Source organism: Sander lucioperca, chromosome 15 (assembly GCF_008315115.2).
Source record: "Sander lucioperca isolate FBNREF2018 chromosome 15, SLUC_FBN_1.2, whole genome shotgun sequence".
NCBI classification, from domain to species: Eukaryota; Metazoa; Chordata; class Actinopteri; order Perciformes; family Percidae; genus Sander; species Sander lucioperca.
Window position 1 is genome coordinate 9717789 of NC_050187.1, and position 72089 is coordinate 9789877.

Sequence of the window (72089 nt, forward strand, 5' to 3'; positions counted from 1 at the left end):
AGTTTGAAAGTAGGAGTACATTTCATGGATTCTCAGCACTTAAGACTAAAAAGGCACTTTGAGAAGCTTGATAAATACGGGCCCTTGGCTTGTTGATCAGGTTAATAGTTGGAGCCTTGGAGCATCAAAAAACATTCCCACTTTCCCAGATTGTGGAAATAGAAAGATAACCATGCTGACAGTTATTGACATTGAATTTAATGGAAAATATCAGACTGGCCCATTGTTAACCAAGAGCCTCCTCTGATTTCCAAGTGTTTAAATAAACATGAAGCAATTGCCACAGGTTTGGCAAGACACCAAGTGCCAAAAGCAATAACATTTCATTGTTTTTACTCCTATTTCTCATATTTCTACTAAAATATCTGTTGGAGGGAATGTAAAAGATGTTTTAACTTTTTTAAAACACTGAACAGAAAATATTGAAAATAGAATTATGATGCATTACTGAACAAATCACCATCTTTGTCGCTGAGCCAAATATGAATCTCAAGCATCCTTACATGTTTTAGTTACATTTTAATAATTCAATTGTAAACACTCTTCTGCAAGAATTTCTAAACACATTAAAGCACATCAGGAAGCAATGGGGTGCTCAAATCCCTGCAGTAAAATATATACAGTAGATGCATCCCACTATTACACTTTTTTAGAGAAACCATTGTTATATTTTCTGCATTCTGTAGTTCAGCAGCTGAGTCCCTTTTGGACTTTTCTTCAAGGCTGCTCATCCTTAAATCACTTCAACCTGAACGTGTTGTTGTAGTCAACCAGAATGTGTTGTGGTATTGACAGTTAAAGGTCCCATATTATGTTCATTTTCAGGTTCATATTTGTATTTTGGGTTTCCGCTAGAACATGTTTACATGCTTTAATGTTAAAAAAAAAACACTCATACTGTCTGTCTGAATATACCTGTATTCACCTCAGTTTTGGTGCCTGGCTCCTTAAGCCCTCTTTTGGAAAAAGCCCAGCTCTGATTGGTCCGGTCCGAATTCCAGGTCTTCCGCATCTACGCTCTTCGCTCCATGGCTCTCTTTGCACCGTCAATGCAGCCGGGGAATGACTGTAACGTTCCTGTAGCGCCACTTTCTACCTATATTTGGTATAGATGTGACATCACAACAGTACAGAGGTCTTTACTGCTGGATTCACAATACATTCTCATTCTCAACTTGTCAACAAACTGACGCTTTGCCAGGACCCCTTGCCGTCACTTTTTAACACTCTGGGTACCCCTTTGGCGTAATTTTTTACTGCTCTGGGTGTCACTTTTGCGTCATATTTCAATGTGCAGGGTAAATCCATTTAGTTAGGGTTTGGAAAAGATTGTGGGTGGGGTTAAAAGATGTACGTTTAAGTGCCACACGGGACAAAAACTGGACACGAACCTCGGCCTCCTAGGTGAAAATCCTGTCTTGTTTGAACCAACCAGCACCCAACCTACCTCCTTATGCGGATGTTTGGTCTTTAATACTACTCCCTACCCTTTCTGCCCGGTGCGTCCCATACAGACGCTAAAGGGTGCCTTGAGCATCGTTATCTGACACTCATGCGTCTGACATGCAGTTTAAAAAACTGATTGTATTTGGGTATTTAGGCAATACCCCGGCTTCACCATGTAAACACCCTGGCTAAAATCAGAGTTACCAGGAAATGTACAGCGCTGAAAAGTCATCCATGTTCTACCCGCTTTCCAAGTTGTTGTTATTGTGACAAAGGTAACCTGGAAGGAAAAAGCCGTATTCGATATATAGCCGTTATTCACTTTACTGTGGTAAGACTATACCCTTGTTAATGCTGTGCATGTAAACCCAGTGAGGGCCACTGACCAAGCGTCAGTATGTTGACTAGATGGGAGTGAGAACGGCTTGCGTTTAAGGCACTGTTTCTGAATACATACACGGTGCATTTTTCCGTTGACTGAGTGTTTTGATACGTTCACAGTAAATATAGCATTAACCTGCTTTATATTTTTTTTAAAAGACATGGAAACCTCACTTTTTACAATACAATATGCTCTGATGGAAAAGTGCCACATTGATCCAAAATTACCCCTCAGTCATGATGCATATGTTCCAAAGCTCTTTGGTTGGGATCATGCACAAAGAGAACAGTTTCCCTCAGCTATCAAGACATCAGAGCTGCTCTTAGTGGGTCTTGATAGAACGATATCAGTACAGGCTGATGCAACTCACCAGAGAATTATGAAACTGCGCTCCGCTTCATCTGCTCAATGAAAATTTCATCAGCGTAAGTCTTTTCCAGGCCAGGACATGTCTGAACAGCACCGGTGCAGCTCTCTGGTTGCACATTGAGTCGAGGAAGCAGATTACACAATATTCAGCAGTGACAAACAGAACACTCAAATTACATGAAAAGACTGTTTGTATTAGAGCTACTGGCAAGCAATAAATGCATGTAAGGGTCAGTATCACAAATAGTCCATCTGCAAATCATCAACAAAACAAAAACAAGCAGGGTAAAATACCTGTGAAATAAATAAAAAAATCCCTTTTCAATAAATAATAGCTTGCACTGCAGATTTAATGTTAGATTCACCCCTGAAAAGTTAACAATATTAAGGATATGATTTAAAAATATTGCCTTGAGTCAGCAGGAAAAGTTCATTTTGAGCTGGAGACCTTGTGACATTAGGTGTCTTACCGGCTGCGGGCTGTAGGTTATCACTGCTGCTCAGAGAACAGGCGCCTGATAAATTATCAAATACATCTTGACGCTGCAAAGTACAGCCTATTCCAGCAACTATTCCATCTCTTACACCCCAGTAGTCCCCAAAGTAGGGTCAGGACCCCTTGGGCGTCCTAGATATTCCCATTTCCCAACATCTTTTATCGAGTGTAACGGATGTGTACTCTCTCTCTCTTGCGTTGTGTTGTGTTACAGACGAATCCGTCGCTCTTCGTTGGCTATCACAGCCGTTTATTCTGGTAAACAGTAGAATAGTGTCTCACAATCACATTCGTCACCATAAAGAGCTCCAGTTAGCATGAATGAAAATAGAAACTATCAGTTTACTGTTGCTACGGTTGTATCATAAAAGTTAGGTTATCAAGCTAGGCTAACCAGACTAGCAAGCTAGCACAACGTGGCAAGCTTTTTCATTTAAGCTAAAACAAAAGAAACAAAACAAAACTGGCCTCTAATATAAAATTTGAGACCTCCCGTGTGGATATACTACATGCACATCATATACTACATAACATTATCACAACAAACACATTTACCTAACTATAACAGTGGAGCTCAATGTATGCGACTTACCATGAAACAGGCTACAGCAGACTGGTGATAAGTGTGTAGGAATTTACCCTAAAGTCTGCAGAATAGCACCAATAGATGGCGCTCATGTTACATAAAAAGCCTGTCTCATATGGGAACTACTAGCCAAATGAAAAGTTACCTTTTAATGGCAAGTGGAATTATTAACTCCACTACACGAGCACAGAATTATTTTTTATTAAGAATGGCAGACATTTTACATTCCACTCTCCAAACTGTTAACCCATAACTTGAAAGGGCTCTTTTGTGCTCAATTAAAGCTATTCGGATTCCCATGTCAGCTGCACTGGCGCTGACTAGACTGCTATTTCTTTAATGTCCCCATTTCCAGACATTGAGATCTAAATCCAGCTGCCGTCTTTTGTCGTACAAACACCATGCATTTTTAAGCAATCAAATACGATCTCTGTCTTTCTCCATCTCTCTAAAGGTGGACTGGGCTGTTGAAATATAAATGCGCCCTTCACTTGCCCTCCCTTTGGCTCTCCTTTTAGGAATCAGGCTACAACAGTAAGGATTCTGAGACTCTCCTGTAGGAAGTAGTCAGCGTAGTCAATGGGGATGTTAGACACACACACACACACACACACACACACTTCCATTATGGATGGGGATTTTGGATTCGCATGTCGCTCCCAGGCATATCTGACCCTTTCTTTGTAAAAGAGCTTTGTCTTTTACAGACATTATGTCCCACCTGTGAGGTGATGAGTCTGTTTTTAGACTTACAGATGCAAGGAGATGTTAACAGAGGGAGAAAAAAATCACTAAAGTTTGGTAGTATGTTAATTAGTACGGGTTAAACTTAGAGACAGACTGCTTTGAACCAAGAGAGAAAAGTTTCCTATTCATTGGGAGCAGAAAGAAATCAATAATTTCTGAGACCAGCATAACATGGAGATATCTGTAATGGGCAGAGAATAACACCTACCCACAGCCTTATAATGTACTGTACCTAGCACACACAGTCCTATGCAAATGCATATCTGCACACTGAGTAAAGACTGGAGGCACAATAAAGGAAAAACTTGAATAAGTGAGTGGAGAAATACAGCGGTAATAATGGCAGATGCTTCAAGGTGTGGGGGATTTCTCTTTTGTGTTACATTGTAATGTAAAGGCTCAAACCCAGGCTCGAGACGGGTAAAATAAATCTGTGTAAATTCGCTTCAATTCCCCTTTATTTTTTCTCATGTCACCATAATATTTCTACAAGCACTTATAGTGGAGTGATGCTTAGCGGTGATGCTATGATGGCCTTGGCATGTTCTTTCTGCTAACACTATGTCTGTGTGCAGTTTAATGTCTTGTTGTCTCCATGGTGTTATATCACACATTAAAGTTGGAGTTATATAACATCAACATTTCATATAGACTTTTTATTTATTATAGACATGCATTCAAAAGCTACTGGATAGACCAGAGCCCACATGAAGCTGGAATAATAAATAGTTCTCACTAGGACTGCATGACATGAGGAAAATATGCGATATGTGATAACGTTGTTCACATACTGAATTCAAGTCCCGCCAACATCAACTATATCAACATGTTTGCACTTGTTTTTAAAATGTGATTTTCTGTTTTTATTTTCTTATTTATTATTGCTGTCCATCCCTGTCTGTCTGTTATTTATTGTATGTTAAAGTGTATTTTTATGTGGCCAGGGCTCACTTGTAAAAGAGATTTTAATCTCAATGTGATTTTTCCCTGGTAACATAAAGGTTAAATAAAAAAAATCGCGACAACAATATTACCGGCGATAAATGAACAGATATTATAGTGTACTCAGTTCTGTTGCTCTCAGTATTCCACTGAATACAACACATTGCTTGTTGAATTAAAAACAAAGGAAATCATTTCCAACATTCTTTTATTGAACATATTAAACATTGAATTGAATTGATTGAATTCACCTGGCCACATACTGTATACAGTATACCTGCACAGGCAGAACAATAATACACTAACACAATGTGAGAGTGACAGTGTAAGTAGTCTCTCCCCGCTGAGAGTAGATGATTAGATAGGGATCATTGTGTTAAAGTGTGAACTGCAGCTCTGTACGGCTGGTGATTGCAGAGTATCAGTGAGGAGAGCACCTTTCCCTGATCATCTGACGGCAGAGCAGACGGCTCCTCCCCGCCCCCCCCCCCCCCCACCCCCCGTCTCTGCTACGCAAAGCAGCGGCTTGTTGGGCACAACTCTGCCCGGCGTTTCTAGGCATTAGGCTTGTCTGCGTGAGCTGGAGACGGGAATCGAGTTATCCGCCTTGAATAAACAAGGACTCCCGTTCCCTCCTGGTGTCTGCCTTTCAATGAATCAGTGATGAGAGTGGCCGAGAGGAGAGACGGACGCTTTTCTTGCTACTCTTCTATGTGGACCGGCAGTGCGCCAAAGTGCGCTCCGGGGTTCAGCATCATCACCATCACCGTCCTCCGCTCCTGAGATCAACCCAAACCCAAGAGGCGCGCTGAGATCCTGCCCGAAACCCCGTGCGAGGTAACCAGATTTTCTTGACACATTTCCTCTACTTTTGTCTGTGTGAAACACTCCGCTCCCTGAACGGAACGGCGGCTAACGCGCATGCTTTTTATGCTTTTTAACGCTTGAAATCTCCATGCAGCGTCTGACAAAAGGATGTTTTATGCTTTTTGAAATTCACGGGCGATTAATTTCTCAATTATTAAGATAGAATAAATCCAGAATCGCCTCGCAGCAAGCAGAGTCTCGGACATTTTGAAACATGATCATTCATTCATGTGAAATGAGTTGCCTTGTCTTTTCCCTGCAGATCCCATTTAAATCCTCCGTAATAGAGTATTGATCTGACTAATTAAAATGCTACATCCCATAAATTTGCTTTATAAGCTCCCGTAGGAGCAATCTCTTCACTAAAAACCCCTTGGGTTATGTCATATTACATAAACTTCACATTTACACTTTTAATGCGTTAAAAGTTTGGGCTAGAAATGTATTAAGTTAGTGTGTTTCAATCAGATTCAAATAACAGAAAGCTCACACAGACGCAAGTTCTACTTTTAGTGCTGAAGAATGGTGGATGAAAGACTAAAAAGTTGTCATGCTGTATCTTGACGTTAATAAGTATACGCTCAATTCAAAGGGCAGACACATACAGCTAATGGTTATTGCCACTTTCCTGTTCTTGGTGAAAGGCAGCCTTGATGTGCCATTGTGTTCCCATCAGCATCACATCTCCTATATCTCCTGTCTGCTGAAATTCCAGCAGCCACATACTCACGTCACAGGATGCAAATCACCACAGGCTGTGCAATTCACCTTTAATTATGAGCGTGTGGGTGTTGGCTTATGTGAGCTGGTGCTTCTAGCTGCAGCATTTCTCAAAAGGCATAAAGCGCATTACCCCCCCCCAAAAAAAAACCCAAAACAAAACAAAACAAACAAAATAAAGTATATATATATATATATATATATATAAATTTCCATTTTCCGTAAAATGGAAATTTGACCGGTCATCAAATGCCTCCAAAAGATAAGAGAAAGCTAATATTCAGTGTTAAACCGACTCCACACACACACTGGATGGTCACTGAACTCCTCCAGCTCCACGTTGGTTTACATGTCAATCTGCAACAGTGAGCAGCTGTGCGCGCACATTCTAAAGTTTTAATACCGTTGTGTATCCTTAGCGCCATGCACAGCTGTACACAGGTTAAACACAGTCTTGCAATTGTAACAGTTACTTCTTATGCATCGCACACTGAAATGACAGCTAAACATTTTCACTTACGACTAAGCCAAAGGAAAAACACCAGACACGTTTGTTCTAAGGCACAGTTTAAATTGCAGTACCACAGATGCACATGTTACCAGTGTGTTACTGTTAATGATGAAAAAAAAAGAAGTAAAGAAAAAGTAATCCCATCTTGGGGAAATTCAATGTTTTCACTGTTATTTTTTTTTAATTACACACACACATGCATCGGAGAGATGCCACAGTGATGGGGCTGCCACATAGTCGGCGCTCCAGGCAATTGGGCGGGGGGGGGGGTTTAATGTCTTGCTCAAGGGCACCTCGGCAGTGCCCAGGAGGTGAGCTGGCACCTCCCCAGCTACCAGTCCACACTCCGGACGGTATGATAATCTTCAGCAAAAAAAATCACGGTATTGCGGAATTGCAATTACAGCTTTAAAATGTATTATTTGGAATTGATGTCTGGATAAAAAATGACTTTCGTCAGAGCAGGGACTTGAACCGGACACCCTCCAGTGTCCAAGCTTTCTTCAATGTCCAGTACCAGGCTGGAGGATGATCTGAGTTTCACTCTGTCAGTTGTCTGTAGAGCATTTGTCACTGAACTGAGTCACTGATAACTGGCCAGGTTAACATTTTGTGGTTGGTCAAAACGCACACACACACTCGAGGGTGGCAGTTCTGTGCACCAGAGCTGTCTGTGGCGCAGATACGATAATATCACGATACTTATGTCTTTTAAACATATTGCGATATTCTGCGATATGTTGCAATTTATTACTGCCGAAATGTATTTTCCTAACTTCCTCGTGCACGCCGATGGTCACCCCTGCTGACCTCACCAGAAAAAAACTCAACTGCGCCATCTTGTGGACTGAAAAAGCAATTGATTATATTATTCTACTATTAAAAAGTTAAATTGTCAAGTGCAATTTATATAATAAAAGATCAATACTTGGTGTACGTGTATTGATACAGTATTGCCACAGACAATATTGCGATATTATGCTGTATCGATTTCTTACACCCCATCACTAAAACACAGGTGTGTGCACATTAGGATACTAATAAGATTTTGAAGTGTGTGTGTGTGTGTGTGTGTGTGTGTGTGTGTGTGTGTGTGTGTGTGTGTGTGTGTGTGTGTGTGTGTGTGTGTGTGTGTGTGTGTGTTTCACACCTCAACCCATATCTGACTGAAGATTTCGCCGCCGGGTGTTTGGAATAAGTTCTCTGATGAAATTCAAATGAAACGTGCTGTTTCTCAGCAGCAGCAGCAGCAGCAGCAGCAGCAGCAGCAGCCTCATCCCATTTTTTAAAAGTGGTTTTTAATTGGTGGGTATCTAAAATAGTTCCATTCTTTCACAGTCTTCAGTCATAAGCAGCACTTAGCAACCGTGCTCCTGAAAGTGAGGGCTGGGGCTGTTAATGTCCTCAAAATTAGGATACTATATGGGTCTAAGCTGTATGGTGTACGCGACTGTAAAGACACTGTAAGAGCCAATTAGTGCCCTTGGTATAAATAGGAACCAATCTTTGGTTCCTCGGGTGCAATCCGGAAGCACGTACAGTTTTTGACCACACGCACACACGCACACCAACACCACAACACCACAACACTACACAGGCATACATACAAGCAGTGATTTGTCTGGAAACCCAACTAAGATCTCGTGTAAATAAATGGAACCAAACGTTTTAACTGCAAATATGACTTGGACTTTCATTGATCAAAAATGTAAAAAGTCTATCTCTATCTGTGGAACAGCACCTCAGGTGCTTAAAGCTTGGGCTTAGCCTCTACAGACACACACTAGCTTTTTTTAAATCAGTGCTCTGCAGACTCTAGGCCATACCATAAACTTACTGGAGTAAATCCCCTTTTTTAATTCATTTTTGGATACACACAATATCAAACATTGAAAATGAAAGATCTGTGCTGAATTTATGAATTACATGTAAGCACAAATCTTAGTCAAAGTGCGGATGCTGAAAACAGTAAAATATAATACATGTATTATGATGAATGCAAAAATATATATAACTAAGGCAATTCCTGTAGTGAGAGATTAAATTGGTCAGAAAAGTGGCATACAGGCTGACAACATACTCTTTTAAGAGGATGGAGGAATAAAGGGGTTCCGTCAATCCATGATGACGGGTGGGGGTGTTCGGGGGGAGGGCATGCATTCATGTTGTGGATGGTGTGTTTTGTGTGCTGATTTAACAATTTTTTTTAAAAAAAGGGCGAAGGCTCACTATGGCAAAGGGGTGTGCCCTCGTTATTTTCCTCCCCGGTTAATGACCATGACTGTTTCTCTGAAGTTAAACTGGGACAGATATGTTGTTTGCTTTTGCTTGTCCTGAAAGCAACCGTGTAAGTAATGGTGGAGTTAAATAGAAGGCAGCGGGCTGGATGGTCTGTGGGATTTTCCTGAAAGTGTTTATGAGTCTGGTTGTAAAGACGATGGCGGTCGAGGGAGGTGTTATCATATCTAAATCCCCAAAGAAAACTCAAGGTGTTGTAGTGATTTATGACGGGACAAATATACAGGGTCAGCGGATGTTACTCCGTAATGTCAGGAGAGTTTCATGTGGGGAGGATAGAGAGAGGAGGTTGGGGGAGAAACTGTTTCATTATGTTTTGTTTGATGGAGTTTATCCAGTTGGCTTCACTTGAGCAAAGAGAGGGGGGGGGGGGGGGGGTCAAAGAGAAGAACGACAAAACAAGAGTGCACTGGAATTCCAAAACAATGGAATTGATATTTGATGAGGTTTTTTTAAATTCAAGGATGAAAAATATTTGCTGAGGCATACAAGGGTGTTTGTTAGAAATGCCTTTTTCTTTTTTAGTTAAATTTACTTTTTCGCTTTTTGTGGTTGGTGGGTTGATTCTCCCTTAGGAGATAAGAGCTCTTATGCAAAAAAGAATGTGCTCTCAAGGCCTTCATTTATGTAGTAAAGTCCAACTGAAATTTAAATTCAGTTTTGCTAAGAATTTCGAATATATATCCTTGGTTTTTGTTTTGACTCATATGCTTATTTAGTCAAAATTGCAGATTTAATACCGGAAAGAAGAGATGCAAGTCTTTATGTTTGTTTTTTCCTTTAAAGGGTAGCACCATCTACATTTGTGATCTCCAGGGGTCTTGAATTTTTGTTTTGAGCTGACACGTCGGTGCTGTAATTTGATTGGTGCATATCTGTACGGGCGGGCACTAAAAGTAGTTTGTAATACCTGTAGAGACACACAGGCAGTTGGGGACCAACTGGGGACCATTGTTGTTGTAGTACCACCTGTGACCTGAGCATTCTGTACATTGTTACGTAGTTACCTGTCATGATATGAAATCCCGGAGTAACATACAAAATACAGGGTAGAGTGTTGACAGAGTGTTGACAGTCTGTTCAATTGTCATCATCACAATCAAACCCATGACAGAAAAATGGCTAATGCTAGCTAGCCTAATTCCATTGCATAGCCTAATGTGAGACAAATACAGCATTTAGTGTTTGGGGAGCTGTCAATGACTCAGCAGGTGTTGAAATAATATGAACGATAAGTAACATCTAGAGGCAAGCTAGATTAACTAGCTTCTACTTTCCAAGTGGAAGCTAGTTAGCCTAGCAGAAGGCCCTAAGTGTATTATTCCAATGGGAAAAGTGAACGTGAACACAAATTATGACAGATAGTTAGGACCCATAGTTGGACCCATTCTTCACAAGCCACATATCTACAGAACATTCTGACACATCAGGAGAAAATTTACTTTGTTCGAGACCTGTTTCTGTCTAAGTAACAAACTCTCACGAGATCTTACAACACAGATAAGCTAACATCAGCTAACGTTCGCCAACGCCCTAACGAAACTAATGTTTGTAATTCTAAATGTGGCTTTTAGCTGTGTAATATGCTGTGTAATATTTACACAGCTAAATACAAATATAACTTCCATCCACACAATGTTCACTACACTTTCAAACAGGAAGGAAGTGTGTACCGTTTCATACCATTGGCACAACGTGTAATGTGCTATATTTAGGTATAGAGTATCTTTGGTTTCACTTTGGGAGTGTAATACATACTGAACAGCGTGATGAGTCATCCCTAATGTTGAATACATCACTAACGATACATCACCAATGATATTTGCACTGTTCCAACTTTGTATTGCAACTGTTGCACAGAAATGTCCCTCAGGATAAACCAAGTTTTATCTTATTTTATCTTATCTGATATGTGTGGTTGTTAAAAAGGGGAAAACTGGTATGTATCAACGTTAGACCCGTAGAGCCCTAAAGCTCAGATACTTTTTCCACAATTATGCCCCGAAAAAAAAGGTTTTATCCTCCTTCGAAAACAAGGTAAATGTGCACAATAGCTGCAGCATTATTATAGTTTAAAATTTCGGGACACAAAAGTGAGGAGAATTCAACTTTCAGCTTCACCTTTAGTAAATGTTCTCCTGTCAGAAACTAGCAGGACTGCTGACTATGGTGCAGGGTGAAGGAGTGGCTTTGTCTTGTAACCATAGCAACTGGGTTCACCATTGACCAGGTATGATTATTTCCATAATTTATCAAAGTTGTCAGCTGTCATGTGCGTGATGATTGACTTTGATCTGAGCTAATGATGTCTCTGTTCGTCTCCGAGAAACAGGACTTCTTCATTATGCCTTTAGCCTGAGCAGACTGTGTGTGTGATTTAAAAACTGAGCCGTTTGACCTAGCAGATTCTCCCTGCTTCTTGATTTTGGATATTTACACACCGCTATGATTAGGTTAACGGAGTACAATCACTCACCCAGCATTGTGATGGTAAAGTCATACAGAGGCTGATTTCTATGTGTGCCCTGCAGAGTTGGCTGGATCTCCTGTCTGCCTCGCCTGTGGACTGATTACTGATCAGACTAGCATTTCATAGCCTTGTGGGGGGAAATTGGATGATTAGCAACAACTTCATGCTTATTCCCCTACGTATCTTCCAGGCTTCCAAATCCCGTGGAAGCCATTGTTATTTTAAGGAGCTTGGCAATTGAGCATGGAAGCAAGCTCTAATTTTCCCAAGTCTTCGGAGATGTGGAGCGGCAGAAAGCTAGTGTTTTGGAGCTACCTCCCCTGCTGTTCATGCTTTTTCATGATGTGAAAGTGTGCAACTGAGTGAGGGCCGTGAAGCCGACTGCCAGGACCTCTTCACTCCCATCCTTGGTTCATACATAATAGATAAGTCACTATAACTTACAGTACAATAGGGGGATAACTAGGCTAATGCCCAGATTTGCATATTTGTGCCGAATTCCATAATTCATGAGTGTGCAGCAGGCAGCGATCCATGGAGCAAAGAGCCACCTTGGTCCATATGCTGTTTGCCATATCTCAGGGGCAGATAGCCACGTTGTGCACCAACAGCACAATATTAAAAAGTAGCATCAAAGCTTTCAATTCCAGACATTGGGAGCTGCGTCTTCATCATCAAAAGCCCCAGAGTCTGAACTCAGCCTTTGGGAAAGCCGTATTAACCGCAGGCAGAATCTGACAACAGAAACAGGCTTTTCGCTGTTTAATTTACTGTCTTTCTGAACTAATAGGTACGGGTTAGAAGTGGGTCTAAGTGCACAATATGATTTCCATTTTTTTCTTCAGGATTTTTTAAAAAGAATGAGCTGCAGACAGATAAATATTCCTTTATTTATATAAACTGTGCCAAACAACAGATGTGTCCTCTTATCAAAAATGCAACTGAAATTGTATTATATCTTAAATAAAAACAAATAATATAAAAGATTGATAATTAGATTTTTAATACAAACCCCATATCCATAAACTAAATAAATAGAAATGATCTATACAGACTAATAACACGTGACAGCAAAAGTAGAATACACCCTAGGCCGTTTTAAAATTGCATCGCGATTCATTTTTTTTAATCTCAAACCGGTTGTTATCTTTGCACATTTATATAGATTTTTAACCGATTCACGATGCATCGTTACATCCCTTTAATTTACTTTATTTAATTCTGCAGTAAAAGGCACAGGGTAAGAGTGGGTGAAAGTGGATATAGCAGAGGGCGGTGACACCCTCTAGTGAACACATTTCACGTGCCACTTTTTCATCAAGAGGTTCAAGAAAGCCTGATGCAGCCATCATGGCCAAGTGTTAGAATTACATTCATCATTCCACTTGATAACAAGCTAAATTATTTATTCATTACTTTTGTTCTCTGCCTGCCTCATATGAGCAGGCACACATCAGCCACATCCCTATTATTGCTGATTGTGTGTCATACGTAGATATATATATATATATTTTTTTAGATCACACCCATAACTTGTCATATTTGTCAGATTAATGGTATCTGTTGCTTCGGAGAGATCACGACCCCGTCATGTGGAGTGGGATTTGTTTTGATTCAGATGCCTCTGCTCTGCCATATGTATCAATTTATTTTGTGTGGGTGCGTGTGCGCTTTTTTTGTGCGTGTGAGACTGAGGAAGGGAAAGTAACAGATAGGGATATGAGATTTCCACTGGTTTCTGTTTGTGAAATATGTTACTCGTCTGTCTGGTACCCTGAGATCACAATATTTAAGAAACATTTTAATGAAATGATTTGACTGGAACGAGGCCTTTTCCCATTCATGTGGAGGTTTTAAGATAATCAGTTAATAATTCGTTTTAAGGCAGCTTTTTGAATGTTTAACATATTGAAAGGTGTCAGAACAACTGCTCGATCCTTATCAGTGCTTGTTATCTGATTTATACATCAAAACAAAGCATTTAATATTACAGTGTAGTGCAACTTATAATTCTTAACAGCAACCGACCAACAAACACAACATAATTTTTATGACTTTATTTTTAAGATATTATATTATTTGTTTAGCTGAAGGTGTTTCAATCGGCCTTATAATAATAATAATAATAATAATAATAATAATAATAATAATAATACTAATAATAATGATAATAATAATAATAATAATAATTTTTATTTATATAGTGCCTTTCAAGAAACCCAAGGACACTTTACAGAATTACTGTGGCTATACTAAAGGAGGTTGTAGGCTGTGGTGAATAAGTGGTGTTTCAGGAGTTTTTTTTTAAAAATGTCCAGGGATGTAGCATTTTGGATATCTACGGGGAGGGTGTTCCAGAGGGATGGGGCTGCAACACTAAAGGCTCTGTCTCCAAAGGTACAGAGTCTGGTGTGGGGAATGGAGAGCAGGCCAGCGTCTGAGGACCGCAGGTTTCGGGGTGGGGTGTATGGATGGAGGAGGTCGGAGAGGTACAGTGGGGCCAGGGCATGGAAGGATTTGTAGGTGAGAAGGAGGATTTTATATTTGATGCAGGACTTACAGTAATTGGGAGCCGGCGAAGGTGGATGAGGGTTGGGGTGATGTGCTGCCAGGTCTTGGTGTGGGCGAAGACCCTGGCGGCAGAGTTTTGGACATACTGGAGCCTGTCTAGGGTTTTGCTGGGGACCCCCTGACAGGATTATAGAGTGTGTGTGTTTGTGTGTGTGTGTGTGTGTGTGTGTGTGGTAAGTGCATTAGTAATTATATCTTTATGAGGACCAGTTTTACACTAGAAAAAGTCACCTTCCAAGTGCAAAAGCAAGTCTTACAGTTTTGTTGATTGCTTAAGCAATATTTTGAAAGCAGGGACAGGTTTTTCAAAACACTACACACAATTAGCAGAACACCTCAGAACCTTTGCAAAATGAAACAATCTTGCAAAAACTATTCACTAATTTATTAAATCCATACTTAATTCTGTTTGAACCAGTTACACACTGCTGTTGCTAACCTAAAATTCTACGTCTTAGTGATTAGAGTGCTGTAAATGAATACACAGAGAAAGTGCAAATATACAATAAGTTCACCAAACACTACACAAGACCAATGCTGCAGACTGAGGAAAATATAATTGGTAACACTTTACAATAAGGTACACAAAAAAATAGGTAGTTAATGATTAGTTACTGTTTTTCAAAGAGTAACGAATGATTAGTTACTGTTTTTCAGAAGGGTAGTTACTGTTTTTCAAAGAGTAACGAATGATTAGTTACTGTTTTTCAGAAGGGTAGTTACTGTTTTTCAGAAGGGTAACAAATGATTAGTTACTGTTTTTCAGAAGGGTAGTTACTGTTTTTCAGAAGGGTAGTTACTGTTTTTCAGAAGGGTAACAAATGATTAGTTACTGTTTTTCAAAAGTAAAAACAGTAACTACCCTTCTGAAAAAGGGTAACTAATCATTTGTGGTAACACTTTACTTGAAGGTATCTATAAGAGTGACATGACACTGTCATGAACACATGACACTGTCATGACACAGTCATGATATATTTACGCAGCTGATGGCTGTGTTTCACAGATTGGCTCATAGTTGTGGTAATTTGACCGTCAGTGCTTTGGAATTGCAAGGAAGTGACACATATACTTCTGTGTCTAATGAATACAAGTGTGTTTAGTGTGTTGCAAATCACTGTGTGTATTCTTTTGCAAAAAGTGTGAAGCTGACATTGTGCTTATAGTGGAGAACATCTGGGCCAATGTTTTGCTCTTCGAGTGTAAGGTCTTGAAAATGGTGTAATACTTTTGATTTCAGTGTGTGAGCAATCGTCAAAAACTGTAACCCTCAGACAGCCTTTTTCAAAGTGCTGTTTTGGGGTTTCCTAGGCTTCCCTGGGTAAAATCCAATTGGTTCTTGGAACAACTGCCACTCTGTTTACTTTTATACACGTCACTGTATTTCTTTTTTTTAGTTAAGATGTCCAGTTATCAATGTCAGTCACACAAAAGTGTCCCAATAGCTCCATGAGATGGTGCCATAAATGTTTCTGGAAGATAACAGCTTTTTTTGTAAGCACATGAAGCCCTTAACAGCCAGTGTACTTTATTTGCCCTTTATGTACCTTTAAAGTAGCCTGGCTCTGCCCTCCTACGTACTTACGCTAAATTTTCATTTCCCTTCAGTACTACGTCTGGATTTGCAGTATAGTCTTGGGTTTTCTCCAGCCAGATTTTGGCGGTCCAATCAGCGAACAGAGGGAGTGGCTGAGAACGATGACGTTGAGGCCGTGTGCTAGAGTTGTAGTACCATAATGGCGGCGGAGAAAGATGCGAGCGAAGCCATTCGGTCCGTTGTGGCAACGCTGCCAAATATCCATAAGTTAAAGCCCGAGCAAGAACAATCTTTGCTCAGTTTTGTTGGTGGCCATGATGTTGTGGCTCTCCTCCCCACGGGGAGTTTGATTTTCCAGCTCGCTCCGTTAGTGGTGAAGGAGTGGCTAAGGCGAACGCTAACGATGCTAAGCCGACGTCACGACCAAACGTTAGCGATTGGTTATGGCAGATCCAGAGTGGCTCTGGGCAGATCCAATAGTTTTAAACTTCAACAGAGTACCCGTCTTCAAGGAAGTTAACACTTGTCAATGGAGAGAGGCCAGACTCTCTGTAAAAATGAAACGTACGAGAGTCTGGTAGGACCAGGCTACCTTTAATACCTATAACATTGAATACATTGTTAAGAATTTAACACAATATTCCACACCTAGACTCCACGTTTTTGTGATTGCATCATTCCATCACATGGAAACACACTGTTTTATATCTTGTGCATTGGTTTAAACACACTTCCCTAAGACTTACTTGCAATGTCTTACACAACATGCTTGTAGAAGAAAAATAATCTAAAATGTCAAAACTCCAGCAACACTTGTAGCATTAAGAACAATTTTATTGTGAGACCAACACGCATTGGCCTGGGGCCTTTGTCAGGGTTACTGGAGTTTCAACCCCCTTAAAAATTCACCCTGCCATATTTGGTATCTTTGGAAACTTTGGGATCTCCACAAGAATCTAAAATAAAGTTCTGTGGCTTCACAGCATGAGCTTGTACTTTGACTGGGATTGAAGAAGTTAAATCTGTAAACATACTGTTGACTGCTGTTGTACTCGTTGATTAGAGAACCTTTTTGTAAAGAACTAAAGTTACTAATTCAGCTTTAATCCACGAGGCAACTGAAGCCATTTCTCTCCTTTGTCTGCTCCCCCCGTTCTTTACACATCAGTGGTAGTAATATTAAAGGAGCAAATGAATACTCATGAGAACAAAATGTCAAGCATTGGTCGGTCCTGCGGGCTCGCGCTCTCGCGCCACCACCCGAAGCAACATTTGACATTTGTTCCAAAGGCAAAGATCTGGGTTTGTCTTAACATGAAATTTGATCTTTAGAGACATTGATTTAGGTTTATTGTGGGAAGGTCACACACCTAACAAAGGCAGCGTAGACAGTCTGTGCTTTGATTTCTGAGTTACAGAGGAGATGGAAATAACGTCCTCGCAGTGTGCGTCAGATCAAAACATTTAGCCCTCATTAAGTTTTTAACACAAATAAGCTCTAGTTTCTTGTTTTACAAATATATGTTCTGTTAACAGTAAGTAACCTAAGTAACACAGGACTCTCTCTCTCTCACACACACACACACACACACACACACACACACACACACACAGGAAAGTGATAGGCACAGATTAGTCTGCAGAGAAAGCTATCTTACCAGTGTTAATGATGCCTCAGTCATGCTTACTGTCGAAGGGTTTAGCAGCCATCTCTTGAGGCTGTGCAGGGAGCTGTCCGTGGTGCTGAATGAGACTATTGAGCACCATGTTGTGGCACTTATCCACTGCGGCTCAGCTCAGCTCGGCTCGGCTCGACTCGACTTGGCCGCGGTGCCCCGTCCTCCTTTTTCCATTGCAGATTTAGTATCGCCTCACACGTGAGGCGAGCGTGGCTGGTCGTCATAGCGACTGCCGTGACCTAACGCATCAAAGGTGTGTTGTTTTTGATTCTCGACATTTGCCAGAAGACAAATTTTGTTTCAAAAGAAGCTGGAGGTGGAAAAAAAAATACAGCTGGCTAAACTATTTAAAAAATGGCGGGTTTGTTCAGGACACCACCGTTTGTCGCTAGCAATGATGATGCAGTGATTAGTGACGATTCTCTCTGACCAATCAGTAGTCTGCAGGTTTTCACGTCACCTTTTGATATCGCCTCAGCTCGTTTGGAACCTCGACGGAGGTGATACTAAAAAAAGTACCTGTTGGCAGTTACCAGGGACTATTTTTTATAATGGAAAACCAAAACAGGCGAGTAGAGTCGAGGCGAGTCGAGCAGGTACCATGTAATTGAAAAACGCCAGACCTTCCTCCACAGAGCTGCGGAGGAGGGTCTGGCAAGTCTACACAGCATTCCGGGATGGGAGAAAAACGTGCTCTGGTTTATTTGCATTTCTTTAAATCAATCACAATCAAAGAATCAAGACAAAGCCACGGTGCCTCTGCAAAATAGCCTCAGGAAGGAACTTGTTTTGGTGGAACATGTGTACATAGGGAGGCGAGCTCTGGAATTAAAATGGCTGTCAAGTGTGAATCGACCAGAGTTTAGAATGCCAACACAAAGAAAGCAGAAGGTGAGGGACATCCGGCCGAAAATGAGGGACATCCGGCGGAACCAGAACTATCCATAAATGAAACGTTGTCGATATAGACTAGCATCATGGTAGCGTAGAGGCCCAATTTTTAGAAGATGGCCCTGTCGTTTTAACCTAAATCCCAATATAACTGGTTAATGTTTTTGGCTTGCTTTTACCATATGTGACAGTCTGGCCATATAACGATACAATCAGCATTGATCTGTTAAAGATCCCTAATTTGGAGCTCCTTCCGATGTCGGAGACATTCAGATTATAGCTTCCTTTTGATTCCTCCATGTTCTTTTTTCAAAGTCATTTATTTTTTCCATTTCAATTGAGAGCATTTTTGTTTACTCACTCTAATCTTGTAATTATATCATTCCCACCCCCACCCCCACCCACACAAATCTACAGTATTTGTGTAGCAGTTGTTCAGTATGTTTTGCACTGTTTCTTTTTTTTTTTTGACCAGTTAATAATTATGATAGTTAATTAAAATAGATAATTATGAGCAGCAATAAATTGGATGTAAGAGGATAGTGATGACTATTTTCATATTTGCTTTTAGTTTTCTATCATCTAGGCAACATTAAAATAACATTATCTCCTAATTGGGATTCAAACGAATGACAGTAAATAATACACAGACTGAAATGATTTTTTTTTTTAAAGCTAAAAGGTTTTTTCTCCCTGTTGACTAGTATGTTGAAGTAAAAGAGGATGATTAATTTGCAATATGCATTTAGTTCAAATTTGTGCTCCAGTATTCACATATCATTTACAAAACCACTTACTAGTCTTCATTTTAGTGTCAGGTAAATATTTCATGCATGCATGTTCAATTGATGTGTGTATGCATATTCCATTATTGGAAATACTTTTGCTCCTGTAATGGGGCTTTGCTCCATATTTGCTCATATTTGAGTATCGCACAGGGAGAAGTTGACTTTATATTTGATAAGATCTTTTTGTTGGTTCAAAGAGTGAGTGTGTGATAAAAACTTAACAGGATAACTCGGGGAGAGCTTAGCCCAATAACATTCAAACAGATGTTTTTGCCACTCACCTTCACAATGAGCTTTCATCCCACAGCTGCTTCTTTACATCATCCCCCTTTAATAAACTGTAGCAGGATTACAAGGTATGGGCTGTGATCTGCTCCAGAGGTCTGGAGCACAGTGGGGATTAGGTATGGCATTTGATGTCAGCTTCCAAGGTTTCAAAGAATAATACACCATCCTCATTTCATCACTATATGTAAAAGTACAGAGAAGGTGGTTTTGGCTACTGTCCTCGGGTCTTCTGGTTTATAGCTTTGAAGGGAAGTTGACGAGTAGGAGTATTAAGTCCAATTCATGTATTTTGAGCCGAAACAATTAGTCAATGAATCGATTAATAGGCAGAAAAATAATCAGCAACAATTTTGTTAGTTTATTAGTTGTAGTTTTCAGGCAAAAAGGCCAAAAGTTCAGCTTCTGAATTGTGAATATTTTCTGGCTTTCATAGTGTTATACGGTAAAAAAAAAGAGTTATATTATTGGGGTTTAGGCAATTGCAGACCGTCCTGACCCAGAAAACAACAGTATCGGCGGATTGTGCATGTAGTATGTAACGACACATATTTACGTTTTTTGTTAGGCAACGACCTCTCGTGGACATAGTAATTATTGCGAGAGCAAACAAGAAAGTAAGCTGACAAAGTATCTGAGCGCCCAATTCCGCGTAAGGAGGTAGGTTGGGGTGGTGGATGGGTCAAACAAGCACAGGACTTTTACCCAGGATATCAGGGTTTGTGTCCCGTGTGAGACCAAAAGCCAACTGTCACTTTTTGAAATAAAGTTAAAGAGTTTTACCAACCTTAGTTTGTGACGCAATGACATTCGTAACGTCACGTAACATCCTCATTTTAGTAGTTTTATGTGACTCCTTTTAAGTCAAACTAGTGCTGGGCGGTATGACCAAGAATTTGTATCACGGTATCTTTTAAGATTCTGGCGGTTTCAAGGTATATCACTGTATTTTCTTTCTTTTGCTTGACTGGGCCTTTGTAATGGCTTATTCTACTGTCAGGAGTGCATAGAATAAAAAAAACAAAAACATTTCAATGTCATCATGTTTACTAAAAGCTTTTATTACTAACGAGTTTGCTTGGCTCCACAACCATTATACAGTAACGTTATATCGCGAATGCATGAAACAGTTACAGAATCTGAACTATTTTTATTGTGCAAACTGCAAAGTTGTAAAATAAACTTAAATTAAATAAATATACATACCAACAATTTTAACATTGCTTCCTTCCAAAACAAAATAGTTTTTAAGATTGCTGTATTACCTTGACCACAGGTAACGTTAGGTTGTTATAGAAAAGTGGGCGACTGAATGTAGCTCCCCTGTCATGTGATGTTTAAATAACGTTATTACTGCGAGGCAAGACATCTTAAATCCAGAGTTTTAATCATTGCTCTGAACCCGTCTTACTCGACAGTCTGTAGCGAGACCGTAGGTGGATTGTTATTGCGTTCATAATGTTGTTCAGCTGCATGCTTGAGGTGAAATGTCTTTAACGTTAGCACGGCCGAGTAACGTTAGCATGGCAACAACAGTGGCTAAATTAAGTCGGATTTTTTTTAAACAAAAAACTTCAGAACAACAGACGTTTTGCTCTATCTCTGGTCTTTTTTCATCCTCTATCTTTCTTCTCTGTTCTTGAAGGTGCAGTGGCAACAGGAGCCTCTCCCAGCTTGACAGAGTGTTAGGTATACTGCTAACATTACCTGGCTGGCTAGCAGCTATAATGTTATCAAGCATGCCATTCGGCGGTGTAAGTTGATGAATGTACAGTTATCAAGTCAGATTTTTTAAAAACAAAAAACTTCAGAACAGCAGACCTTGTTCTGGTGTATCTCTGGTCTCTTCATCCTCTAACTTTCTTCTCTGTTCTTGAATGTGCAGTAGTGACGGGAGCCTCTCCCTGCTTGACAGACTGTTATGCTAAAGTTACCTGGCTAGCTAGCAGCTATAATGTTCGGCGGTGTAAATTGGTTATAATAAAAACCAATAAAAAAATAATTGTTACAAATTGATTATGTCACCAATTGTTGTGTGCTATAGTGTTGTATCCTGTTAAAGAGAGTTAGTTTTGGGTTATTAATTGTTGTGTTATAAAGTTACTACCATGAGTGAGAAGGGTACGCAGTTAACAGGGGTCCTCTTCTCAATTCACTTGCAGTTTGTTTCGCCGTAGCGCTCTTCTCAGCAATGCACTGGAATTATAGTGTATAAAAAATTCATATAATTTCAGAAATTATGGTAAAAACTGGTATACTGCCCAGCACCAAGTCAAACCCTGATGTTTTACTAACCATAACTAAGTAGTTGTGTTGCCTAGCATAACAAGTTCCGTTTCACAATGTCACATGATTAAATTTTCCACCGTTTCCACTGTTTAAAACGGCCAACGTGCGGCAGTAAATATAACAGTCTTAATGTCGCTTTGTGAGACACTGGCAATCAACCTATTCTGTCTTTTAGCTATGAGGATGTGTTAGCTATTGTGATGGTCATTCTTCACTTTTTTCTGACATTTAATAGAATGAATAATAAATAAATAATCATCAGTTTAATCAAATATATATATGTTTTAAGTCTAGCACTTTGAACTACCAAAAAAAGCTTCCCCCAATTCAAATTTAAGCGTAATATTATGTACTATATACAATGTAGAAATGTGCATACAGTCTACTCCACCAGCCCCAGTTCCTGTTCCCCAGGTTCAGTGTGCAGATCAGTTGTTATTCCTACTTTGCTCTCTAAAGCACTGCTATTCTGTGAGGTCGGTTTGACTTTTTTTACTCCCTGAAATGGGTGAAGTCACTAGAGAGGTTCTTTGAACTGTATTCTGCACAGAGAGGTTCGAGCAGCGGCATGTGTGCATCTGTAATTTCCAGAGCAACAGATGCAGTTTCATCCGCCTGTAATTTAATGCAAGGAGCACACCACATGTGAAAACTCATTGGCCAGCAAATGAAACCATTACCTCCCCAGTTGGAGTTAAATACGGAGAAATGACTCATTTAATGTCTGATTACTCCTTAATACAGCAATCTAAACAATAGCAACCACTCATTCCCACAAGTAAAGTCTGCTTCTTTACAAGATATGGGTGGCAATTTGCTTGTCAGGGTCACAGTAAAGTTTTATTAAAAGATGCACGCCAAGTAAGCAAAATAATTCATCGGTTCGGATTCATTATGACATGGCTCTCTAGTCTGAAGATTTGTCTTCATTATCCAGCCAAACACCAGGCAGATAACGCTGCCTCATTTGCTTTCCGAGCCTCAATTTTCCCTGAACGATAATGCGGCTTCTCTTTTGTGCGGCTGTGGTAAAGACACGCAAGCCATTTTCAATATGCACGCAGGATTACAAAGGTTAATCATCAATTTAAAGCTAATCTTTTGTTAAATACCAATAGAAGCATGATGTGTGCTCGAGACAGATATAATCAGGCAAAGCCCAAAACAACCCTCTTTCCAAATGAAGTGAAAGATGGTTAATCTAGGCTTTACAGCAGGGGTTGATTAGCAGAGAAGGGGAGGATGGCATCACACTTCTCCACTAATGTTCCATTGTTCCACTGTTTGCTAAATTAAGCTGTCAAATTCTTTTGGGCTAACTTCAGAAAACTGTCCCACCCCTTGCCGTGCTTTTATGTGAGGAGAATTAGGTTGAGAGGGTCACACACCTAAATTTTTCTCGCCAAGGTAAAGTGTGTTCAGTCCCAATCTGTTTCCGCTTTGAGGAGCCTACAGAGGAAAATTCATGTAATCTTGCTTCATTGTTGCTATGGAGTTGATATAATTATGGAGTTTTAAAATTATGCAACCAAGGACGAGAGCCCTCTTCACCCGTCTGGGAAAATGAGTAATTCATTTTTGCCTTTTTTTCCTCAGTTAATATGCAGGCGACTGGGAACACAGGGTCCTAGTCATTATCTGGTCTGGTCTGGGGAAACCATGTCTGCCAAGTTGGCTGATTAAACATTTGAGCTAGTTCCTTTACATTCCACCTTGTTCATAATTGTCAAAGGTGGCACTTCATGATACCAGAACGAGATGACAAAAGGGTTCCATTGGTTATTAAAGTGTAGGAAACAAAAGTTCTATATTATCTTGTTGACTATTCAAATAATCTCAGGACAAAACAATGTATTTCCTATTAACCACAAGCCATTTAAGTCTCTTGGGCAGGAAATTACAATAATGGGAAATAGAATCAGCTGACCTTAATGGCTGAGGCAGTAATTCCATTGACAAGGTAGACTCCTTTAATAAAGATAAGCCCCTGAGAAAATCAATAACCTGAGCTAATTTCCAAAGGACTCCAACTCGTCTAGACAAACGCCGTATTCACACCAAACCAAACAAGCCTCACAAACCCATTAAAGGCCCTTTTTCATTGATATTGCTGTGAGAACAAAACAAGGCTGTTTTTTTCACCTTTTGCTACAAGAGTCAGTGACACAGCAGGCCAACAAGCAATCCTGCAGATGTCCCTTTTGCTGCTTCTTTTTATCCCCCCATTAGGCCTTCGATGCCGGGTCCACAAACTTCTCTAATTAAGAATTCGTCTTCAGCAAATTCACCCATAAAATGGCCCTTGCTGCAGAACGTGGGGTGATAAAAGGCGTTATTGGGCCTGCGACCTCCTTTGGCTCTTATCTCCCATAAACACTTCCGTTGGTTTTACAGGGCCATGGAGGCGGCAGAAAGAGCAATGAGCCAAAGGGGAATCGTGGGGGACTGATGACTTATTCATGAAGAATGGCGCATCATGAGGGCACAGATGAAATTGACAGTGAGAAGTCCTAGTACTATACGCTGTTATGTAGTTCTGATAAGACTTGTCTTGTGCTTGAAATAAATAAATGTTGAAATGTTGATTGAAGATTCATCTTAGGCCTGGGCTTTATTTTCAACAACCACTAAAGTGGTGTTTTTAACTATTGTGTTGTCTTCCATTGGACCATGCACTTGTCGTCCTCCTGGGTCAAAACTGACATTTTTCTCTTTTTCTGACATTTTTGTCTCTTTTTTCGACCCTTTTGGCGCTTTTTTCAATGTTTTTGGCCCCTTTTTTTCCCCCCTTTTACACTTCCTTTAACTACCATGTATGAACACCACTTAACACCAACTTATTACTAGTTTTACACTTATTTTTGGAATTCATGGTCAATAAACCTTATTTATAGGAAATTATACCTAATCCTGGAGAAAAAAAAGCAAAAATTATGAATTATTCAGATTAATAATAAAGGTAGGATGATCACAGAAGGGATCGAAACACAAGATTTTTTTTTTTTTTCAAATGCAAAAAAATTGAACAAAACACCCAAAATTCAATGAAAGTAGAGATCCGATCTTTTGTCGTACTTGGGTAATTACAATTAGGTAGAAACAAAGAAACCCATATTTCTGATATAGATATTTAGAAAACGGGTCAAATTTGACCCAAAGACAACACAAGGGTTAAGGATTAAACACAGAGTGCTGGTTCGTTGGGGGATATTAAATACTACATATACGTCATTAGCAGTGTTGGGAAGGAAACTTTGGAAATGTTATAGGTTGCCGATTACAAGTTACCCTGTTTAAAGTGTAATAGTGGTGAAAATACTTTATCAAAGTAATGTCACTTATTATGTTTAAGTACTTTTTGATTACTTTTCAAAATTTTTAATGACAGCTTGAGAGGCAATGTAACTGTCAGACGGGTGGCGCTTAAAAATTCAAACAAGAGAACCAATCGAAAGCATCAGAATAGCATCAAACTTTACTAAACGGCTTTAGCTGGAAATGGCAAATGAAGACCTTGTGCACATGATAAACATGCAAAGCAACACAACGAATAATATTCAACATATAGCCTAACTTTTTACAGAAAATATTCAAATGTAATCATGAACATTTTCATAGGTAGCTGTAATTTAATTACACGTTTTTCCCCAGTAACTGTAACGGATTTCAAATACCTTTATTTTGTAATTAAATGACCTAACGCCATTACATGTTACTCTCCAACACTGCTCTTTAGCCGTACCAGGGCTCCAACGTTCGTTCATACCAGCAGCGACGATGCTCTGCTCTGCTATGAAAGTCACCCTGCTGAAGTGACATGATGTTTTATTCCCTCTATCTTTTTAACCTGATTCTGTCACATCCCCCAGAGCTGCACATGCACGGATATTGTCATTAAGTCAGAGACAGGTCTTTCCAGCTGTTTAAATGAGTCTGAATTATTTACATGCATCTCACCTCACAACTTTGTCTTCCTTTCCATGTGCATTTAATTCAGTTAACAGGAGTGACTTCATAAAAAAAGATTTTTTTTTCCCCCTAACCTCATCTCAGTTCAGCGTGCTCTAGTGATTTTAAATGATGACAAATCCCACCTCGCCATGCAGGCCGAACACCAGACGTGTATGGTAGGATTGCATTGGAACCTCTGCTAGTGTTATGTTTGCCAGGGAGAACAAGAGCAGAAAATAAAAAGTAGCAGAGATAGTGCCAACACTTGTGATTAGCCTTCCTTGAAAATGCGTAAACACAGCCTCGCTGGGAGTGGAAACTCGGCTTAAAAGCAGGTGTAGAGCCCAGCTGGCACTTTCCATTTCCTCTCAGGCAGAGTGAAAATTTTGCATTGAGGTAAGGCCGACTAGCTGCCTGGTGCCACATTGACAGTGGTGTGGAGCAGCGCAAAAGGCAAACGCTGTAAACAATGTAATGATAGAGCGTAGGACACCCGCATGCCGCTATGATGGTTGACATCCTCCCCCATCTCTGCCCAGCCAGACCTTTGAACCCCCTCTCTGCCACAGAGGCGGAGACTAGGCACCAGGAAATGGAGCTGGAGCTGGAGATTGTTATTATAGATAAACACTTCCCTTTCGATCTAGTTTGCCCTGCAAGTACTGTAGGGAATTACAAGGATGTTGCTCAAAGTTGGCCACTGATTTTATTTGCCTCCAAGGTGCCACTGTGCACAGTCACAAACTGTGCTCAGCATCATTTGCTGAGCATAGTTTGTGTCCCCGTCGATGGTCATGATGAGAATACATTTCTATATTTGTAGAGCTGAAGCCCATTTGTCAATCGACAGAAAATGAAATGGAAACAATATTTTGATACTCGCTTAATCAAGCAAAAATGGCACTCAAATGTGAAGATTTGCTATTTCTGTGTGTCATATTATTTTGGGCTGACATTTGAGGATGTCATCTTGCGCCCTCAGAACCCAGTTTCTGACCTAAAATACTTGACAGATTAATTGATAAAGAAAAATAATCATTAGTGGCAGCCCTATATATTTGTTAAGCTATATTTCAAAAGGCTATTGGAGTGTGAATGTGTGTGAAAGTTTATCTGATGAGCAGGTGGTACCTTGTACGGCAGTCTCGGCCACCAGTGTATGAGTGTGTGTGAATGGTGAATGGTTCCTGTACTATGTTAAAGAGCTTTAAGTAGTCGTTAAGACTAGAAAAGCGCTACATAAATACAGATATTTTTCTAAATGTACCATGATTTATACTCGTCTACTTATAAATCATAGGATTGCACTTTTTCCAAGTCTGTCTATACACTATAGTCAGGTGCCCATATGAACATTTAAACAGGTTTTGCCTGCTGTAATAATTGCTCCTGTTTGTACTGGACATTAAAAGATCCCTTTCCTAATGCATTTACAGTGTAAGTATTGGGGATAAAATCCACAGTCGTCATACAGACTGCATTAGTGTGAAATGTGTTTCCCTGGACAGTGAATTAATGAATGAATGAATGATTTTTTTATTTCCGTGTCTTCCTTACACGGCCGATCCATTATAGGATTATTCAGACACATTTTAAATAAACACTTTCTTAGTGCTGACACTAACAAAATATATACATAAAAGGTTACAAAGTATAAAACAAAACAAACAAGTCAATAAAGAGTAAATACAGGTAGGGTTCTAACATAAAGTTAACAGTTCAACATAAAACCCTTTCAGACCAAAACAAATTATAATAGAAGTTATTGTTTGTACAAGTACAACATTAACATATTAGGAAGATACTGTAGGTATTCCAAATAAGTAGTAAAGAAGGAGAGACTGGAGGGAGAGCAAGAGAGAGGGAGAGAGAGAGGCAGACAAACAGAAAGAGACGTGTGTGTTTACATAAGTACGCTTGAACATTCATGCACTAGGCAACTTGATGCTCTGCAAGATCTACTTCATGAGCCCACTACTGTGCATAAGTTGTATATTTCCTTCTGTTCCAGGCTTTATGTACAGTATATAATTAGATATGGCAAATATGTGGTTATACAGTGTTTCTCTCTTGAGCTGCAGTGGGAGGTTAGTAGCAAAAACAAGACATTTTGTGCTGAAAGGCTAACTTTGGTATGAACAGGAGAAACGATAACAACAAAACCTGTTTCAGTATATATATATATATATATATATATATATATATATATATATATGTGGGCTCATATTAGACAGGCTTTAAAAAGTGTGAACCAATCCTTAATGACATGTTTTGGATATGCCTGCTACAAAACACAATTAAAAGAATGACTTGGCAAGTTTCAACCTACGCAGTCCAATCCCTCTGATCGTTTAACAATCAATGAGCAGCACGTGAGGCGACAACTTGATTCACTTATGCAGATGAGGTAGCTTCATACTGTGAGTAAGTTCCACTTTAAGGTCATTTGCTGTGGCTAAAGGACCTTCCAGACTGTGTGTGTGTGTGTGTGTGTGTGTGTGTGTGTGTGTGTGTGTGTGTGTGTGTGTGTGTGTGTGTGTGTGTGTGTGTGTGTGTGTGTGTGTGTGTATGTGTGTGTGTGTGTGTGTGTGTGTGTGTGCGCGCTGTCTGTGTCAGTCTGATACTCTTTTCCATTCCTGATCTGCATATCTCACAGTTACGCTTCATTGATCTGTCATTCGCACGTACTGCAGACACCAATGAATCTAATCCTGGCTGTGCACTCATGTGACAGTCAAGTCATGTACTCTGGGGGGTCAGTTGATGTCTGCTCTCTGACTTTCTCCAACTAGATCTCACTTTTCTGATTGTCAGTAAGAAACTATACATGCTATAGCTATAGCTGTTTTGTGCCAGCCTCTCTTCTGCTCACTGTGTATCTGTGTAGTAAGAAGTAAGGTCTGGCTACACAACAGATACATTCCAGGATAGCAGAAAAAAACGCTCTGACTTGTTTGAATTTCTTTAAAACCAATCACAATCGTCTTGGGCGGCGCTAAGCTCCGGACGCAGCGACGGTGGCTCTGCGAAATAGTCCTGGGAACAAGGACTTGTTTTCGTGGAACATTTGCACCCCACAAAAGAAAACGCCACATACGGTATTAAATGAAGTTAACCGTTCACACAAAACAGGAACGTTAACTATTTAAATTAGTTGCATACATGGTAAACATAATTTGCTCTTACCAGTGTATCACCGTGTGAACAACTTGTTCCATAACAAATCCCCTCCAATCTCCCAACGTCCCAGTTAGATAGTAAATTTCACTACATCTGGCCATATAGAGGGTGCTCCCTCTTGTGTGTTTACTATGTGTGCCGGTGATATCCCGCTGCTGCATCAGCATGGAGCACCATAACCTGTACTGACACATCTAACTGTATAATGCTTGGACCTCTGATGTGAGCAAACACAGGACGCTCCTGTATGAAACGGCTTTAAGTTGAATGCATTATTATCAGCTCGCTAGCTGCAGCCTGCTGTGGAATCACTTGGCAGCCAACAACACATGCACACGCAGAAGGTCCAAAAACCTAGAGTTCTGCAGTGCTGAATACATATTTGTGATGGCAGGAAAACACTGGCAGATCTGTGGCGTGCGCCTACCAATAGCATGCTGTCGTGCCAGAGCTCGAGAGCTTTTCCAAGTTATGTAGAACTGCACACACCAGCTGTAGTTAGGGGAAATAAACACAGGATATCTTAGTTGACCTCCTCGAAAAAAATACCATGCCCCTATTGCACATATTGCATATATACTTTGGATTTGGAGTTGTGTTCAAATATCAACAATCTTTGCGCAGCATTGCTTACTGCACCTTTAATATGTATTACATGCTTTGCCCTTGAGTACAGCTTACCCAGTGCATAACTCAAAGCTATACTAAGGTGAGAGTGCACTTGATGTGTTACTTAATGCTGTTCATAAGCGGTAAGATTGATGCAGTTTAATAAACAACACTACACAATCATAAAATTCTCCAAACATTATGCATTTGTCTGCCCTTTCCTCATTAGAATTGTGATATCTTTGTCAGCTCCCAGCAGGCCTTCCCATAGTTTTTCTCATTAAACTATTCATCAGATAGGCCTCATCAAAGATTAAGAGTATCCTCACAGTTCATTACAAGATGCCCTGCTTTTTATTTGATGAAGTAATTCATCCATAATGTATGTGTGTATATTGCAGTTTTGCAGGATGCCTGCGAGACTGCAGAACAGCATCGGCTTTTCAAAGGATTAGACCCAATACAAGGAGAAGAGAGAGTAAAGTCGGTGCATTTGTTTTGATCGAGTGTTCCCTCTGTGCTGAACTGGTGCAATTACTTTCAGTGGAGGATATCAGACTCATCGTGAGAACGAGTACAGGCTTGATGGGAAAAGCATGATAAGAATTACAGTAGCATTAAATCGGTGGAGCAGAATTAGCTTTGTCTCGGAGCCGGTGATGAGGAGGCTGTTGCAGCGGGGAGATCTCGACGCTGTGAAAAGCATAGGTGCTTTATCAGAAGTGGCAGGCTGAATGAAGATCATCAGGCCATCATTTGATTGAATTCTTTCTCATAGTCTTGTTGTTTCTGACAGACCACGGAACACTTCCCTGAGTGAGTCAGCGTCCTTGGGATTGGTTGCCTCCACTCATCCAAGGGTGATGAGCAAGTCAGCCTATTTTATCTGCGAAAATGCCTCCTGGGAATCCAGACAATGTCAGTTGATGCTTGAAATAAATCTCAGAGCATTGACAAATGTCAGAGCTAAATAGGAGGAAGCCTGGGCCAGGGTATGCAGCGGGGGTGAAAGAGATTGCTAAAGCGATCCGTGTCAGTTGAACAATGGTGTGTTAAGGCTGGGTAACTGGAGGGACAATGCCACGGCAAAATGACACTTTGTGGCTCGATGCAGGATTGTTTGACCAAAATCAGGAAAACCGAGAATGTTTCCATTGTTGATACAGATCTTTAGGCAGATTTTGCCAATGGCCTTCCAACAGACCTTCATCGAATTGGGTGGCTCATGTTCTACTTGTGCACAGATGGCAGTGGGCAGAAGGATTGGTAATTGGAAGAGACTGTGTTGCACACTGAACCTCTCTGCAGGGGAAAAAGGACTGAAAAGAGTGCTATACTGTGAAAGTTTAACTTAATGTACTGTATAGAAGATCACAGTTGAAACACTGTAACTAGTGCCTGGGGCTACATGTGTCTGATTGTACGAGCAAATGGCAGATTACCTCCTCTTGAAGTCCGTAATGAATGCCTCTGCTGACAAGTGGGTGTGGATTAGGTCATTGTGTTACTCATGCGCTCCCGAAATAGCCAACTATTGCTTACCGTCAGAGCTGCAGTGTAATTTCTGCTCAAAACAAGGACATATTGTATCTCCATCTTCAGTTTCACCGTGTGAAATGCTGCTGAGGTGGAACATAGTACTGTCTATATCACTATTAGATAACACCTGTCCTAATTATGGCATTATGGACTTCTCAGACTCAAGCTTAAAAGTCTAGTTGCAGGTTTTCATCATTCAACAAATGTATAATAAGTCTTATCAGATGCATGAGACAATGAATAGTCAGTAGACCAAGCCATTGAAGGGTAGGATGAAATTTTGGGATTCAAGTACGAGGGGATGAACAGTGGGTTGAATAGGGATCAATGATGGACCAGGGGGTAAGACTCCGGTTGTGGGGCTCCACAGCTTCATTGTCCCCCCCTAAACACACATGTAGAGGTAGACACATGAAAGTTTGTTCCTCAACCTAAGAAAGACTGAAAAATGAAAGATTAATTAAATGGAAAATAGATGTTGATTGATTGGCAAATGTTTTTTTGGGGATTTCGGCGATGTTTTCTATTATAGGGTTGTATGATTGCATATTGAGAAACGATAGATGGATTATTTTTGTAAGTAAAGATGTAAAGGTATGGACATTCCAAAAAGGGTAGGAACTGAAAAGCATTTTGCTTCCTCCTACTCCATTTCAGACAAGGGTATTTATTTAAGTCTTTGTTTATTTTGCTTATTCTTGCTTCTTCTTCTTTCATAGTAGACTACCTTTGTGTCTTGTATTTTAAGTTTTTTTGTTTCTTCTTTTGTATGTTGATCGACATAAACTATTCATTCATTCATCTACTAACATTGATGTTGTGAATACAAAATTAGTTAGAGATACTTATCCACCAGGTGGCCCCAGAGGAGAGTGTTACTGACTATCACTCAGTTGCCAGTTTATTAGGTACACCTAGCTAAAACAAAAACAAAAATCCAATCCAACAGTCCTGCAATACATCCTCCCTTCATGAAGGTATTAATGTTCAGTTTTTGTTGAAATTGTTTAAGAGACGTGTTGATTTAACTCTATGATCATTTTGGGGGTGCCCCTTCTGGTCTAATACCAACATAGTCTTGTAAGTACCAATGTATCTCTAAGTCTTTATCCAATGGAAGTTGACACTTGTCATGTGTCTTGGGAGCTTCCACTCTTTATGGTGGGTCACTTTTTGGCTCCACAGGGCAGTTGGGGGTTAAATACCGCTGTTGCTCAAGCAACCACAGCCTCCAACCTATTTACTCACCAGTAAGTGGCTGTGATATACCAGTAATGTAAATAGATGGGGACACCTTACTCATTATTTCTTCACATCATGACCAAACTAGCTTTGTGGGAGGATTGAAATGCTCAGCAGTGCTCAAGGTGTCCCTTTAAAATCCCTTGCATGCTGATTTCCTTTGAGTTTTGGATATTAAACACTTATTTCTTTTCTGTGTACACCTCATATGCCCCATAAAAATGAAACCAGAGTGTCTGTTTGTATTAGATGCATCTTTGTATTTAAAAATAAAGGTTAAGGAGGGAAGAAAAGATCATCTCCATTCTCTGTGAGTAGCTGAAGTCTTTCGTTGTTGTAGCAGAAATGAATAAATCCATGCCAGGAATCCCACTGTGAACAAAAATGCATCCATAATTTAAAACCCATCCAGTATGTGGGAGTACAGTTTCAGAGCTACAGTTAGATGTGTGTGGGTGGGTAATATATTGTACTGGGTTTTTGAGGGCCTGTTGGAGAGAATGGCTGAGGAAAAGAAGAAGGAGCAAAGGGGAAAGAGCAGAGAAAAAAAGAATGATGGTGAGTGCGTTTCGGCGTCCCAAGTGATAGTTTTTTTGGGTGGGAGGTCACTGTATTTTACAAGAGATCATCCAACAATGCTGTGAGCTAGTTAAACAGAAACAAGATGGAAAAAAACAGGCGATAAGGAAGGTTGCGTCCGCACTCAATTCTACTTCAGATTACATATTTTGTCTTCAGTCGTGCCGAAAACAAAACACTCTCCAACTGCCAACTGTAAATTCTATAAAAAATATGACCACGATGAAAATATGAATACTAACCATGATTAATACCTTTAACTTCTTCACTTGAAATCAATCCAATCCATCCACAAAAGCTACCCATTGCAATCAAGCTTATTGCAGTAATAATGATTTTGTACGAGCGTCTCTAATGAGCGCCCATTAGAACAACAAAGCTGCCCTGTGCAATACCTGCTGCCTGCCACAGTTAATGGCAGGGGTCCATGCTGAATATGGATGAGGGTTTGTTCCATAGATGTATAGAGGCGGCAGTTTGGGTTAATTAGTGGGAACCTGGTTCCCTGTGCCACTGAGAACCTGTGGAGCCCTCCTCTTAGCCTGTTGGGATATAATGAATAGTGCAGATCAGTTGGCAGAGCTGTCAGCTCAGGCGGCAGGCATCACTTTTTGCTCCGGTGAAAGGCAAGTTTTATAGCCCAGATAATGGTCGGCAGGTGCAGCTCTCGTGTGGGGAGGCTCTATCTCACGAGTTCAAGTGGGAATGCGGTATAGGTTGGATTTTGTTATAAAAGTAATCATGCCTTTGTCTGTACTGAGTTCCATTTTTATAACAATTATATTCACACGTCAAGAAGGATATCCCAGTGTGCAAGGCAGGGAGGCATTTACAGCATATTATTGGCCAATCACAGAGCTAATGCACATTAAAACTCATTCAGTGAAAGTGCGGTCAAGTCACTACCCATTGATTTCCTTGATGAATGGCCCTTTGCTTCCTGTCTCAAATTGATCCCCTTTCATTCCCAAACTGCGAATTATTAAAATTTGCCAATGTCTAGCCATTTTGAAAGAAAAGCTTGGAATTAACTGTGATTCAGGAGGGATTAATTGTTCCTATTAGGAATGAAGTGATTTTTCGTCCAGATACCAGCTGCAGTACCTAAATGCTCACTATTTGCCGATACCATCCAACACTGTTGTCTTTTCCTGAAATGTAAAGTCTGTACACATCACTAGGGCTGCAACTAACGGTTATTTTTATTGTTGATTAATCTAACGATAATTTTCTTGATCAGAAAGTTTTGATAATTTTTTTTGAAAGATGATGTCCTCAAATGTCTTGTTTGGTCCACACCTAAAAGATATATTCAGATATATTCAGTTCACTGTCACAGAGTGTAGAAACTAGAAAATATTCACATTTAAAGCAACACTAGAGAACTTTTCCCGCTTCGGTCCCCCTACAGGTTGGAAGCATTACATTGCATTGTCCAGTTCATTCGAACTACAGATCCGCTACCCGATCTCGCAAACTTGCATAATGTAATGTAATGGACAATTCTGCTTCCAACCTGTAGGGGGACCGAAGCGGGAAAAGTTCTCTAGTGTTGCTTTAAGAAGCTAGCCTGGAAATCCAGACCCAAATCTGAAAGATTAAGGGTCTGGCATTGAGTAATGAAAATGGCCTAACTCGAGGGGCGGCAAGCATGCATTTGAAAATCTCGCTGCACGCAATTGGATAACACTATGACCAATCACAACACTACATGGGGTGATCCAGAGCCTCATACGCTTAGCTACCAGCGGAGCTGACTGGTAGATTAAACTGTTGTCATCTGTTTAGCTCGCCTCTGGCCCGCCTATATCAGATACACCGATGTGATTGGTGCAGCTCGGCTACAAGGGGCATAGTTAATGAGCATCATTACTCAATGCCAGACTGACTCACTGAGCAAATTCAAATTGTGCTCTCGCGAGAACTCTGGATTTCCAGGGTATTAAGAAGCTGGAATCAGAGAATTTTTTTGACTCAAACCGATTAATCTGTTTTCAATACTTGGGCGATTCATTTAATAGTTGACAACTACTGTAATCTATTCATCTTTGCAGCTTTAAACATCACTGTGACACTGGGATCATTTTTATTAAGGCTAACGTGAGGAAAGAGATGGTTGCAGCACAAAAACTCACAGTCAGTGGCCTGTTGTGACTGAAAGAATGCTAGTGATTTGGCACAATACGGATCCAGTGTATCAGATCTGTGCATACCTAGTTAATAATCTGGTTTATATCACTGCTAAGCACAATTATACAAACATTCAAACAGGAGGGATAGTGCATATCTGCAGTGAGTGGAATGACATCAAGGTAATACAATTATTTGAAAATAATTTGATCAAATGGTAGAAACACTTTAACCTTTCAGTTTCATCTGTGTTTCACCTTGCCAGCTCTGGTTTCGCTGCATCACCATGCTCACACCTGTAGGGGATTAAGATGGTGCACCTCCAGAATCCCTGTAGGAAATTCACAGGAGCAAAAAATGCAAACTACATATGCAAAAAAGTGACTAGAGCCAAGATTTGAATCCAGACTGTCTTACTGTGAAGCAGCAGTGCTCACACTAAGCTACCACACACGGGTGCTATATCCTACTACCAAGTCTCAGTGAGGCCTAGCTCCTCTCTGCCAACCTGGGTTGTGTAACTTTCAACCGGTTCTCACTACCAACTTGTAAAATGCTGACGCTCAGCGTCAGATAAGACACAAAAATCCCCCTTTAGTGACTGTATGAAACGCACCGGGCAGAGCAGCAGCTCGACAGCGGTGGTGTAAGATGGCATAGTATTAACAGCGTTTGTGAGTAGTATGGAAGACTGAAACTCCCAATAAGAAGGTTGGCTGCGGTGGTGGATGGGTCAAACAACACAGGACTTTCACCCAGGAGACCGGGGTTCGTGTCCCATTCTTGTCCCGCGTGTCACTGAAACATACATTTTTTAACCCCACCTACGATCTTTTCCTAACTGTCCCGTTCATGGGGCGCAAGTCAGTTAAACATACGTCCAGACCCAGAGCGCCAAAAAGTGACACAAAGAGTCCCAACCAAGCATGTCTAAAAATGACGCCAAAGGGGCCGTTGCTAAAGGAGACTTTTTCTTCAATAACAAACGCCAAAGGCACCTGACCAAGCGTCACTTTTTGATGCTCTGGGACTAAGAATGTGTCTTAACCTTCCACTGGTCCAACACTGTTCAGTAGAAGTAGTCTTGGTTAAGTGGTCTGCAAGATAGCGGTGCTGCCATGTGCAGAGCAAAAAGGTGGAGAGATATGCATCAAGTGCTGAATAAAGCAATAAGGCCCGGTGGAATGTGAAACAATGACTCCTTCCAGGTGGTGCTGTGCTGTGAAAGGAGTGGGGGGAATTGGATGAGACAGAAAGCTCGTCTGGCTGCCTGGATGTTAGCATTGGACTTGGCAGCTCTCTGCCAGGGAAGCGCTGACAGGCAGGCGCGCCTGTCACAGCACATAAGTGCCTCCTTGCACAACCCTGAAGAGCAGGTCAGCTCACAGGCCCAGTCCCACACTCAAGCCACAGACCGGAGTGTGAAGTAGGGGCATGTGTCATAGCCTTTATACACTTGAATGACTCTGAAAGGTGAGAGAAAGGCCACTGACATCGTAAAAAATGCACATTGGTAGTCATACTTCTCCCGTACTTCGCTTAATTAGAGGGACCTCAGTGATTAAACTGTACTCGAGGTGAGCATTTCTGCAAGCAGGGCCATATTAATAACAGTTGATGACTAAAAATCACTCAAGTACTGTACACAGATTTCAGAAAAGTAGTTTTATTCATGCCTCACAAATCAATTATCCTCTTTAATTATAATTGACTGACAGTTTCTCAACAAAAGATGTTTTCTGATCAATTTCTAATTAGTGCTGTGGCTCTTATTTTACTGTAAAATGACAATGGTGGATCATTTTGAAATGAAACTACTATTTTGTAACTGTTACCTTGTTACCTGTACACACTCCCTGCGGATTAGGCAAAATGGAAATGTCACAAGATTCTATTTCATCAGCCTCTCTTTATCTAGACAAAACAGAACAGACTTCCTACTTTTTTCTGAAGGGGAAAATTGGACAGAAACCAGCCTTCCTGCTGCTATAAAAGCCATGCAATAACTTACCCTTTTAAACCCCAATAGATGTAATAAGAGACTACAAAAAAAATGACACAGTAATTCAGCATCTTATTGGTATGAAGATCACCCCCTGCATGCTTAAATCCCACCACAGTGTGTTGAAGTGACTTCTGTTAGACCAGTTTTAGAGTTCAAATGATCTGTAACCCTTTTTGTTTTTAGCCTATACAAATATAAGTGATGAGTAATATGTATGTGCTGAACACACATAGTCTGCTTGCCGTATGCATCCAGAATAGTACTCTGTAGTTTGTGTGTGTGTGTGTGTGTGTGTGTGTGTGTGTGTGTGTGTGTGTGTGTGTGTGTGTGTGTGTGTGTGTGTGTGTGTGTGTGTGTGTGTGTGTGTGTGTGTTAGTCTGTACCCAGGCAGGGAATATCTTTCTATGTTGAGATTACTTTACCATGACCTTTGCTGTTGAAGCTGGGTGTTTGCATAGCCTGGCCCTGTTGTTTTGACTAGCACAGAGTAAGCAACAGCTCTCGCAGCTTGTTTTCCACGTGAAGGCATCTGAAGACTTTTATTTTTTTTATTAATTCCATGACATTTAAAACAAAATGTCTTCTGCTATTTCAGCTCATGGCTACCTGCTGCAGAGCAGGGGAACATTTTTATATATGTTTTTTTGGTTAAGTGAACACAAACAAATTGACAAGAGCACATCGAAGGCAAGAATATTACAATTATTTAACAGCCGATGTAAAAAAAAAAGTTAAAACGACGAGACAGCAAATGTGGTTGTGAAACCTCTTTTGCAACATTATAAGTCTAATTTAATGCTCTATATCCTTCTTCTTGTGTTTGCTGAATTTCATTGCCCTGGTATTGATGTTTCTTGTCATGTATAGGAAATCAAAGTCATCTAGAAGTGAGAACTCATCTGATTTCCTGCAATAAATTTGCCTTTATAAGTCTCCAAATGCCATGATTTGATTCTCCATTATTGATTTGAGTCTGGATTCTGACCTGGTGAAGGGAGAAGGAGCACTCTGGTCTTGTCTTTTGGCCGTTAGCCACGCTTGCATATTTCAGACACATTTTCTAACGAGCTGTCTGGCTAACTGTTTTTCAGCCGGAGAAATTACAGTATCAATTGAAAGTTACTTTATAGAGTTAGAGAATAAAGCAGATGGGACGAGGAAAAATGAAAAGAGACTCAAAGAAAGATGAATTGAGATTATCCTTTTGAGATGATACACTTATAACAGACATGGATTGTATTTATGGTCGGATTGCTTTTTCAGGGGAATGAGGAAAGTGCCATTTCAGTATAATACAGACATTCATTCTGCTTTACATGCCTGAAATCTGAAAGACTTTTCTCCTTCTTTTTGTCTTTGTTCTTCTCTACAGATGTGCTGTGGACTGCCGATAATTTCTCCTCCTCCCCCAGTTCAAATTCAATGGCAGACAAAGACTGCACTTCTCACCGCTCTTGTTATCACTGAGCTCGAAAAGACAGATCTGGTCCACAGCTAAACCATTCTCTCCTTTTTTTCCGCTTCCATCTCTTAAGCCAATCTCCACTCTCTGTACCATCACCATGGCTTGTTTCCTGGCATCCGCCTTTCTTCTGGTTCTCCAGACATACGCTGCTCCAACTGAGCTTGTCCAGGCAGGATTTGGCATAACACTGGACCCCATGGACCTTGATCCTGGACTACCAGTCGATGTCTCAGGTGATGTACCCTCCTCTCCACCCCCAGGGACTAGTAAAAGAGCCCCGCACAGTATCATTATTGGGGTTCGCAAGGGGGGCACAAGAGCGTTGTTGGAGATGCTAGACATACACCCTGAGGTTGCCGCTGCTGCCACCGAGGTGCACTTCTTTGACTGGGATGAGAACTATGCCAAGGGCTTTGAGTGGTACCGTGACTTGATGCCCTACTCTTACCCTAACCAGATCACAGTGGAGAAGACTCCAGGTTACTTTACGTCAGCCCTCGCACCAGAACGCATCTGCGCCATGAACTCGTCCATAAAGTTGCTACTGATCTTGCGAGACCCGTCCGAGCGGGTCATCTCCGACTACACCCAGGTGTACTTCAACCGGCTGGAGAACCACAAGCCGGTGCAAGCCATTGAGAACCTGCTAGTGCGCAATGGAGCACTGAATATCCGGTACAAGGCCATTCAGAGGAGCCTGTACGACGTGCACATGCGCAACTGGCTGCGCCACTTCCCCCTGGAACAGATCCACATCGTAGATGGGGATGCTCTGATACGAGACCCCTTGCCAGAGCTTCAGAAGGTGGAACATTTTCTGAACTTGCCCCCAAGGATAGTATCCTCCAACTTCTACTTCAACCAGACCAAGGGCTTTTACTGTATCCGAAGTGATGGTCGAGAGCGCTGTCTGCATGAGTCTAAGGGACGTCCTCACCCCGCTGTCAACAGCACCGTCCTCCAGCAGCTCCGCACCTACCTACAGGAACACAACCGAACCTTCTTCAGGCTGGTGAAGCGCACCTTCGACTGGCAATGAGGAACCTAGATTGATCACAAAGCGGACTCAAGGGAGCCACTGCCTTGTTGGGGATGAGGACAAAAACGGGGCATAAAGCACTTTACAGAACTTTTAAAACCCCCTTTGAATAGCCTCTTAATAACTACTGTTGTGATCTTTGGTTTCAGCAGAGCACTTCTATATTTACACAATAAGGCAAAAAAAAAGAAGAAAAACTGTAATTAGAGGCGTAAGATTAAATGGAAGAATCTCTAAGCTTAATAAGTAATTCTCTCTGTGTTGAAAAAGTGATCAAATCGCAGCAGAAACTGAAACTGATGAACGTTTTTCCCCTCTCTCTTGTTTGATATTCTCGTTCTTGATAATAAATTGTTCTGCTTTCAAATGTACCACAAAAGTGGCATGCTTCTATCTCTCTCCATTTTATTCTGGCCATCAAATACCCCTGAGCCCTCTCACCTGTGTTATTTCAGGAGTATACTAAGATAGGCAGAGGCATTAGAATAGGCCTTTGATTTGCTGTGGTGGAAGGTAGACAGTAATGCAAGGAAATGGGTACCCTGGAGCGGCGCTTTAGTAGTACATGAATCACTAATGACTTTGGACATTGAAGGTAGCCTGTGCCTGTGGCTATATCAGTCAAATCTCCATAGTCAGCAAGCTGAAATCCATGGAGCTGCTGTTACATTTTGCCACTGGTCTGTTCAACAATTTGTTCAGCTGTTAAATGTAGTCATTAAATGCTGTAAAACATTTACAAATGATAATATATCTGTGTAAACCCTTTTCTATATATTATCTCTTTCCTGAATCATACTTTGCATGCAGTTTTCCCAGAAACATCTTGTCAATACACAACAGATAGACATGGGTCATGTTTCTTTCATTGATTAGGCTTTAAACAGCAGCCAAAGCTACAGCTCCGCTGGGATCCGATGTTCATGTGATCTCCCCACTCTGTCTGCTGGAATAAGCACTATAACTCTCCAGAGGCAAGTAGTCATTGATGCTACATTGGATCTATATCCAGAACGGAGCATAAGAGGAGGGCATGTAGCTGTAGGCTATATAGAAAATGTTGAATATTAATATGAATAGTGTAGTACATTGGCGACCTGGGGTTTTAAATTATAAATAGACTGGAAGATTGTGTGATTTTCATCTGTGTACACAAGTTCTGTGTGATGACAAAGGCGGTGCTAAATCCACCATAACTCATCTCGCTCAGGGACTTTTATCCCTTCTGCGCACCAGGGGGCACTTGGACTCCAGAGTAACTCATGAGGGAGCAGCGTGAGGAAATGTGTCTAGACGTGCTCTTTCTAGGATCCCCTCTGTGGGTGCACACGCAGGTGAAGGGCCTGTGACAGTTACCTCCCGACCCTGGCCGACGCCTGTCTGCTCTGTATCACCCAGCCGCTCATCTGGAAGAGAACGACACAGCACAAGCGGCTTCGCTCCACTGCCCCAACACGCACACATATACACACACTCTCACACACACGGTACCAATGATTCCTAAGGTGTTACATTGGCGCAGCACAGTGTTTCCATTAAGCAGGTGGGCAGGAAGGACAAAAGGGCATGTTTTGCTTACAATATGAGAGTACACACTGAACAAATTCCCATTTATAGCCTTTATGTATTGGAGTATGCTTGCTGTTTTTGCAGAAACACTGGGAGCTGCATAGTGCATCTGTAGCTGTCTAATATTGGTCTCTAAGGAACTGCAGTCAGCAATGGGTTGTTTAAGGCAAAGGATTTTTTTTATTAGCAAATCCCCTGAAGCTCATATCGCTGCAACAAATGCAGCTATATGACTCTGTCATGGAGTTCTATAGGCATACGCTTTTATACAGTATTCGAGCTGTGACTACACCTGCTTTTGTGTAGGATTGTTGCTTTGTTCATGGGATTTATTGATGATAATAAAATGGTAAAATAATACTTTTATTGCAAATGTATCCTTGTGTTACTCTTAATGTGGTATCACAATATCACAATGGAGATTCTGGTCTTTATTGTGTTATCCTTGAACAGACAGCCATGCTAGCAGCTCTGTGAGGCTGTACTTGTTGCAGTGGTGCCAGAGCTAAATACTAACGTCAGCTTGCTGACATGCTCACAATGCTTACAATGTTTACCAGGTTCACCATTTTAGTTTAGCATGTTAACGTATGTTACTTTAGTTTACTTTAGCTTAGCATGCTAAAATGAGCTAATTAGCACTAAATACCGTACATCTAAGGCTTATGGGAATGCCATTTGTTTTGCAGGTATTACCAAAGTATTAGTTAAATTTAAATTATTATTTGAATTTTGGCCTTATGATGCCGCTATTATGGAAAGTTAAGGGATCACCATAGTTGTTTGGCCTACATGCCAGGGGAATTACATTTCTGGACCAAATTTCATGATAGGATCCAACAGTTGAGTCGAGAAATTTGACTCAATACCACAAAATATCAACCTCATGTTGGCGCTACAGAAAAAGACAGGGGATTGCCAAAGTCAGTAGGATTCATCCTATGGGGACTTTAAATGTCAAAATGTAAAAACGCACAAAATGTCGTGGCAACCCAAATCCAAAACTTATTGAGATAATTCAGTCTAAAACAAAGTGATGGACCAACCAAAAACATGCTGAGATGTAAATCTTGCTATGTATTGTCAACTAAAATAAACTGAAGGCAGCATTATCTTCATCATCTTGCATTTTGACATGGGATTCAATCCAGCAACCACCTGGTTACCCAGTCTGCCACTTTAATCTGAAGCCGAAAACAGCTGAATGAGAGCTCTCTTATTAAAAAAACCCGCAATGTATTGTGCAGCACAGTTTTCTCAATGCATTACATTGCCTACAGCATTTTGAGTACTACTTTTTCGTTGAGACACGTTGCTTTGGTTCTGATATACAAGAATGCAAGGCAAGTCATTTAATACCCTCGACACTAACACGTTGCTTTAACTAATGGCTACTATTGAGTGAGTCACTTATCACTGCATGTCTTTGATAACTGCCAACCTCGGCCGTAATTAAAGGTTTGAGGGGTGGTCTGGAGCAATCTGCTGTAGATGTTTTGGCTGGTCTTGTCATCCTAGAAGCCTCTAATGATTTGTCTGGGATTGTGATTGATGAAGCACTTAGCATTGAATCAAAGCACGAGGAACGCTCGCTGCTTGCTAAGCTGTTTGCAAACTAACAGCACTGTATTTGCGTGATGCGAGTCTATTACCGAGGTGTCCTTGATGTGAATTAATAACCTCTGTGTCAACATTAGAAGCAGAGCCTAATGCACATTAGGAGTCGACTGACATGGCTCAGCAGGTTTACGTAAGCTATAAACAGCATGGGTCAGTGAATGGGGCTACGTCCCAATAAGATGCAGGAGTTGGCGTCTATTCATGAACACTGCAGCATCTTGACAAACCTTGTATGTCCAAAACCGTTGTTTTTTACAGTGGTGGAATGTAAACTAAGTACATTAATCAAGTACTGTGCTAAAGTACAAATTTAAAGTAGTAGAACATTACTTGAGTCTTTTCTTTTCATGCCACGTTCAACTTCTACTTCGCTACATTTCAGAGAGAAATGTTGTACTTTTTACTCCACTACATTCATCTGACAGCTTTAGTTACTACTTTAAAAATTAGGATTTTGGCACCCAAAACACATGTAGTTTATAAAATAGGATGTATTATAAATTAAACTACCCAACAATATAACGGCCTACAAGTCCAGCTGAAATGATTAGACGATTAAACATTTAGTTGATCGACGTTGACTACTTTTACTTTTGTACTTTAAGTACATTTTACTGATGATACTTACATACTTTTACTTAACATTTTCAATGCAGGACTTTTTCTTTTTTTGACAGTGGGGTATTAATACTCTTACATAAGTAAAGAACTGAATACTGAATACACTGGCTTTTTAGGAAATGAAAAAAAGCTAATTTGAAAACATTTTATTGAGCTATTTACCTTAACAAAGTCAGAGGAAATCAACTCGTCGTTTAAATATCTGTAAAACTCACAGGCAGATAAAGGGTGACCAATAGCATTGATATATGAAGAAAAAATTTAAATGACCAAATATGGAGATACGAGGTTTCTGCCCGACAGCGACGATCGTCAGTGTCTTTACAAGAAATTAATTACACACTGAATGGTTTACTGTTTACATGATGATAAAAGTTCTTTTATAGGATTTCAAAGATAACCTTATTGCCGACTGAATGAGTATCTTTCTGTTTATTTCTCTATTAAATACACAGCTATTCCACACAGCTGTGTGCACAGGTGCGACCATCTGGATGATGCCTCTGAGCTCTCATCACTATGATACTATTCTCTAAAACATCAATGTGGCTCCTTTGCAGGATAAAAAAAAAAATACTTTAATTCAATTCTTGCAGCCAAGACATCACCCAGCAGCAATGAGATGTTTTTAGCTCTGTATTGGCTGGCTCAAATGCAAAAGAAGCCTGTGGGGAGTGATGCATACAACATAGCCAACAATACCGTACACAAATCCAACCCACTGAAGCCTTTTTACATCTTGCTTGATCAGAAAAAGAACAATGAACATAAATCTAATGAGATCAGGGACCCGGAAACCGGCATGTTTCCCAAAATACACGTCGGATTATCACGAACACAAAAGGCTTAGAAACATAAGAATCGTTCAGATAAATGTGTTTTTCACACATATTTTAGAGGCTTCTTGTTTTTTTCCTCCCCCTTTTGTGATTACTTATTCATTTGTTTGTTGATTTATTTTTCATTGCCTCAGGTGCAGAGGGCATGTGTTTGATGTGTTCTCATGGCAGTCTTTACAAAAGGGGAAGGAAAGCTACTGCTGCATTCAGGTCAAAGGGAGGAGAAAGAGACATGTCTGCTTATTCGCGGCTGCATTCTAAAAGCCTCTGATTAATCCTTTGAGGCAATGAAAAGAAAGAGATATAAAAAAAAACGAAGGTAAGATCAGGGCTAGGAATGCAGAGCTCATTGTAAAAACTGTCTGTGTAGGCACGTGCGAGTGGTGTCAAAATGTAAGCATAACTTCTACATGCAAATTGACCTCTTGCTGTTCGGAAAGGAGGTCACAGTGTCAATAGAGAGTCACTGGTGGAGTGTCAGTAACCTGACGCGCCATGTGGTTTGTTAACACAGAACCATCTTAAAAGCCGTCATTGGAAACTGTTTGGGAAAGGGGAGGCACTTACCTGACAATACCTGGCAGGTGATTGGATGAACCATCTGTCGACCACCATCGTTTTGAACGAACAGTCAAAGCCGTCACACACACCTAAATCACGCCCATAGCTGCCAGTCGCTCCTTACTGGGTGCTGATTGGTTCGGTCCACTGCTGTTCGGACACAAACCAGGCCCCCAGGAAGAGTGCTCATACCTTGCAGCCAATGTTGACCAGTGGCCATTGCAACCAAAAATCCCCCTGCGGCCCAAAAAGGATTTTCCTCATAAGAAACCCACGAGCCCAGAAAAGCAATTTTAAAAAGCTGTGACGTCATCGCAATGTAAAGTCCATTGGCCAAGCGGGAACCCAGAAGCTTAGTAACTTTTTTGGCGCATGCGCCAGGCGAGTAACTCCATTGAACTGAATAGGCGCCATTTTGAGATCCAGCTTCCACTTAAAATAATACATCCATGACACATTAATTGAATTACTGTGATCCTGCGATTCTCGCTTGATATCGAAATATTGCGAGAATCCAGCTGCCGTGAAAGGTAAGCATTTCAGAACTCCTATGAACAAACACCTTTTGCACTCCTATCATGTGAAAACATTTTAGCTATGAGCTTTGGTATGCTTGAAACGAGAAAATCATATATGGTAAGTAAGTGATTTTCACCTGATAAGATGTCTTAAAATAAGTCAGGATGTCCAGGGACCAGATGTCTCAATCAATAATAAGTTTAGTAGGTTATTACCATTCGTGTTTTCTAGAAAACAAAACTTCACACAGGCACAGATGGGTATAGAGCTTTGCCCACCCAGGTTTTGATTCTACAATAGTCCATTGAGCCACCATGCCAAGTGATTACAGGTCACAATGTCGAGCAGTGGATCCGCCCCTTTAGTCTAGTGTAAACACACACTATGTATGTAACACTGGTTTTACCTTTAAAAAAAACTGACATAAGAACAGTCTTTGGTCAAACTGCTCACAGCTCATATGCAACCTCTAATCAGGAGTCACAAGTTGGTACTGCTTGGGTGTAGAGCTGCAAGGTGGTAGGAGCTTTTGGTTGCCATCGTTCTGAAAATTAAACTCCCATTCATTTTCTCCGTGGACAAAGAGAGAGAATCGGAGCATTTCTACAGCTTGGATGGGCATGGGACTCTCTCTGTCGAATCAGCAGTATAAAAGATAAACAACTGTGTTAGAAAATATCTGGTTCTTTGGCACTAGCCTGGGTACATGAAAACGTAACATAAATAACTACGACTCCAAACATCCCAAGCTTAAAATTCTGTTACCTGTGGCACTAATGGCAGGTGGAAGCAGAAGATTACTGTGTTGAGAGAGCTGAAAACACAATCTGCAGCTTAAATGAAGTCAATTTTGGATTCTGGGTCCAATTTGGATGGTTGATTAACTATGACGGTGTGTTTTGTTCTCAACTGCAACAACAAAGTGTTATGAATTTGTACTGATTTGTGCCTCTGACTGGCTTCTTCTCCATAGCAACAGCGGCCAGTGGCCACATCATCAACCTGTAGTGTTGTTACATTATCCAGGAGGGTCCCATGTTTATATGCAAGGTAACATTTAGGATATCATTAAAAATCATTTTAAAATGAGAATATAGAATAAGGGAAAACACTACAAGAACCAGCACTCCAACTTTGAACTCCACAAGCATAAATATACTTGTGGCATTTCTAGCTACAACCTATCAAGACACCCATTCTCTTTTTTATTCACTTTACACTCAGCATTCTCCATATGTCTGAGTGCTGATACAGCATATAGACTTTATTGAGGCTCCAGTCACTTCTGTCCCTCAGCCTCTTTAATCCCTCACCTCCCCAGCAGCTCTTGTCTATTCAAATCAAGGGCTGGCGGAACAGTGCCAGAAGGCATTTCACTCTAGAATATGAAATCTGCTCTCCTTTGGGTGTACAGTAGAGCCCCAGATCCCCGCTCTGATCCCTCCACAGCCCGACAACAACAACAGTCGGAGTGCACAGCCACGGCAGAAAACATCACATTTCACTGCTGGCTTATAGCAGCCTGGGCCCCCAGGAGCCAAGTGTCAAACAATTGTTATTTCCAGCCATAGCAAAAAGGTGCAAGAGGGACCAGACACAAGCAGGAAGGTCTCTCTGAGCCCCCTTGAAATCTGTCAGTCTTTTTTGCCTCGCTTTCACCGTCAGCTGGGATCCCAGCGAGCGCTTTCGTTCATTCATCTTCTTTTTCTGTACTTTTTTTTTCCATGGTTGCTTGGCTGCGGCACTTCAGGGGGCAAGGTGACATTTTGACTCTGCTAATATTTCAATGTCGTCCCAACTCATCACTGTCTAGATTTCATTGTCTCAAGCTCTCTCAGTGAGCCCACTCAAAGGATGGATGAGGTTCTTATTTTTAGAACGTTAATTTATGTTATACAAATTAAGTATGCTTCACAAGTGACTCGGGCACCTTCCTATTGCTAATTCATTCCAAAGCAGCCCCTGTGTGTTGCTCTGTTTGCAGGCGAGTGCAGAGATGTGAAGATAACGTGTGTTCAAAGGGATAGCACAGACTTCAGAGGAAGCGATAACATCAGCTCAGTCCCCCTGAAGTCCTCTGTAAAGTGAACAACTTACCCCTGGGGGGGTGGTTGCTAATCCGCCAGCCTTGTGGCAGCGAAAACAGGTAAATAAGCCAAACGAGAGGGCAGGAAGGAAAGAAAAAAAGGAAAAGTTCAACCTCCCAGAATCACTTCTTAAAAATGATTCCCAAAATTGTGTTTTTACTTTGAGCAGTGGCATCTGTCTCAGACTGGCATATTAGCAGTTGCTGAACAGCACACAGAGGTGGTCAGCTAATTTCACATTGGTGGGTGAGATGTATGAGAATCATACAAGCTTAATCAATATGCAATAAGAGAAAATATTATCCACCCAGAGTGTTATATGAGAGTAGAGGAGATAAATTATGTCACTAAAATAACATTTAGTGCAATAAAAGCTCACGATTATTTAAATGTAGTACATTGTTACTTAATGAAACCTGCATGAGGCAAGATACTTTCGCCTGTCTTATCAGACTACCCCACAAAGTGAAGCTGCAACAGAGAAAAGACTCCCATCATCACCCTTCTGTGGGTGCCACACATTTATGGTATTTGCCAAAATGAAATTCCGGTGTCAGGTGTGGTGACGGGTGTGAAATCTTCTCTGCCTGCTGGAAAGGAAGTATTAAACCGTCACAGTGAAATACAGAAAGCTGGACTCGCCGATGTTAGACCTTATGCCTCCCAGTCTCTTTGGTATCATTTGGTATCATAAAGTGTCACGGAGCAGCCAGGCTGTGCTGTGTGCAGTTTACTGATGTTACACTGCAGGGGTTTGGGGGTATTGATGTTCAGACAGTTTGATATGTTTATCTGCTGATGCCACTTGGAGCTGCTGATGTGTAAAGTGGCAGCTTTATAATAATAGCTACTGCAATTTGTTGTTGTTGTTGTTGTTGTTGTTGCTGCAGTTTTTAAAGGACCACGTCACCGGTTTTTGAAATAGGAGTTATTCACCATCTCCCCTACATTTAGATAGGTGGGCAAACACATTTTTGTCTCAGTGCATGCATTGTCTTAGTCTGGCAGCGCCGCCGCTAGCTTAGTTTAGCGTAGTGAATGGAATCCTTTGTTGGAATGGACCCAATGGACAGCTGTCCACAGAGTAAGTGATTATTGTAAACATGACGCATGGTTATTTTACGGGATAGATTGACCCATATTAGACCTGTACTCACACAGAGTTGCTGTATCTCTGCGCCCATGTAGCGGTGCTTCGGCTGTGCTTTGCCCCAATATAGCGCCAAGTCAATATCTTCCTAGGAAATCACCTAGTCTTAATCTGCATTGCTATTTGTACTCGTGAATATTAAGGGGTGGTACGGTTCATGAAACAACATCCGAACCACTTGGTTCGCTTGTCTCGGTTTGGAACGTCTGTGTGTGTCACACGGTTCGTCAGTACACTGTTAATGTGCACTAACCACTTACTGCCGTAGTGCCCACTTTCGACACCTATGTTAAAACACAAACGACAAGGGGATGAGCGTGACGAATGCAACACATGGCAGCTGATTGGACGAACGCGTCACGTGGTTCTTGCTGCTCCCGAATTTCAAAACAGACTCTAATGGCGTCTCGTTCTGAATATGATCTCGTATTTTACGAAAATAGTTCAACAAAAAGTGTTTCTGAAAACTTTTTAAGCGAGAAATAGGCCATACGGTTGCTGAATCTGTCTGCTTTATTGATCGACAAAGGTCAGTTTAAAAGATTTTCGTCAGATTTTGAGAGACGCCGAGCCGACTGCTCCTCAGGTGGAGTGTAGAGTGCTGCTGCTGCTGCGGGTCACGTCACATGCAGAAATGTCAAGAGGGAGAGATAAGGAAGGCTGCCCGGAGTTGGAGGATGCGCCAGCGTCGTATATAGTCTGGTGTGTGGGAACATTTTGGATTTCATGTTACCTATGATGACAGCGGAAATAAAACAATAGTTAGACCTGCCACTGTGTGCATGTATTGTGCAACATGCATTCAATATGCTAATTTTAGCTATATATCATATGCTGAAGTATATTTCTGGAGTGTTAAAGATTAAAAGAAAAAATAACAAGAACCGTACAGAACCGAAAACCGTGACCCTAAAACCATGATACGAACCGAACCGTGGATTTTGTGAACCGTACCACCCCTAGTGAATATGCAGGCCACAAGAAGTAATTAGGTTTTTTTTTTTTGTCGTTGGCTCACTTTTACTCACGACATGCTATCCGGCAACAAAGGATTCCATTCACTACGCTAAGCTAAACTAGCGTCGGCGCTGCCGGACTAAGACAATGCATGCACTGAGACAAAAATGCGTTTGCCCACCTATCTAAATCTAGCGGAATAATCCCTATTTCAAAAAATGGTGGCGTGTTCCTTTAATATAGTGTATTAGTTTAAAGGGACTGTACACAATATTCAGAACATTAATATAGTGTAAACAACTATTTTCTATGTAAAGCTATAGTGGATTAATGGCTTCCTGAGCAGAGAATCCCGGAAAGCCAGTCCGACTAGGAGGGCGGTGACAAAGCGTTGGTATTTGACGAGATGGGGAATGGTCTATGAGAGTCGTGTGGACGGCCACTTTTTTTTTATTAGTCATAGCTCTATTATCTTTACTGTTACTATGATTGCCATTGTTCATCATGTCATTCCATTATACCCACTACTATAATTATTATGAGTCATATTTCTATATTTCTACATCTCCCCAACTGGTCGCGGCACATGGTCGCCCACCAAGGGCCAGGTTCTGCCTGAGGTTTTGAAGTTTTTCCTCACCACTGTCGCACCAAATGCTTGCTCTTGGGGCAATTGTTGTGTGTGTCTGTAAATTATATAGTGTGATCTAGACCTACTCTATCTGTAAAGTGTCCTGAGATAACACCTTTTATGATTTCACACTATAAATCAAATTGAATTGAATTGAATCCCTAACCTAGCCTGACAAGCCATCAAGATGTTGGCTCTCAATCCCGACCCTCAATCCCTCTGCACGCAATAGGATAGCACTACAACCAGGCAGAGCAACAAAGAAGGTAGCGAAGCTAGTTGATAGATTAAACTTTTCTTTGTTCTTTTCTCAAAGAAAAGCTTAACTCCAAGTCTTCCAGACCGACCGCTATTCCCAGCAGCAGCAGCCATAAGCCCGCCCACTGACTCTATACACGATGTGATTGGCCTGACTAGAGTTTGGTTTTTCCAGCTCGCCAACGGAGAGTGCCTAGACCCCCCTGGCTGCAAATTAAATTTGCTGCCGCTAGGGTGCGTCTAGATTTTTAGGCTATCCCTAACCACTTTTTTTCTGAATATTAAGTACAGCCCCTTTTAAAGCGAGACTATGTAACTTTTAAAATGTTTAAACAGGTCATTTATCCTCCTACAAAGGATATTGTGAATTCATTAGGAATGAAACACTGTTAATAGTAAATATGGTTCACTTTGATGCTACTGCTATGAACAGTAGCTTATGGTGGCTAACGTAAGCTACCGTTAGCAAAGTGTACATGTTGCTGCGTAGCTGACATTCCTGAGTCAGTTCATTCACTTTATGGCTCTTTTCTACTGTTACCATATGTTTTAGCATTTAGCATTATCCTGTAATTGCCTGATGTGGCCATAGTGACCATATTAAACCTTGGGGCATCACAGAGATAGTAATGCTTTTAGGTAAAGCTACACAGATAATTTAGTACTAAGTAAAGGCTGTTCCGGTAAGGAATGTTTCTTTTCTGGGGCGTCAAACTTTTGTTGCTAAATCTAATCATGTCATTTCGGTCCAAAATTAAGTTTCAAACCATTAATTAAAAGAATCTACATCAACTAATTCCAAATCACTTCTAGAAACAAGTTATTGATCAAGAACCAATACGGCAGATTGCTACACAGGAATGAAGAAAAATAGAAACTTGATTTTAGAAAATGATTGAAATACGTTTAACCAAAAAAACAAAAACAAAAACCGTAACCGTGCCAGCTTTTTCCAGAGCTTTCAACCACATCGCATGGGCTTCCTCACGGGAAGGAGTGTGTTCAGCTGTCATGGAGATAGCTCAGTTGTCATCACCATTGTCAATCCATATTTAGGACCTTGAGTTTACTCTTTTTCGGTCAAATTACTGTCCCAAGGTCAGACATTACCTTTTACACTCAAATTGAAGTCGATTTGTGGTTGAAATACAGGCCTATTTACTGGAGGAAAATAAAACTTTAAGGACTTGATTACACACAAAAGTGACTTGATATGAGATTTCCACAGTCTACTGTCAGTGTGAGTCATTTGCCTTGTGCTTGGTTGCTCACCATAATAATTTATAACGTCAAATAGCTGGTTGTTCAGATAAGTGACCAACTTAAAGGAACACACCAACTTATTGGGACTTTAACTTATCCCCCAGAGTTAGATAAGTCCATATATACCCTTCTCATCTCCGTGCGTGTTGTAACTCTGTCAGAGGCACCCACCGCTAGCCTCGCTTAGCACAGATCCTGGAGGTAACCGGCTCCATCTAGCCTACTAATAAGTGACAAAACAACGCCAACATTTTCCTATTTACATGTTGTGATTTGTATAGTCACAGCGTGTACAAATAACAAGGTCACATGAGACACAGCCATCTTCTAACCGTATACATACTGGGAACTATATTCTGAGAAAGATGAAGCACTGCTACTCTCTGCTACTTGGGCGGAGTGATTTGCTTGCAGCACCTGAGAAGCGCCGTGGTGAGGAGCAGAGAGTAGCAGTGCTTCGCCTTTCTGAGAATATAGTTCCCAGTATGTATACAGTTTGAAGGTAGCTGTGTCTCATGTGACGTTGTTATTTGTACACGCTGTAACTATACAAATCACAACATGTAAATAGGAAAATGTTGGCATTATTTTGTCACTTATTGGGAGCAGTAGGCTAGATGGAGCCGGTTACCTCCAGATCTGTGTTAAGCAAGGCTAGCGGTGGGGGCGTCAGAGAGAGTTACAACACGCACGGAGATGAGAAGGGTATGTATGGACGTATCTAACTCTGGGGGATACGGTGAATAAGTCCCAATAAGTTGGCGTGTTCCTTTAATACTAATAATCTGAGGTATTTACATGTGAAATGTCAGTGTTTATTTTAATATTTTCTATTGCCCATGTGATATAATAAAGCAGTCTATTTACTGCTCTAACCATAAAGTGTTTGGCAGAAAACCGCAAATTATGCTCCTGGTGCATGTTCTTTCTCACTATAGGACTTTATTACAATGGCTTGAAATCATTTGCCTCCAATCCACCCAAGAGGGTGTTTTCATCTCAGACAGAATACATTATGTAGTTTGACCTCCCCTGACAGAAACCGAGGGCTCTGCATTATCATGCATAGAAACATGTTGTTCTTTTATGCTCTTCTGCAAATAGCTCATTGATTTAGAAATCAGGAGCATTTTACATACACGTACACACACAGTTTTAATGAGTTTCCCACCTCAACCAATAGGAGAAGCGCATATATGTGTGTGTGCGAGGTGTTCAGTAATGAAAGGGGTGTAGCTGGTCAACTTGAACACAGCCTTGTTAAAAAGTCAATTAAAGAGAAACAAAGAAGGAAAAGGGGGGGAAAGAAGTGTTTCTCCTCGCAGCTGTTTTAGCTTGCAAGGCAGCGAGCAGCCTTAGCGAATGAGTGCAAGGATTATTTATAGGCAAAGCCTGGCTCTCTGAAGGGAAAGACGTCTGAGTCCAAGATTACGTCTTTCTTTTTCTGTGGAATTCAACATCAAACCCAGCTGTCGCAATTTACAATTTCACACTTGTTCTCTCCAATCTTCCCCAGTCCTCATGAGGAACGAGTTTATAAGTGTACCAAAATTGCTTATCTCTGTCAATTTTTTTAAACTGCACAGCTGTGGCGATAATCTAAAACAATCATAGGCTACCCTTGAATTGTTGAAGCTGTGTGTACTGCACTTTAAATTAAATCAAACAGTGGCTTCCACAGATATTTGCAGTGGCAGGGCCTGTAGAAGGAAGGGCAACTCAGAAAGAGCGAGCAAACCATATATAAATCTGGCAAATGTTTCACTCAGTCAGAAGATACAAGTAATGTGTGAGGGAAAAAAAGGTGCTTTTGCCCCATGTGTAATCTTGCAAACATATATTTCTAAGGGTGGCAGCAATAATTATCAGTTATTTGCCAATAAGGTGCCATTCTTTCTCCCAAAAAAATCTATTTTTGAACTGTGCAGAAAATCCACGTCCTGTGTGAAGAAAAAAAAAAGTGAATTCATCCCAACTCTGCTGCTGTTTCCTTCTGTCAGCTATCCACTGCCTGTTCTTTTATCCTCAGTCCTCTCAGACTTCAGCATCAGTGGCGGTTCTAGGTGGCAAGCCAAGGGTGGCCACTGCCCCCATAATATTAAGCCTCGACCCACCTCTGGCCCCCTTAACTGAGGCAAATATTTTCATACATTTTTATCCCCAACTTTATCCCCAAAGAGGGGATATTATTCATGTGCAGTGGTAGATACAATGTAGGTTAACACCGAATTATATTCTTGTGCACACCCCTATTAAACTACAGTCAAGCAAAGCTGTGTGACTAGTGCCCACGTCTCAACACATTTTTTTGGATAGTAGCATCCTGCCCATAACCTGGACATCATTAAATGAGACGCTGACTCGACAGTAATCCAGGCAGGACTAACTTGGCACATAGAAGGAGCGTTGCTATTTGGATACTATAAGCACATTGTTGCTGTTGGTGACATCCACTGGGATCCAGGTGCTTGAGTCCTAAATGACAACCCAGCGCAGAACAGATAATTGCTAGAAGGCAGTGCCCAGGAAGGTCAGCCAAGAATCCCGCCGTAGGTGCCAAAGTGAAATCTACAGGACTACAATTACTTGGACAGACTGAGGTGGCAGAGCAAAGTGAATGACAGAAACTGATTAGCATAGTGTGGTGTTAACATTGGACTTCACTCTCAGCATCAGCAACAAGTGATTTCTCAGATTCCCAACACCTCCAGACTCTAAAAGTCTCTATATACTGAAATGAACCAGCCCGTTTCCAGGGTGACCGGTGTGGCGAGAAGGCAGAGAGAAAAACTGTGACCTGTCGACAACTTACCGGTGGCTGTGCAGCCTCTTCGTAAACTGACGGCGGCATCACGGTGGCTGGTTGGCAGCCTCTTTGGGAGCGGACAGTGGCCTCTGCCCGGTTTGTTTGAGGGCTGACTTGGCCTGTTGGGAGCTGGCGGAAACCTCCTCGGAAACTGCTGCAGTCTTACCAGGAAGTAACGACGAGAGCCTGACTGGGAGCTGGCGTAGCCAGGCGCGGGGAGGTTCGGGCTTCGCGAGCTGGACCCACCCGGCACTGCTGACATGTTTTATTATGAGAATGCTCAATTAAAATTATTGCATTACCCAACAAACAGCATACAACAGTTTTGTTAAAACAACAATACCGTTGTGCCTTGATTATATTACTGCTTATGATTTCTGTTTTTTTTTCCTCTTCTGGTGTTGCTTTTCCTGCGGATCGCGTGGCCTCAAATAACATATGTTTTGTTGATTTTTTTACATTTTTGGGTAAACGCAAGAAGCATATTACCCAAACTGGACCAGCTTAAAGTATGGGTTGAGAGTTCTAACCCTGAAATTTTAGTGATCACTGAGACATGGCTGTGTATCTCTATTCCCTACCCTGAGCTGAATTTATCTGGTTACAACCTGTTTCGGCATGATAGGTCAACTAAGGGTGGGGGGGGTGGCAATTTTCACCAAAGAACATCTTCATTATAGTATAGCCCTGGCGAAGTCTATACCCAAACAGTATGATCTTCTTGTTCTTAACATCAAACTATCCAACAGCTTTTCTTTATCAGTGGCTGGCTGCTAATGCCCTCCATCTGCACCAGCATGTACCCTAGAGGCCTTAAGCAGTGCTCTTGCGCCTTTCACCAGGTCCGAGCTGATCCTACTCAGCGACCTCAACTGGGACATGCTTAAGCCTCCTGAGAAAGTTGTACAACAATTTGACTGCCTAAACCTTCACCAAATCATAAACCTTCCAACCAGATACAAACCCAAAACCTGTGACAAGCTTCTTACTGCTGTGATCGACAAACTAACATGCCCCAAAGAAAAAGATACACATAAAAAAATCGCGACAGTCCATGGATTAATGGTGATCTAGCTGTTCTGCTTCAGCTAAAAAATACAGACTGGCGCAAAGCACGCAAGTCACATTCTGCCATGACAACCTTTTATTTCGCCAGATCAGGAACAAGGCCACACAAGCAGTGAGGCAGGCCAAAGCCGGCTACTTTAAAGAGCGGTTCACACTTTGTGGTGCCAATCCTAAAGCATTTTGGAACATGGTAAAAAAAACTTGAAAACAAACCCCGGTCTGCACTGTCTCTAAGAGTGGATGATATAGTTGTTACTAATAAGAACTCTATGGCTGAAGCATTCACTCGCCACTTCATATATTCTGGCTTTGTGTCCGAGTCTTTAAACTCTATTGTTACAGCCCCTGCAGGAATTGATCGCTCTGGTCCCCAATAAAACTGCTGGGTTGGATGATCTTGCCGCTTTCTTCATTAAAATTGCGGCCCCTGTCATTGTGGCTCCCCTAACAGCCCTCATTAATCTCTCCCTCCATATAGCCGAAATTCCACCTGCTTGGAAAGAAGCGGTTGTGCTTCCTCTGTTTAAGGGTGGTGAACAGGCTGACCTAAACAATTACAGGCCAATTTCCATCTTGCCTTGTGTGTCTAAGATTCTGGAAAAACTTGTCAACAAACAACTAATCAAACACCTTTATGTGAACGGTATCATCTCCGGGGCACAGTCTGGCTTTCGATCAGGGTATGGTTGTGTTACAGCTACCACAAGTGTACTCAATGACATTACATCTGCATTAGATACCAAACAGCTGCTACATTCATTGACCTTGCCAAAGCTTTTGACTCCATGGACCACGTAGCAGCAATGGTGTCACTGATCACTCACTGGTTTGATTTTCCAATTATCTCTCTCACCGGGTGCAACGTGTAATATTTGAAAACCTTTTCTCCCATTCTCTCCCGGTCGCCAGGGGTGTCCCCCAAGGCTCCATACTTGGCCCCACACTTTTCTCAATATACATTAATAACATTCCTCAGGCAGCTGGCAATTCACTCATTCACTTATATGCTGATGATACAATTCTTTATGCCACTGGTCCTTCCCCTGCTACTGTTCAAGCTTTTCTGCAAGATAGCTTCTTCCAACTACAGCAGTCTTTTACCCAACTCAAACTCACTCTTAATACCTCCAAAACTAAAGTCATGTGGTTTTACTGTAAGGGTGCGGCCTTCTCCCGCCCTTAACATTACCACCTGCAAGGGGGCTATCCTTGAACAAGTCACTGCATATAAATACTTGGGCATCTGGTTGGAAACTTCACTTTATTTCTCCATCCACATATCAAAGCTGCAATCTAAGGTCAAGGCCAAGCTCGGTTTCCTTCACAGAAACCGCTCCACTTTCACCACTTCTGCCAAACTCACTCTCATTCAAATGACAATTCTACCCATGTTAGATTATGGTGACACTATACAGCAGCGGTCCCCAACCCCCGGGCCGCGGACCGGTACCGGTCCGTGGGTCATTTGGTACCGGGCCGCAGAGAAAGAATAAATAACTTATATTATTCTGAACGATGTTTTATTTTGAAAAATGACCGGATTCCCTCTGATACATCCATCTATGACTCACTCTTGACGCTTGTCTCCGTCACGTGATACGTTGCCGCTAAAATGAAACCCACAAGCTAGCAAAATGAGTAAAAAACAAATGTCTTTGGAAAGTTTCTTTACGAAGGGGAAAAGGCCCAATGAGGAGACAGAAGAAGACTTCCAAGAAAAAGAAAGCTGCATTTAACAGACAATACCAGGAGTCCTACTTAAAATATGGATTTATCGCGACCGTCTCGTTGCAGAGAAACAAGCTCAGGGCTCCCATTGATTTAGCGTTATGGTGAGTTGTATTTTTCATGCACTTTATATTTGTTTTTGTGTTGTATCTTATTTTGAAGGCATGTTTAAACATTACCATAGCGACCAGAGAGTGTTAGGGGGCAGAGAGGATGTTACTCATGTTATGTTGTTGGCGCGATGTTACGAGGACGTTGCTAATAAAGTTGCATACGAGTACACAGTGGATTCACGTTTATTATTATAAATACCACAGTTTTTATGCCGGTCGTATCATTTTATTTTGTGTATTTATCCGCCACACCTTAAAGGCCGGTCCGTGAAAATATTGTCTGACATTAAACCGGTCCGTGGCGCAAAAAAGGTTGGGGACCGCTGCTATACAGTATACAGGTTTGCTTGCAAGACCACTCATCAAAACTCGACACTCTTCACCATTCTGCTATCAGGTTTGCTACAAATGCCCCCTTCAATACACACCACTGCACCCTATATTTATCTGTCAACCTCCCTTCACATTCACCGTAAGATTCACTGGTTCACTTTCATTTACAAGACCCTTCTTGGCCAATCACCTCCTTACTTAGTTCACCTGCTGCAGCCAAAGTCTGTCACATACAATAACCGGTCCTCACTTCATCTTCAATTAAGCATTTCCAAAACCAACTCTGCCTCTGGTCTCGCATCTTTTCAATCTGCTGCCACTCGCGACTGGAATGCTCTGCTAAAGATTCTCAAACTGAACAAACTCAAACTCATTTCCATTTCATCCTTCAAAACCATCATATCATCCTTGTTCACAGACATATGCAGTTGCTTCTCTACATAATAATTTTCCAGCTAAATATTTGAATGGTTTCTCCCTCTCTTATCACCCATGTACCTGTGCGCTTATCTCGTTATAAGTGTTTATTGTTTTCTGTGTAGTATTTCAAATTGTATTTTATGTAATTTCTAAACTGTATGTATTTCTAATGTATTTATTATCAAGTCCTCCATCCCTTTCCCTAAGTGGCTATGCCTTTTGTCAGGCCGCCATTGTAAATAAGAACCTGTTATTAATGACTTGCCTGTAAAAATAAAGGTGAAAAAAATTTAAAAAGTTTATTCTTATTAAACAATTTAACGATAAACACTTAGTTGATTGACAGAACTGTTTTGATTGTTTCCAGATTCTAAGACGTGAGGATTTTTCTGCATTGATTAGTTTTACTTTTAATACTTTAAGCACATTTGTCTGATGATATTTACTTACTTATACTTAAGTAACATATTAATGCAGGACTTTGACTTGAAACAGAGTATTTTTACAGTGTGGTATTAGTATTTTTACTTAAGTAAAGGAATACTTCTTCTACCACTGTATGCGTATTCAAGAGGTTTATTGTCATATGCACATTTCAATTCAATTCAATTCAATTTTATTTATAGTATCAAATCAAGAGTTATCTTAAGACACTTTACAGATAGAGTAGGTCTAGACCACACTCTATAATATACAAGGACCCAACAATTCTAGTAATTCCCCCAAGAGCAAGCATTTAGTGCGACAGTGGCGAGGAAAACTCCCTTTTAGGAAGAAACCTCGGACAGACCCAGACTCTTGGTAGGCGGTGTCTGAAGGTGCCGGTTGGGGGTGTGATGAATAGTGGCAATAATAGTCACAATAAAGATAATGGGACTATGACTAGAAATAGTAGTTGTAGTAGTTAATGGCATAGCAAGGCACTGCAGGGCGTTACAGGACGTAGCAGGGCACAGCAGAGCATAGCTGGACGTAGCAGGACATAGCAGGGCGTAGCAGGACGTAGCAGGGCACTGCAGGGCACCGCAGAGCATAGCAGGGTGTAACAGGGCATAGCAGGGCGTGCAGCAGGACCACAGCGACAGCTGCAACCATGATTTTGGTGCCACCTTAATCCAAGGAAACATGCTGAGTGAAAAAAAACATAAGGACTCCGGGAAATAAGCTCCCCAGCGCTAGGTTAGTAACAAGCATTTCTGGGACATGGATGCACACAAATGGAAAGAGAGAGGAGAGAGAAGCTCAGTGTGTCCCCCGGCAGTCTAAAACAGCATAACTAAGAGAGACAGGTTAAGGAGAGGAGCCTGGTCAGGCTAGAACTCTCCCCAACCGGATCAGGCTGTACTGGCCTGCCTCCCTCTACTCTGATTATATTATTAATCTCACGACTATGACAAGAACCAGGTGGGCTGGGCTAGGCGGACGCTGCAACTCCTCACTCCCTAACTGGGAGTCCCCTTGCTGCAGCATTCTGTATCAGCTGGAGAGTCTTAATGGACTTATTTGGGCAACTGATAGTAAGGAATTACAGTAGTCCAGCCTGGAAGTAACAAATGCATGGACTAGTTTTTCAGCATCGTTTTGAGACAGGATGTGCCTAATTTTGGCAATGTTACGAAGATAAAAAAAAAGGCTGTTTTAAAAAACTTTGTTTTAAGTGGGCATTGAAGGATATATCCTGATCAAAAATAACTCCTAGATTTCTAACAGTACTGCTGGAGGCCAGGGCAATACCACCCAGAGTAACTATATCTTTGGATAATGAGGTTCGGAGGTGCACAATAACTTCAGTTTTGTTTGAGTTTAACATCAGAAAATTGTAGGTCATCCAGGATTTTATATCTTTAATGCATGCTTGAAGTTTAGCTAACTGACTGGTTTCGTCCGGCTTGATTGATAAGTATAGTTGGGTGTCATCCGCTTAACAGTGAAAGTTAATTGAGTGTTTCCTAATAATATTGCCTAGAGGAAGCATATATAAGGAGAATAGAATTGGTCCAAGCACTGAGTCTTGTGGAGCACCATGCCTAACTTTAACGTACCTGGAGGATTTATCGTTAACATTAACAAATTGAGATCGATCAGAGAAATAGGACTTAAACCAGCTTAGAGTGATTCCTTTAATGCCAACTAAATGTTCCAATCTCTGTAACAGGATGGTATGGTCAATAGTGTCGAATGCAGCAATAAGATCTAATAAGACAAGTATGGAGACAAGTCCTTTGTCTGAAGCAGTTAGAAGGTCGTTAGTAATTTTCACCAGTGCCGTCTCTTTGCTATGATGCTTTCTAAATCCTGACTAAAAGTCCTCAAATAGACTATTGCTGTGTAGACAATCACATAACTGATTAGCGACTACCTTCTCAAGGATCTTGGAGAGAAAGGGAAGGTTAGATATAGGTCTATAGTTGGCTAAGACCTCAGGATCAAGGGTAGGTTTTTTCAGAAGAGGCTTTATCACAGCTACTTTAAATGACTACGGTACATAACCTGTTAAATATTGATCATATCTAGTAATGAAGTGTTAACCACGGGTAACGCTTCTTTAAGTAGCCTCGTGGGGTCTAAAAGACAGGTGGATGGCTTAGCTGAAGAGACCCTTAACATTAGTTGTTGAAGGTCTATAGGATAAAAGCAGTCTAAGTATATGTCAGGTCTTGTCGTTCTATCTAGCAGTCCTGCGTTTAAAGGTGAACCGTTAGAAGTTGAGGGCAAAAGGTGATGAATTTTATCTCTAATTGTTATAATTGTATCATTGAAGAAGCTCATGAAGTCATCACTACTCAGAGCTATAGGAATAGATGGCTCAATAGAGCTGTGACTATCTGTCAGCCTGGCTACAGTGCACAGTAAGACAACTTACACCATGCATGAAAAGCTTGCTTTGCCAGTCTTCCTTACACAATTAATTAAAAAAATCATTAGTAATCATTAGTATTAGTGTATCATTAGTCTTTTGTAGAAACAAACCTATGAAGGGTTGGTGGTATTTAAAATGTGTGCATGTATTTGGTACCCCTAAAATCGCATGTGGCCCCAGCCTGACCCCTCCATTTGAAATTGTCTTCCGCCACTGTTCGGCACCGACATGTCGAAAGGAAAAAAGAAGCAGCCGACAGGCAGAATCAGCTGTAATTACTGGCCTGTGGATGTGTACAGAAAGGCTGCTCCTCTTTATGGGCATAGAGGGCACTGGCAAGACACTTTTGTTTACCACATCACTGCTCAGTGCCCTGTCCTCAGTGAGACTCTCCAAGTTATCTGCTTTGATGTTTTGATTAGATGGGCAGTCAAGGCTTCTGACCCAATTGTAATTTCACAGGCCATTAAAAATGGCCGGCAAGGATACACAGAAAGTTTATTTCTTTTTTTTATGCCAAGGATGGAGGTAGTCTCATGACTCCCTATTTGCAAACCCACAGAATGGAAGATTTCAAGGAGCCCCTATTATACTCCTTTTCAGCATCATATTTGTACTCTTGGGGTCTACTAGAATAGGGTTACATGCTTTGATGTTAAAAGAACATATTATGTTTCTCATACTGCCCATTGCTGCAGCTCCTCTGCCTGAAACACTCTGTCTGAGCTCTTGGCCCGCCTTCCTAAAAAAGCCCAGTCTGCTCTGGTTGGTCAGCTGGCCCACTCTGTTGTGATTGGTCAACCAAATTCAAACAAGCGACTGGGCGGGCTGTGCTTGCTCAGGCAGCACAACGGGGCAGCACATGTGAAAAACTGGGCTGACAGTTTCAATCACTGACATCACTAACTGAGGAATTTCGAACAAGAATGTGGGCTAGGCGTTTTCAGCCAGTTGAGAAAAAGTGCTGTCTGTGGGAGAGAAATCTCCATTTGGAGTGAGTGTAGTTTTTTGTACTTTATATATCTATTACATACACAAAAAACTATATAACACACTGCAAGATGCATAATAAAGCATAAAGCATAATAGGGGCTCTTTAAACTGGAATCTTTAAAGATGCAGGTCATTCTTGCCTCTATAGCGAGGTTGTTCAGACAGAGCTCCAACATTACAGGACAAGTTAGCGACAAAAGCCACTTTTCTGTCTTGGCTTCGTTAGCTTTCAAATGGTACATGAATGTGTAGCATTGTGGGCTAGCATTGTTATTTGCAGCATGTGTGTAAGCCGTTCTGTGGTTTAAAAGCTAAAAATATTAATGAAGAATTTAATACCTGAGACAACATATTTGTTCTCTCTTGTTCAGGTTGTTCTTGGCTTCTGGGGCTCGAACCTTGAATGTTTTCCAAAGGTCCCGAATCTTTAGGTTGTAAAAATACGTTAAACTTGGTATAATTTCCCCTCAGTCTCTTCAGCATAGTGTAACAAAAATAGGTTTCAGGATGAGAACAGCTGTTTGCGCCAAATTTCTACACTTGTTGTGTAACTTAATAATAGTATCATCAGGCAACTTTTGATGAAGACAGTTGGAAAACAATTAGATATAAAATAGGATGTAGGCACTACAGGATGATTTTCCTTGGCAACTATCATGTTTTTCCCAAAGGATGTACAGATTGTTAGGCATTCTATTTCCTCAAATAGCTTGAAAAATAGTGCATGGCTGCTGTAAATAGGGGGGAGTGCCCCCAGACCCCCATAGGTTTGGGCTGAGCCCCGAATGTTTATAACCCCTGGCTTACGGCACTATACAAAATATACAAATTATCCTCAGGTGGGCATGAATGTCGGTACTAAATGTCATGGCATCCATTCAAAGGTTTTCAAGACATTTTACTCAAAACCTCAAATTCCATTGTAACATTGCGTAGCCTTTTACATCACTGCAGGGAAGGGAAAGGTTCAACCACTGGAGGTCAGAAAAAAAGTTTTTCAGCTGCTGTTGAGTTGCTCTTTATATGTTTTTTTTCTTCTTGTGTAAATACTCTGGCACCTGTCTCTCAATTCTGGTTCATTTAATTATCTGGAGTAAAAAGAGCTGTAAAAGACTGTTATGGCTTTTACTCCGTAACAGCAAGCAGATGACTGGGAAATCCTGTTGCATGAGACGGGACCCTGGTGGTCAGTTTTAACACAAGTAAGTACTTGGCAAGTTATAAAAAAAAATCTCTGACACTGAAAAGGCTGTGTGTGTTAGTGCACATGGGCTGTAGCCTGATTTTTATCTTACAATATACCCAAATAGCTTTTCCACATGTACACATTTGTATTGATTCTATCATGTGATAGCATCACATAAAATGTGTGTCTGTTTTTTTTTAGAGAACTTGTAATTTTGCCTACTTGAATGTTACCTCTAAAGAGCACCTTAGCCTACAATTTTTCAAAACGTTTTATGCCTTTTTCAATTAGAGGAGGGTCGTGAAGTGGATATTCAAAATTTGAATATTAAAAAGGGTCTTTACCATAAGGAAGCTGTACTTTTCAATCTATTAATGAATAAGAGATAATTGATGCACTATAATTATAAACTCAGATTTTGGCCCACAATTTGAATTAATTAAATAGATTAAAAATTAACTCTAACCTTGGTGGGAGATGACTTGAAAAGAAACATAATGAAGAGGGATGAAAAAAGCAAGAAATAGATTTAGTACCAGTGCTGAAGATGAGAATATAATTGAAAAAGAGATAAGGACACGGAGAGCTACTTCAATGGGAAGAGTATGGCACTGTCTCTTCTAGCGTAAGCTGTTTATTCTCCACTGGGACCACTGGAAACATTTGAACTCATCCTCCTGTGAAGGGGTTGGAGGAAAAGCATGGTTATTATGATAAAATCTTTTCCAGCGCTGTTACACTATTTATAAATCACAGAAATTCCTCCACAATGTCTTCACAGTGAGAAGCATCCCAGAGGGTCAGGGCTGTGCAGCACATTGCACATTGTTCCTGAAGTTAACTGAAATATGAGTCGTCAAGGCACTACAAAAATGTATCATCTTCTTTTATGCCATTTTTTTTTGCCATTGTATTTGCATATCCTAAATGTACATTTTTAATCGCAAATGTGCATGCCAAGTTGTTATTCTTAAGATTTCAGTCTTGGTTGATTTTGGCAACACCCGTGGTTACCGTGGTAACAGCAAGTGCAGTTTACTGTAATACTATTGCAAACACTTGTTGAAAACATACTCTGTCAGAAATACAACAAAAGACCAACTGGTTTATCAGGTTATAGTGCAGCCAGGCAAACTCACATTGTTTAAAGGTCCCATGACATGGTGCTCTTTGGATGTTTTTATATAGACCTTAGTGGTCCCCTAATACTGTATCTGAAGTCTCGTTCCCGAAATTCAGCCTTGGTGCAGAATTACAGCCACTAGAGCCAGTCTCACAATGAGCTTTCCTTAGTATGTGCCATTTCTGTGTCTGTAGCTATTGAGGAGGAGAGAGGGGGGGGGGGGCAAGGTGGAGAGTGGGGGTGTGGCCTTGACCAACTGCCACTTTGCTCGTTTGAAAGCCATGATGCCTCTCTCTCATGGGTGGGCCAAATTCTCTGGGCGGGCAAAGCAGAGAAAGGGGAGGTAACCTTCCTCCTTATGACGTCATAAAGGGACGATTCCAAATCGGCCCATCTGATCTTTCATTTTCTCAAAGGCAGAGCAGGATACCCAGGGCTCGGCTTACACGTATCGCCATTTCTAGCCACTGGGGGACCATAGGCGGGCTGGGGGAACGCATATTAATGTTAAAAAACCTCATAAAGTGACAATGTCATGCCATGGGACCTTTAAATAAAGATGTCGATCAGAGAGAGAGAGTTTGAGACTCGGACTCGAGACGCACTTAAGTTGCACACACAGTGACTGAAGCCTTGACTTGAGACTCGTCCTCAAAAGACTTCCGACTCGAACTCGTTAACAATCTTTATTTTTAGGAAACATCTGATGAACTGAATGTTATTCCCTCCCTGCATAACCTATAACCTATCTACATAATACGTAATACGTAATGGATCTGCTGTGCGCAGCCACCGGCCACACATGACTAACTAACTTTGAAGTTTTATTTAGTTAATGTTACACTAGGTTTGAGAGTTTGGGGGATGTGCTGACCTACAGTAGTTTATAGGCTGTCATCAGTGGTGTAGTCTACGCAGGTATACACAGTATAGCCACTAAGAAATCTCCAGGATATCCATATACCCACTTAAAAATGTGCAATGAAACACGCAACAACATAGTTTTATGACTGAATTTTCCCTTCAGATATTTGTATTCACAAATATGGGGTTGAGTAATGTGACAGTAAACTAAACTAACACTGCAGAACATGCAGGGATACTTCTCTCATCTTTCATTGACCCGCTGAGCGCAGTGCGTAGTGTGTGCGTAGTGATCAGGCCCAACTGCTCCGCCTACACTAACGCCAGTATCCTCCCTTCACCGCACATTTAAGACAAATATAAGTAGCCTATTTCATTTTGTCATCATTGCTTTGGGGTCAAATTTTGTGATCCAGGCTTAGGTCCCTGATGTGAAAGCCCCCTTACTGCTTTATATTCCATTATGTTTTTGATATATTTTGAACGTCATCTGTGTTTTCTCATAGAATAAACAAAGGTATTCCCACCATCAGAATGTAGAAAATGAAGTCTTTGACGCTAAAAATAACCCTGGGTGGGGACACCCAGACCCCACACTTTGATATGCCCCCCAAAGGCCCATTCTGAGCCAGAAAAATATAGTATATATATATATATAATCTTTTTGCGTGTGTGGTACAGTAAACCCACTACAATACATTAGACTACACCACTGGCTGTCATTAGTTGTAGATGCAGTGCAGTAGGTGATACTACACTCATTATAACCACAAGAGACTTGAGACTTGAGACTTGACTTGGACTCGAGCTCAGAGACTTGTGAGCATCTCTGACCTGATCTGATCCCATGTAGTAGTTTTCCACACAACAACAGCAGCGCACAGTGAAGTTGCATGCCTCGCTGAGGAGTTGGAGGTGTGCAGGCTGTCTGCGGCTGCTGATTCTGCCATTACTCCCTTGCATTTTTTAGATTTCTTTATTTAAAAGGGGCAATGTACATTAATCAACATGAGCACAGAGTCCAACATGCGAATGTGCCAGATTTAGCCATGCAGGCTTATTTTCTGCAGACCCGTTTGAGGTTAGTGTTAACTTCATTAGCAGTAACTTCATACAGCTCTGATACGGTGTTATGATGAGAGTAATCATTAAGCAGTGAGGCTGATATCATTATGATGAAATGATGCTGGATTACATGCATGCATTGTTTTTCTATGAATCCCTCATGTTTAGGTAGGCAATTTGAATCCAGTGAGGACTCCGCCACTCACCACCAATAAAAACTACTCTATAGAGAGTGAATTTCAACACGTCCTCCAAACCATCAATGATACAGGAGCGTTTTCTGTCCTCATATCTAAACCAGAAAACGTTGGTCATGGTTTTGAACATAACACGTCATTTACGTTGTGAATGGTCGCAGTTTGGTTATGTTTAGGCACAAAGTTGAGTTTAGAAAAAGATCACATCATGTGTCCAAGCCGCATCATCTATATTCAGATGGTGTTTCTCCAAACTAGTGGTTTGGGTTAAGATCAGACATTACCTCACTTCCGATTACGCACTTGACGCTGAACATGAGACCCCGTATGTTCCATAAAGCTTAAAAAAACCTTTTTATTTTTAAACAGGACATGAAACCCATTTTCCTGGGTGAAAGTCATATGTTTATTTGGCACATCCACCACCCCAACCTGACTCCTTATGTGGAACCTGCCGCTCTTACACTTTCTCAAATGACTTTTTGCTTTGCGCCAGTCATAATTAGTACAGCCACTAGAGGGTGCCGTCACTAGAACCGCAAAGACAAGTCGTCATTGCTGACAAACAACCTATGGGAGTGTTCTGGGGGGGAGGACAGTCTTATAATTACTACATTTAAATACATTGAATGACTATTGCAGAAAACATGCAGATCATGAACAGTTTCAAAAATGAGGTTTGATTTCATAAAATTCTGAATTAATTCCATTTTCTTTGTCATCTACTCCTTTCCTTATCCCTGATGTCTTGAACATATTCTAAGGTAAAGACAGGAATATTACATTGCAATGCCAAGAGAATTATTTGTAAACCATTATGTTAAAGTTACAGTTTATGGATGTTGGGCATACTGTTGTAAAATGGTTTACCTGTCATCTCACAGGAAGAAGTCAAGGTCTGTGATGCTGATGGGACTATATCATTAATGGGCACTCTCCTGAATATTTGTAAGTAATGTAGCCAGAGGCTCCCTTTTACCCTGTGGAACAGCCTCACATTAAATATGAAGTTATTAAGGTCAGGTTAGAAATTATTTATGGAGTTAGGAATGCAGTATGAATTTTTACTTTACTACTAATCGGTTCACATTGTATTTATGTGAATACAGGTTGCTGTTTAGTGTTTGGTTTAGTGTGCACTGATGTAGTTTTGGTTTTAAGATCGTATTGGTCAATTTTAAAAGCATGTTTGAAACCATGTTGGAAACAAGTGTTCTCACTTTAACGTGCTATCCCTTGGATGTGCGTGTTGTCTGGGTTCATAAACCAAATCAACTGTGTTTTTATCTTTTGATAGCTAAAATACATGTTAAAATGCATGCATGTGATTTCATTTTGATCTTAATCCACCTGTTTCTTTTATGCCTGAGGTTACAGTAAGAACACATTTTTTGGTGAAGACAGGAGTATTACACTGCCTTGCCAGGGGGATTTTCTCTTTATGTTGCAGCCCTCTTCACAGTGCTGATCTAGGACCAGTGAACAGCCCAACACCCTCCTACCGTTTTACACCTGTCCTCGTCATCTTGATATTTCACACCAAATGGACAGCTATTAGCTGAGAAATGGGTATTGAAGTTTAGGTTGCACCTCTCCAGACCTCAATCTAACACCTCCTCTGCATAATAGTGATGGGCTGATAAATATATCACATCTGTCCTTCTGATCCACCTTTGTGTGTGTGTGTGTGTGTGTGTGTGTGTGTGTGTGTGTGTGTGTGTGTGTGTGTGTGTGTGTGTGTGTGTGTGTGTGTGTGTGTGTGTGTGTCAGCCCCAGCAACACCTGGCCTCCGCAGCAGGAAGCCGTGTATCTAATAATGAGAGAAAGTGTCAGGGACACACACGGTGCATCCAGCAGAGAGACCACAGACTCTTTCCTCAAGCCACTACCTGACCACACACACACATCTTTTCTTACTGTAAACCACATGGGGGGGGGAAGAGAGATAATCACATTTTCTGTCCAACTGAATAGGTGATGGCAGCTGCGAGAAAAAGAAGGGAAAAAAGGAAAACTACAGCGATGCATATGTGCCTTTTTGTTTCTTTTTCTGCGAGCATCAGCTGTCATCGCTGCTCGGGTTTCACTGGAGCAGTGACTCTGTCCTCCCTAGAAGCTACCCATGAATTAAAATGCTGGTCATTTGATTGACAGCTCATTACCCTCCCCTTGACACAGACAACAACCTTGGACAATAAAGCTGGAGGAATCAAGTTCAGGTTTGTGTTCAAGCTGCAGGCTGATACAAGGAGGGACATGGGCAACACAGGTGGAAAATAGCTTTCATTTTTTGCTAAATGTGCCCACTTTTAAGTTCTGTAACTTTACTTTTCTCAAGATAATAGATAAGATTAATGAGTAGCCTCCCATAAGAGATTCTATATTTTTGTTAATTAGACCATAAAAGGGACCACTGCCAACGTTTGAGCTTCTGACAGCTACTTTCAAGAGCAAGAGCAATTCTTTCAGGGAGGACTTTTATTTTTTTATCTTTATGATTTATCACTCGCTCTGACTTGAATCACTTTGACAGTGCTTTTTACTTGAGAAAATTGTGTCTGAATTAGCAGTCACTTTTCATCCACAATACATTTTCCCAGAAAGAGAAAAAAGCCAAGGCAAGGCTGAGTCAGTTTGCTCTGCACAGGGTCACCCTGACCTGTTTTGGTTAACCTTCCATCAGATATTAGGTGTTGCTGTGCCACCGTGAGATTCTCACGAATGTGGCAGACAGTTTCAGGCTGGCAGCATGTTTAGTATGTATTTTGGGAGCGCACATTTGTTTGAGAAAAACTTCAGCGAAGGTGTTTTTTTTTTTGACAAGCTGTGATGAAGTTGCCTGAGAAAAATGCCAAGAGGTGCAAGCTAAGACGAGCACAAGCCGTCAAATACCAACAGCCCACACACAAAATACACACTGTGCAACCTTCATCCCACTCTGTACAACGGTATCAGAGGCGTCTGAGAACTCCCTGTTCCCTGGAGAAGGCCCAGCAGTCGTCCCCCAGTCCACCTTATCGCCGAGTTCCCACCACCGGCAGAAAGGAAGGTCTTTCATACGACTCTTATCACCAGACTAGGAGGGAAAGAAGGAGGTGGGAGGAGGATGAGCAGGAGAGGTAGAAGGTGAAAGCCCCCGTCGCGCAAGGCCGCAGCCCTGCTTTCCCATGCCCACGTCTGATCATCCGTCCCACCAGGGCGCATCGTACAGAGAGAGATCTCACCTCACACAAAGGTAGAGAGAGAGAGGAAACTGGAGAAATGTCAAAACCTTAAACAGCTTGACGACCCTCACATCTCCCCTCTGTAACCCCAGCACAGTGCAGGCACCGCATGAGGTTAGATATAGAAAGGCAGAGACAGAGCTCCACATTTCCATTTCCATCAGCAGCTCTGATGTGCTACTATTTATTTCTGGGTTGGCTCACACCTTAACACACACACACCTAAAGCCAGCACATTCAGATGCTGTTCATTTAACTGCACTAGTAGGTGTACTAGTTTACTATTTTTTTGTAACAGTACTTACCCTGCCACTATTAGGCTCCTTAATGCTCAGGCACCTTGCAGAGTAAACCTATACTAAATGCACCTTATTCAAATGCACTTTATAGACTGCACAAGACACTTTATGGGAAGTTGCAATAGCAGAAGGTCTTTACAGCTTTTTACTGGTTTGAATGATTGTCTATGAGATTGTCTTTTATGTACTGTATGTTCCTGTGTATGTATTGCCTTTTTTTTTTTTTACCTGATTGACACCAAGACAAATTCTAATCAACTGTGTTGACATGGCAATAAAGTATTGAACTTGAACTTGATTTGTGAATGAGTGTTGGTACAGGATGTGTCAGCATATAAGAGTATGTGGAGCTGTGTTTGAATAAAGGGAGGCTGGGAGGGTCCTGGATCCCTCATGAAAGTTAAGTAACCACTCAAAAAAATAACTGTATAACCTGACCTGCAGCCATTTGATGTAAGTCATTCCCCTTTCACGTCTTCAGCGGTCCTATATAATAAAGGCCTAAAATGCCCCAAAAATAATAATAATAATGTTGAACTGGAGGGTTTCAGTGAAATTGCACTAACCACAATTTTAATTTTTCAGTCACAATTAAAGTAATAGCATGGCATAACTTTTTTTTTGTCAGGATTTTTTTGGGGGCTTTTTTTTATTGGACAGGACAGCTGATGACAGGAAAGTGAGAGAGAGCGTGGGATGACGTGCAGCAAAGGGCAGCTAACCCCGGCCACTGTGGTAAGGACTGAGCCATAGTACATGGGGCACACACTCAACCAGATGAGATACCAGGGCGCCCCGGCTTGGCGTAACATTGACCTCTTGTGACAGTTTTCATCGTATTTGAAACATGCCTATTTAGGAAAAACCTGCAGTCAGTCATGTCTGCCGTAAGTTTTGACTTCTTTATGGATCACCAGTTAAATGACAACATCATTTCTCATCTGTTTTGATGGTAAATCATGTAATTAGTCAGTAGAGAGGGTCGTCCTTTAATCACAAGGTTAACGGTTCGATCCCTGCCTTCTCCCATTCGCATGTGGAAGTGTCCTTGAGCGAGACACTGAAACCCAAGTTGTGCATGACAGCTCCGCCATTATCGGTGTATGAATGTGTGAATGAGAGGCAAATTGTAAAGCTCTTTCTCCGGTAAGGTAGGAAGGCGCTACATAAATGTAGTCCATTATGGTAATAACATATATGGATAACAATTTCAGATCCTTTAAAGTGCTCATATTATGCTTTTTTGGCTTTTCCCCTTTTCTTTATTGTGTTTTATATATATATATATCTTTTTTCTGCAAGTTATAGGTTTGCAAAGTGAAAAAGCCCAAAGTCCACCCCAAAGGGACTTACCATCTCCAACAGAAATCACCAACTGCTCCAAACAGCTCTATTGTAGTCCAGCCTTTACTTCCGTGACGAACGTGCATCACTTTGTAACACCTTGATTTAATGCTCACCTAGCTGCTAGGGCACGCCCTCATACTCTGCAACTGACTATGACTATGTGCGACTCCCAACAAGTGTGATGTCTCACTCTGTAGCTAAAACAGAGAGCTCAACACACAGGGTGAAAAGAGGAGCTGCAGCAATGTGCAGTACAACAAAAATATATTTTTTGAAAATTAAACCATGAAACCTGCTCTGATATAACCTCTTAATACAATTATGAACCTGAAAATGAGCATAATATGAGCACTTTAAAACATCCAACTGAATGAATGTGTTGAATTCCCTCACTCTAAATGAATTTGTTTCAATTGAATTCCCCCGATTGAAAGCCCCAGATTATGAATGAGGATGAAATACTCTGAAAAGTTGTATGCTTTCACAATAACGCACTAGAATTCACATTCACAATAACATAAGAAAATGCACAGATGGGATGGGGAAAAAAAACCTGAGGGCTTGTAAAAGAAACCTAACATTCAAATTAAAGACAGCTGTACATGTTTGCCACCAATTTACAAATGAACATACATATTTTTTAATTATTGAAAGGAAAGACTGACACCTGCACAGTGATTCCAAACAGCAAATTATTTAAATAGACATTTTAATCCCAAAAGGATTTTTGTAACCCCAAAATATACCATGTAGTGGCTATACCAATAACCTGATT

The 72089-nt window shown here is 41.1% G+C and overlaps 1 protein-coding gene across 1 annotated transcript; it reads left to right on the plus strand.

The window, feature by feature from the left end:
* The first annotated feature begins 5342 nt into the window (after window positions 1-5342).
* On the plus strand, window positions 5343-40381 carry hs3st1l1 (heparan sulfate (glucosamine) 3-O-sulfotransferase 1-like1). The gene is made up of 2 exons (XM_031296857.2): window positions 5343-5805; window positions 38482-40381. The coding sequence occupies exon 2, from the start codon at window positions 38672-38674 to the stop codon at window positions 39611-39613; it is 942 nt and encodes a 313-aa protein (XP_031152717.1). The 5' UTR covers window positions 5343-5805; window positions 38482-38671; the 3' UTR covers window positions 39614-40381.
* Window positions 40382-72089: the final 31708 nt, after the last annotated feature.

Excerpts from the sequence above, each read along its gene's own strand:
- hs3st1l1 (XM_031296857.2), top strand. The coding sequence starts at position 38,672 with ATGGCTTGTTTCCTGGCATCCGCCTTTCTTCTGGTTCTCCAGACATAC.